At 34.2% G+C, this 72,089-nt stretch overlaps 2 protein-coding genes and 1 long non-coding RNA gene across 3 annotated transcripts; all 3 read left to right on the top strand.

Annotated features, from left to right (window-relative positions):
* The first annotated feature begins 30,640 nt into the window (after positions 1-30,640).
* LOC128226204 (uncharacterized) lies at positions 30,641-39,731 on the top strand. The gene is made up of 5 exons (XM_052936095.1): positions 30,641-30,683; positions 31,147-31,326; positions 31,626-31,955; positions 32,338-32,596; positions 39,646-39,731. Exons 2-5 carry the CDS (start codon positions 31,219-31,221, stop codon positions 39,729-39,731), a joined length of 783 nt encoding a protein of 260 aa, XP_052792055.1. The 5' UTR covers positions 30,641-30,683; positions 31,147-31,218.
* Positions 39,732-43,336: 3,605 nt separating this feature from the next.
* LOC128226203 (uncharacterized) lies at positions 43,337-64,198 on the top strand. The gene is made up of 6 exons (XM_052936094.1): positions 43,337-43,409; positions 43,703-43,845; positions 44,329-44,526; positions 44,821-45,150; positions 45,518-45,776; positions 64,053-64,198. Exons 1-6 carry the CDS (start codon positions 43,337-43,339, stop codon positions 64,196-64,198), a joined length of 1,149 nt encoding a protein of 382 aa, XP_052792054.1.
* A 4,759-nt stretch (positions 64,199-68,957) lies between these two features.
* LOC128228126 (uncharacterized) lies at positions 68,958-71,351 on the top strand. Its single transcript, XR_008259890.1, has 3 exons — positions 68,958-69,207; positions 69,310-69,446; positions 71,229-71,351. It is a non-coding gene; the product is annotated as an uncharacterized LOC128228126 (long non-coding RNA).
* Positions 71,352-72,089: the final 738 nt, after the last annotated feature.

Raw genomic sequence — 72,089 nt, 5'->3', positions numbered from 1 at the left:
CGCGTACATCAGGCGTTCAGACATGCTTAGTGGACATGATGACCGTGGTGATGGAGCTGTTGTACTTGAAAGAAACACTGCATTCACTAAGTTTACCAAGTTTAAAACCATTCAAGAACATTGATAACAACTCAAATCCATGTCAAATGATACAACTGATCGCACTTAACAGCTTGCCAACATAAAAAGATACACAAAAATAGGCATACTGGTATAACCTAAACCAAAACTAAACTGCAATTGCCCATTCTATACTTCGAATTTGCTGATCTCACACAGCAAAAGGATTTGGGCAGAATGCAAACACACCAACCCATATTTAGGTTTGCAACAACACTGACATATTACAGTAGCCATGCCTGAATCTCCTATGGTCTTGCTTTATCAATACACAGTAGTTTTACACAAACCATTTTGTATGTGTCACATTCAATAACCAGGACAATACCAATGACTTCAACACTCTCCCACTCTTAATGTCAACTAACAGGAGGTCAGGCTTATGCCTATAGCTCATCTTAGATCATCCTGAATGTGGGAATATTATTTATCAATATGACAGCTCGACGTGTTTTATTTATCTTTACACCTTACAGTGATTTAAGGCATGATTATGCAACATCAAACCAATTAGCTACTTACCATCTTTGTATGTTTTTACATGTTTACTCACCGAACGAGACGTGATGCAGGTCACAAGAAAAGCGTAATATCGTAATATTCCATTTATTATACACCTGCCTTTAATAATTCCTTTTTATTTTTCGGTTTTGATTTAAATTTACCACCAAATGTCAAATTCGCGTATGAATTTGAATGTGTTACGTAGTTTGTGTAATGAAGTCAAGGGAGGCTACTACAGCGAAATGAAGTCAGAAGTTACAGAATTCACTTTATTGAGTAAACGAAGAACAACATATTTTGTGTTTAAGCAAAATTATCAAATTGCTAATACGAAAACAATTATTAAATCTCACAGCATAAAAAAACACAAAAAAACAACAAACAAACGGTACTTATATTACGCGTATACACTAATCGTCATTTCCTGTAGACGTAACGCGGCCATTTTTAACAAAGTAAATATTCGTGTGATATTTTGAAGATCTTGCTATGCAGATTAGGGGAAATTCGTGAGTCAATCGCTATTTCTATCGATGACGCGAATTTGGCTTCTTTGTATTGGCGAGCTGCTCATATTTTTATGATAATGAACATAAATGATGCAACAATTTATGAACTTCGAAATGAACTAGTTCACTGAAGTCGCTGTCTGGTTCGATTGGATTCGTGCGTTTTCTGATGGTTACTTAAAGAACATGAGAACCATGTTCCTGAATATTTACAAGCTTCTGGAGAGTGAGTCAAGTTCGGTAATTGTATTGTTTTCTATAAAGGTTGATAGGTTTTACTACTTTTTTTTGGTCACGCTATTTTTAGCACCGGGAAAGTAGTTCCGAGATTACACACGGTACTCGCATGATACGGAATCAGAAAACGACAGTATGGTGATACGAATTTTTCAATACGGCGTGCTGTTTTTTCACTGATGGATATGGAAAAGGAATTTGAAAATATATAATAAAAAGTGGGAACATGCAGTCAATTATATTTTTCTTGATAAATGTTAAGTACACAGGTGCAACATTCATAACATATATGGCGTTAAAATTCATGATTGACATATCAATTCAGATAGCGAGTTTAAAGCAATATTAGTGTTATTTCCATTACATCGAAAATGATTTTGGTAATCTTGATGTGACCTAAAACATTTTAAAGTAAAATACACTTTTGCCAAACCCTTAAAGTGTACATGACTATGTCTTCTAGTAAATGCTAACCTCTTTATTTCTCTTGCCAAAGTTCATATTTTCCTGGAATGATCAAACGATCAATTATTTATCTGTCTTTATTTGCTTGCCTGATATTTTATCTAACATTCTTAAGTCGATGCGAGTACTCTTGATAACTTGTTGTGTCGGTATTGCCTGAATAATATCGTTTATTAGCTGCTGCTGATTTTATTTTCAAATTATTGATTGTGAGAAGCGAGTGCGCTAACCAGACAACCTGTTTTTTGATGTACATACTCCAATCTTAATATCAGCTATTCCTTTATTTTTAAAATTGCAACAAAAAATGAACTGTTCAAGTACAGTATGAAAACGCTGCAATAAAGTTGTTATTCTACATATTCCGTTTTACCCATTACCTTTTTACGATCTTATTAGAATCACTGCATATATTTACCACCATTAGACATTCATTGTACGTAAACTTCATTTTAAATATGGCTCTTTATTGATCCAATAGCTGCATAATATGCAATAGTTTCCATCCGATGATGTTTCAGATTATGCCGTATTGGGACGTTTTGCTACTCTAGAGGAAGACATTAAACTTCTATTGGTCATAATAGATCGACATTTTTGAGTTATCTGTCACATTACTCAAGGTATCAATCGATACTTAACACAGCCAGATTTAGGGGGATATAATTAGTTTATTAGAGTATATTTAAGTCAACTCACGACATGCATGCGCGTTCAATAAGTGTCATTTGTTTGTCGACTTATTTTGTGACACTAAAAACCTCAACATTTGCAGAATGTATTTTGCTGTCCAAATTTCACAATGACTACAGAGTGTTATTGATATGAACGGATATGCCAAAGCGCAGGAAAGGATCTTTGTTGTTCTAGATTGCATTGGATTTCAAACAACGTTCGAGTAAAGCACAACATAGGAACAGTGACGTAGTAAAATTATTGAAATAAGAATTGGCATGCACTGTTAATCGACTTATCGGATATGATCAGTAATCAGAAGGATATAAATATGATATAAAGCGAACTTGCATATATGTTGCTGAAACACGGTTATTATTGAAACATTCTGGTTTTCGAAATAAGTATATCCCTTCAAAACAATTATATGTATAAGCTTTCGACTACTTGTTTTTCTTATAAGTATTGTGATAAAAATACCATCCAACAACATATTTTCTTGATTGTTCTTTATAAATCGACATATCAATTGCTTTCTTCTGGGTAAAGTTCCGACCGCAATATTGCCGGGAAACCGACCTGAAACTTATTTACAATGTATTTAAATCGTTTTCGCATTTACATCAATTGTTAAAGCATATCACTTGTACATATCAATTTACTCCAGTATTTCGACTTTTATAATATACCATACTTGATCATAAATATTAAAAAAGAACACCAAGTAGCTGAACCTTCTTTAGTTCGTACTCATCGTACTCAGCGTGGCAGATCTCCTACAAATTTTTCCCGTTGAGGCCATTTTTTTCAAATTACTGCAACTAATACAGTCCCTTTGAGGATATTTTTTACGGAACATAAGGGGTATTGATTGTCATTATGGGCCTTGCTGACCAGAGATCAAGCTAACAAGACGTCTAATTCAGGACCTGTGATCAACATGCTTACGTGAATGCATCAAGCTCAAGGACAATATCTGCGTTGGAGGATCTGAATAATAAGAATGCATAATACTGCATATACTGATGGTTGCTTCGTTGTCTCACAATGCATCTGTAAACATAACATGATGTTTATAATCATACAATATAATACTTAAAATTAGAGATGGATGTATCTGTACGGATTTCAAAGTAGGAACACAATAATGTGAGATGAAACAGCGGCACTTGGGAGCGAACATTACATTGCCAATGCAGATCGTTTTCAGTCTAAGAATTGCGATTTATGTAACAAATTAGTCTGAAGCACGCTTTGTAAATCCCTTTTGCAGCACCCAAGCAGAAAGTTTGAAGGTTTTCAGGGTTGAAGCAACCCATTGATCATCCAGTTCGATGATTTCACACATTAGCACATCTTTTGAGAATATAAAGACGATGAAAAGAATCGTCGTTTAAAAATTTATTGAATTTCAAATTGGTCTCAACAATTTATGTTGAAAAGAGTTGATACAAATGCACTCCCGGGTGAATGTTTTGTATTTAAATAAATCAGATGTAGGAGTTTTTTTTACATTATTTTGGCAAACACAGCTGATAGCTAAAAACGTTATGATAAATGATGAATACTATTACCCAAACCGATATAAATATTAAAAGTGGTGAAGTATTGAAGAATAGTTTTCACCGCCCCAGACTGAAAGTGCCACATACAATCAGGGTGTATGATACAGTCTATGCTAAACCGTGTCACAAGATCAATTTATTGTTTTCATTTGTTGGGAGATCTTGCTTAGAAATAATAGCAAAAAATAATTCTAAGTAATATTTGACTTGAATGTTTTTATTGTTAATTGGTGCTCTGTATATCATGCGATGCTGGTATTTTTTCAAGTTGATTTTATAAAATGTATGGTATCCCCATCGTTAAAGTGTAGATAAGCTTAACATATGAAAACGTCATGTTTAATTAGTTTTAATCATTTATTAACGAAACAAAAACGCGGAGTTTACTTAATGTTTCCACATGAAATGGTTATCATACAAACAAAACAACGTCATGTAATGAATATAGAATCTGGAATGAGTTTCAATTTAATAAATTAAAAATGCATCGCCTTATCACTTTCCCTTATCTCGTTAAACATACGTATACATTTAGATCCTCCTGATATTTGTGTTCTATAATGCAACATATTTTGTGGTTTTCTGTGCATATGGCCATAATGCGACCGATGCATACACACACAATACATTAGATAGCACACAGACAGTTAAATTAAAAGTACTTGCTTTTGTTTACTAAGAATGATAAGTGGACTTCATGCAAACACGACATGACATATTAGAAACATTCCAACCCAATGGACAGGCGGTAAATTGCTGCTCTCTGTCTGAATCGTCCGTGGTCATAATGCTGGAACCGGCTGATAAATGACGCGCAATAAATTGTGTACCTTTTCTTATCAATATGTGATAGGGAATTATGGAAGGAAGGAATGGTCTTTTAAGCAAAACTGGTCTTGTATAAATATGCGTATGAAGGAATTGCTCACAGTATGCAGAGTAAGACAGAGCTTGTTCCTAGACAAGGATTAAATTGCGATAGTTTGATTTCCACAAATACATATCAACTATAGTCTAATACGAAATATAGTTCATAGTTAAATATACGAGTACGTTAATTTAACGATATGCTCATGTGTCATTGACATTAAAATGTGTAAGGAAAAACACTTATTGTTTACACATGTGGGGTCTTATATGTTCGCACCTTAACATTTCTTTTGTTCGATAAAAATAGGTTGGCATTTTAAATGTTTTGATTAATCATAAAGTGAGTAGTTGGTGCAAAAAGTAAGATTTTAGCCAAAAAGTCTCCAGTTCATTTCAACATATACATCAGATTTAAATGGGTACCAAAGCTACAATAACAGGTAGATGAGTTGTTTGAGTGTTTAACTCTGTTCGCGTAGTAACTCTGAGGCGATTTGTTGCACTTAAACTAAGCAAAAATAACATATGTACCTAGTTAAACATTGCAGTGAAAGGTCCCCAACCCAAAATGAAATTATCAGTACTAATTCAATAACGATATGATACATAAAACAAACAATTTTAACATTCCATGTGCAATACATTTAAAGCAAATATTTCACAAGCAATTCATCTCGTATGTGGCATTTAAACATGAAGTAGAATCCTATGGTCACGTACCACAGTCGTTCAAAACATATTGTTATGGTGCTGCTGCGAAAATAATGATAAAGCATCATAATCCAAATGAAGGCTTGCGTGCACCAGATACTGAAGGGATAAAATCCTTTGTGTCAAACGTTTAGATGCAATATCCAATTGATATGAACAGGAAAATGAATCATTGCTTAGCGGAGGTGCACTTTATTGTAACCCGTAATTTTCGAGCAAACTTTTAATCAAACCAGCAGATATCATTGTGCTTGTATTATTATGTTTATTATCTGATTCCATAAGCGAGTTTCTAATCATTTTAAGTGTAATATATTATAAACACTGCATCCATTTTGAATGGGCAAATGTGCAGTTTATCATAACTCATTTCCAAAAATAAACGAATAAAAGTTAAGAAACTTTCAGAATATAACTCTATTTCCGATTGGCTGATAATGTTTTGAATTTAAACACTTGACGTAATAGTCGTTTTTCTTTAGCATAAAATTGAAAAACAAATGTTTATGATGGTCTATCATTCTGTTCCTGAAATTCTAAGCAACAGTGCATGAACTATATTTTTCTAATTGGACGCCTTGATTTACATTCTTGTTGTTCATGGTCTAGAATTCTCACTGTCTAGGAAAAACGAACATTTAAACGTTTGTTCTTTTGATACTGATGTTTGTTTTATCAAAATTCCTATAATTCAATACTAACACATTTATAAACGGCTAAAACAAATAGACAACGTAGACATTACGATTCATGTAGGCCATTTGAAATTCATTTCGTATTTTTCATGATACTTTTTTTTTAAATTTTATTATGTGTTGATTTCAACAGATCTTTTCATTAATGTTTGATAATTTAACACGGTTATCTTTTTGAAAAATAAAACTGTTCGAAACTTTGTCAACATCTTTAATCCGTACACTGTGTGTGTGTTTTTCTTCTTCTTTGTTGTTAAATCTTAAGCCAAAAAACACATTTCCGGTATTAATATCTGTTATGTGACATTGCATTTTAAATTCTTAAGTTGATGCGAGTACACTTAATCGAATGCCAATTGGGTTTATGTTTAAACATTTTACTACTAAGCTTGTTTCTGTAGCTTTTCGCATAATTATTTTATACGAATGTGTTTTAGCCGCGATTTTCCTTGAGTGGTATAGGGATGCGCAAATGTTAAGTCATTTAAATTTGTATATTAATAAATACTGAGCTATATTGTTATATCATTAAGGGGTATCTATCTGAGGTGAACGTCATAGAACCATCGTTACCCTTTTTTTCTAACTGTTGTTTTATTTTGCCTTCTTCTTTTTAAGGTTGCATTAAATGCATATCCTATATATTCTATAGTAAAATGACCTGTTGGCATGCGAAATAACACTGATGGCGAGAGTAACACTTATACCATATATCCACGTGTGAATTAAAGTTACATTTCTCATATAAACACTCGAAACACCTCGGCCGTTTTCCATCGAAAACAACCTCGGATGAATAGGGACGGTTTACGATAACAGAAATCTTTACATTTTAACTACGCTGCAAGTAGATCGCGTAGTAGTTTCAATAGTGCAGTTAAACTTAATGACTTTACTCTTGAAAATATTATTTATGAAATTATACACTTTACTGGCAATCATTTTAAACTAAGTAATAAAAAATACAGGTGAGAAAGCTAGAATTAATTATTGAACATTTTACGAACCATTTCTAATGATGAACCGGCATATATCCGCAGTTGTTTTCGCTGGAGAATGGCCGAGGTCTTCCGAATGATATACAAAAAATAATAAAATTGGTTGAACATATCCGCTTTGTACTCGATATAGTGGCCCACTGCGGTGTAGGAGTACAAACAATACGGTGAAAATGTAACCAACATTAAAGAGGTCAATAGTCTGTAAAAGTGCAAACCCCTGCTATGATTCACTGTCATGTCTTATCAAAACAATGCGTGTAAAACTTAGCAGCACTTCCGAATTGGTGTAATTGGCTCTCCAGACTTCCCCAAAACGAACCAAAGAGAGTGTGACATCATATAAATATCATAAGGCAGAATGTGTGACATTGATATTGTCAACCCGAGAACAGAATGTCACCCGAGGCATAAGCCGGGGGTGACATTCTGTTTTGAGGGTTGACAATATCAATGTCACACATGCTGCTATATGATATTAATTTTATTATACCGAACAAAAATTAGTACATAGAATATTTTAAAATGTTTTTAAAACATTACATTAAACAGGTTTAACAAGATAAACAAAATATAGCATAAAAATAAACATGTATCTAGAACAAAAATTCCACAGTTAATTATTTTACAATTCCTTCAAAAACCTGACAGTTCTTGTCGTCTGATGTTTATTGTACACATTGATTAGTGACGTCACTGCTGTATGTGTATAAGGCAATCATGTCATGATTTAGCTAAAATATTGAAGCAGTTATTTGCCCTTGTATGACATTCAAAATATCACTGCCGTCACATGACCTTACAGTCAATTTTCGCTTGGTCACGTGTCAAAAAGGTTGACAATATTTCTGATAGTCAAAATATCTCTTCTTCAGGTAAAGGGATTTTACATTTATAGACAGAAGTGAGGTATAATAATCAGTAATATGCACTTGCGCCAATTTTCTAAAGAGAAACCAGATAACTAATACGAATGTAACATGAAGACTGTCTCATTATCAGATTTCAATTGTATTTGGCATCTTATTAAGTTCTGAGACTTTATATAATTTAACTGCAGCAGCGAACTTCTTTTGCCCCTCAACATTCATTGGTTCTAGCAGGTGCAAAACAAAAGCATACTATTTTACTTCAACAAGTCACCTTGTAAACGCAATACATGATGGAAAATTGTTCAGAATATGAGAGTCTAGCAACAAAACCTATGTGACATACATGTCAAGTAGTCTTCGTCATACGCCTTTTCTTTAGCGGGACATATGAATCGGAAAGACGATGTAATATACATGTTAATACTCCTCAAATGCTCATTTACAATGCAATTGGTTTCTTGTAACTGTTGTCTAGTATTTTGTCTACACTAGCAAATTTGTCTGCTAGAACTTGAGACGAAAATGTCTTATTTGGCTGCTTGAATTGGCAACTGGCAATCAACATGTCATGCCTTGTCTATCATTTGACCAGTTGTATCACGAGATACATGTACATTGCATTCGTACCAACATGGAATCAGACGATAATAAATCGCAGTTGTTTAAGAATTTTTCCGTGGTTATACTCTTATGAAAAATAAGCAAGAATTTTTAATTACATTTGTGTTTTAACTGTTTGACGAATATTATTTCAAAGAAGTAATGTTACAACTTAAATACATGGAATTATGAATAATGTCCAAAATATCATAGAATAATTCCACTGGTGCTGATATATGTAAATATTGTTAGACTTTAATCCACATGAAGTGTTGAAAGCCCTCAATCCCTGCTATAACATATGCATACTATGTGTTGTTTAAATGCACTTTCATGAAACTTTACCGCTGAAATTGAAGCTTATGTGTATTAAAGGTGTTATAATAAGTATTCACATTGCAAACTGCAAATGATAATAAGGTTTTGTAAAAAGATATAAATTTAATTATCATTATATTCGTACGTGTATTTGAACGCAGTCTTAAAAGGAAGTATAGCTATTGATCGATTCATTGATTCATTCATTGATTCATTCATACATTGATTGATTGATTGATTGATTGATTGGTTAACTGATTGATTGATTAATTGATTGATTGATTGATTGACTGATTGTTTGACTACTCACTCACTCACTCACTCACTCACTCACTCACTCACTCACTCACTCACTCACTCACTCACTCACTCACTCACTCACTCACTCACTCACTCACTCACTCACTCACTCACTCACTCACTCACTCACTCACTCACTCACTCACTCACTCACTCACTCACTCACTCACTCACTCACTCACTCACTCACTCACTCACTCACTCACTCTCTCACTCACTCACTCACTCACTCACTCACTCACTCACTCACTCACTCACTCACTCACTCACTCACTCACTCACTCACTCACTCACTCACTCACTCACTCACTCACTCACTCACTCACTCACTCACTCACTCACTCACTCACTCACTCACTCACTCACTCACTCACTCACGTCACTCGCTCGCTCGCTCGCTCGCTCACTCACATCACATCACTCACATCACATCACATCACTCACATCACATCCCTCACATCACTCACTCACTCACTCACTCACTCACTCACTCACTCACTCACTCACTCACTCACTCACTCACTCACTCACTCACTCACTCACTCACTCACTCACTCACTCACTCACTCACTCACTCACTCACTCACTCACTCACTCACTCACTCACTCACTCACTCACTCACTCACTCACTCACTCACTCACTCACTCACTCACTCACTCACTCACTCACTCACTCACTCACTCACTCACTCACTCACTCACTCACTCACTCACTCACTCACTCACTCACTCACTCACTCACTCACTCACTCACTCACTCACTCACTCACTCACTCACTCACTCACTCACTCACTCACTCACTCACTCACCCACATACACACATGCCATTTAATCGTTTACCCATTAATATTATTTTGGATCTTTTTCGTGCTTTATTTCATTTTTAGTGAATGTTACTTCAATGAGCATTTTTACTGATTTAAATAAGGCTGCTTTATTAAAACGGTCTCGTGACCAGACGTTTGTCTAATGATCAACTCCTACATCCAGGGCCATGTCTTCATATTAATGATATTGATGAGGATAACATTTTCTGATAACCGTGTTGTAATTTTGAAATTTGCGATGGTACAGACGTTTTCGGAGAAGAGTACTCGGCATCGTCGAACACACATGTTGGATCAAAAGTGTTCTCATTACAGTTAGAACCTGGTTCTATATATCCAGCTTGGCAACAATGGCCGTTAGAGCAGATCGTAAGCTTGTTTGAAGGTCTTCCTGATAAGAATTCCAACTTTTCAATTCAACGCATTGCTTATAATCATTCCTACTTTGATGTGAATTTTACTTGTGGACATGTTATATATGTTTACCATCGTGTTATTATAAAGATTGACGCTTCTGTACGGACTTCAATGTAGGAACACCAAGCTGTGGTTACAATTGACTGGTGCATAAATACAGAATGTTTCTAAAACATTTACAAGTCCTACTATTTTTATCTCTTTTAAACAATTATGATTATATGAAAACTGAGACATTTAAGAATTTGAAAAAAATAACTCACGAAAACATGTTCAATGGTTGTACCGTAAGTCGTGTGTTCGTGTATTTTAATATAAGTTTTGCACTCAAAATCCGATTTAGTTATTATTTAACACCAAATTTTGAGTACGAAACAATAAATTACTTAAAACACACATACATAATTATTGCCTTCGACGCTGTGAAACTCTTGTTGTTTACTGAAGACTATAATCCATTGACTATGACACTGATTTTCAATTAAAACAAACAAATACTGAAAGTAACCTGAAACTTAATACCGGAAATGAATAACAACGGTGCGTCCTGCAAAATATTCCCGACAAAAAAGACTGTCAACAAATATCTGCTATTTTGCGGTTACCCGGACCTTATTTTGCCTTGACACGAGGAAAGTTTGCTCGCGAAGAATGTAAAGCGTGGAATTACCTTCAAAAAGGCGAGGTCGACGTTGCAGGTTTAAATTCTAAGTAAAAGAATTTCAGAAAATAGAGGAAATTTAGAAGTCAACAAAAAATATAAATATGCGCGGCCAAATAGTATGTGCGGGCGCAAAAAAAAAGTTTTTTTAATTTTTTTTTTCGTTTTTCGAATTTAAGGTGCGGCAAATCCGACGAACAAATGATCAATTTGTTGTGGCCTTAAATACCACTGAATATTAAAAGATGATGCATAGGAAATATATTGCCATCTTCTCCTAGCGCAATATCAGGATTGTTGCTGCGGTCATATTACGTAAAAACCGAGCCGCAATTTCTATTTCTTTTTCTATTTGCATGAAACGTGCTGGGAAATCTAAACAAAGAATAATCCTAAGTAATTCGTGACTCGAATGATTGATCATTCATTACTGCCCTTGATTTTGATGGGACGCTGGATGTACTTCGAGTTGATTTTATATTATACAATACAAGCTATTTCTATTTCAAGGATCATAGAAAGGTTTATTATTGATTGAATCCAAAATAAAAAAGCGTCTATATATAATAGATTTCCGTAGGTCAAAAAGTAAAAGTATCTGAATTTATCAACTTGTTTGCATTGGTTTGTTTTGTTTCGGGACTAGTTAAATTTGAATACTAGACGTAATTTTTTGACGCTATATAATATTGATTTAATGCATGTTCGCTGAATCTAGTATCTGTGTCAATTATTAGGCCCTTATAAATTATGTATTGATATGTGAACTGATGAACAACAGCATCACTCCAAAGGACTCACGGTCCTTCTAAAAAGGCTAAAGTTTAAAGGTTAAAATAAATCGTAAAGTTAAATCATTATGGAAGTCTTCATATATGCATAGAGTATTCATGCCCTGGATACAACTTTAGTATGCACGAAGGGATTTAAAGAAAATAAATAGTACATTAGGCGATGTGTCGATGGCAAAACCCACGAAGGTCATGTTCCCACTAGTGAAATGTTGCATATGTGCACATAGTTAGAATATAATTGGTGTAAGTATGTGTGTTTGCAGCATAAAAGCTAAATACGTGTACCACAGTTAATCTATCACATAAAACAATAATGAATGGATTTTCTCAACATCAGCTCACTTCCCTGTCATAATTAATATCTCATTGATAACCAAATTGCCTGATGTTTATATCTGATTGCACTGAATCGGAAGCTATCGCGTAAATCAGGCGTTCAGAACTGATTTGTGGACATGATGACCGTGGTGGTGGTGCTGTTGTTTTTGAAAGGAACATTGCATTCACTCAGTGTACCAAGTTTTAAACCATTTAAGAACATTGATAACAACTCAAATCCATGTCAAATGATACAACTGATCGCATTGAACAGCTTGCCATTATAAAAACATACACAAAAATAGGCATACTGAGCTGCTAGCTGAAATCAGACAAATACAGCTGAATGATAGCCACTCATCAAATGGTATAACCAAAACCAAAACTAAACTGCAACTTCGAATTTGCTGATCTCACACAGCAAAAGAATTTGGGCAGAATGCAAACACACCAACCCATATTTAGGTTTGCAACAAAACTGACATATTACAGTAGCCATGCCTGGATCTCCTATGGTCTTGCTTTATCAATACACATTCAATACCCAGGACAATACCAATGACTTCAAAACTCTCCCACTCTTAATGTCAACTGACAGGCGGTCTGGCGTATGCCTATAGCTCATCTTAGATCATCCTGAATGTAGGAATATTATTTATCAATGTGACAGCTCGACGTGTTTTATTTATCTTTACACCTTACAGTGATTTAAGGTATGGTTATGCAACATCAAACCAATTACCTACTTACCATCTTTGTAGGTTTTTACATGTTTACTCACCGAACGAGACGTGATGCAGGTCACAAGAAAAGCGTTTTATCTTAATATTCAATTTATTATACAGCTGCCTTTAATTATTCCTTTTTATTTTTCGGTTTTGATTTAAATATACCACCAACTGTCAAATTCGCGTATGAATTCGAATGTGTTGCGTAATTTTGTGTAACGAAGTCAAGGGAGGCTACTACAGCGAAACGAAGTCAGAAGTTACAGAATTCACTTTATTGAGTAAACTAAGAACAGCATATTTTGTGTTTAAGCAAAATTAACAAATTGCTAATACGGAAACAATTATTAAATCTCACAGCATAAAAAAAAACAACAACAATTAACGTTACTTATATTACGAGTATACACTAATCGTCATTTCAAGTAGACGTAACGCGGCCATTTTTAACAAAGTAAATATTCGTGGGATATTTTGAAGATTTTACTATGCAGAATTAGGGGAAATTCGTGAGTCAATCGCTATTTCTATCGATGACACGAATTTGCCTTCTTCTTTGTATTGGCGAGCTGCTCATATTTATATAATAATGAACATGAATGATGCAACAATTTATGAACTTCGAAATGAACTAGTTCACTGAAGTAGCTGTCTGGTTAGATTGGATTCGTGCGTATCCTCATGGTTACTTGAAGAACATGAGTGCCATGTTCCTGAATATTTACAAGCTTCTGGAGAGTGAGTCAAGTTCGGTAATTGTATTGTTTTAAATAAAGGTTGACAGGTTTTACCAGTTTATTTTTGGTCACGCTATTTTAGCACCGGGAAAGTAGTTCCGAGATTACACACGGTACTCGCATGATACGGAATCAGAAAACGACAGTATGGTGAAACGAATTTTTCAATACGGCGTGCTGTTTTTTCACTGATGGATAAGGAATTTGAAAATATATAATAAAAAGTGGGAACATGCAGTAAATTATATTTTTCTTGATAAATGTTAAGTACACAGGTGCAACATTCATAACATATATGGCGTTAAAGGTCATTATTGACATGTCAATTCAGATAGCGAGTTTAAAGCCATATTAGTGTTATTGCCATTACATCGATAATAATTTTGGTAATCTTGATGTGACCTAAAACATTCTAATGTTAAATACACTTTTGCCAAACCCTTAAAGTGTTAATGACTATGTCTTCTAGTAAATGCCAACCTCTTTATTTCTCTTGCCAAAGTTCATATTTTCCTGGAATGATCAAACGATCAATTATTATCTGTCTTTATTTGCTTACCTGACATTTTATCTAACATTCTTAAGTCGATGCTGGTTCTCTTGATAACTTGTTGTGTCGGTGTTTGATGTACATACTCCAATCTTAATATCAGATACTCCCTTTTCTTAAAATTGCAACAAAAAAGGATCTGTTCAAATACAATATGAAAACGCTGCAGTAAAGTTGTTATTCTACATAATTATTCCGTTTTACCCATTACCTTTTTACGATCTTATTAGAATCACTGCATATATTTACCACCTTTAGACATTCATTGTACGTAAACTTCATTTTAAATAATGGCTGAATAATATGCATTACTTTCCATCCGATGATGTTTCAGATTATGCCGTATTTGGGACGTTTTACTACTCTAGAGGAAGACATATTACCTCTATTGGTCAATATAGATCGACATTTTTGAGTTATCTGTCGCATTACTCAAGGCATCAATCGATACATAGCCAGATTAAGGGGGATATAATTAGTTTATCAGATGTAAATTTAAGTCAACTCACGACATGCATGCACGTTCAATACAGTGTCATTTGTTTGTCGACTCATTTTGTGACATTAAAAAACCTCAACATTTGCAGAATGTATTTTGCTGTCCGAATTTCACAATGACTACAGAGTGTTATTGATATGAACGGACATGCCAAAGCGAAGGAAAGGATCTTTGCTGTTCTAGATTGCAACGGATTTCAAACAACGTTTGAGTAAAGCACAACGCATGAACAGCAACGTAGTAAAACTAGTGAAATAAGAATTGTCATGCACTGTCAAGCAGGATACATGGCTGTTTCCATTCTGTGATCCATGAGGTAATGCACTGCTTTGAAATCTAAAGCTCTCCCAAATACAGACTTGAACCATACGTGTTAACGCAGTAGCACATCCAGTAGACCCTTTAGGTTTCACCAACTATGTTGGTTAAGCACTTGATTCAAATCATAACATTTAATGAGCACTTTTTTATAATAAGATAAACTATAAAATCAGTAAAACATAATCAGGTATGATTTTTTTTTCAATCCAAGTTATATGTTTAGATGGCCAATGTTTTATAACATATATTTCCTTGTTTAATCGCGTGAAGTGAGCATTAATTGTATTCATGCATTGCAGTATAAAAAACAACATTTGAAATAACAAATCATCAGTGTTAGTTTTAAGATGTATCATAAACAGGAACCTTTTCTTTTGATTAAAATGTCCCGGAATTTAAAAGCTCTTATGATATCAATAAATCATGTTGTTAAAGTACACAGTACAGTTTAACCACATAGAAACAATTCTTGTACGCATTGCTCTTTTTTTTGGACGCATGGCGTTCACGTTTATGAGCCAAACTTTGGCGGTTTGATGGCTTGCATGTGTAGTTAGAAATCTGCAGAACGTAGCTAACAAGATGCAAAGGTATGTTATTGTAAGTGTTTATTTTAGAAATGTTTACTTCTTAATGTGTTTGCTTTAATTTATGAGTTTGCTTTATTACAGTTGAAACAAAGAGAGGGATATATTTTATCATCCCTAAACTATCGTTTTACAGGTGCATTGTATATCTCAATTATGCTTAAAAATAATCTAGCTTTTCCAAACGCCTCGTACTCAGAACACAGTTGACCATCGTTATAGGAATATATTATATTATAAACGATAATCAATAAACTAAATAGTTCTGGTGCCTCTCTATCTTGTTCCTACTTGCATGTCATGTTCAAATTGGGTGTTTGTTAGTAACTATCAATAACCTGACCATATTTTTTTTATATCGACATCCCTATTGACCTACATCTACTGGCCAATTTATTTTCCAGCCGAATGAACAAGTTTTATAGAATCCAGAACAGCTCCTTTATGAGTTAATGAAAGTATAAATGTATCTAGCAGATAATACAAGTTAGTTCATAACCCTTTACGCCAGCTTAGAATTTATACATTGTCCAAACTAGACACGTCATATTCTAATAGTTACTTCATACATGTGTGATTAATCCAGGCTGTGAAAATGAATTTCCTAGTTTGCACCTGTGCCAATTGGAGAAAAAAGTTAACATTACTAATACCATATCAACAGGAACATTGTCGCATTATCGCAACCGTGTACGGAATCTTTATATGAAAACAATAAGACTATTTAACTGCAACAGGGAAATTCTTACCCTCTTTCAGTCATTGATTCTAGCAAAAAAAATGTAAGTAAGTAAAATAAACATATGACCTCGTAAACACATAATATGGTTGGAAATCCGTCAGCATTGAAAATGTCTAGCAACAGCACCTTGTGACTTGCTTGTCATTATAAATCTCCGTAAAACAAACAATTCTCATAAATTATGGACAGTTTATCGAAAACGAATATGTGCACGTTCATACTCCTTTAAGACACAACTGCAAAGTATATTTTTGTGTGTTTTTTTTTTGTCACAGGTTGTCTAGCAGACTGTGTACTGTAGCAATTTTGTCTGACGATTATAAAGGCTAAAGCCGTCTTATTTTGACTTTATTAGCTTGACATGGTGACTTACAATCAACCGGGCATATACTATTATATTCTTTAATTGGAACTTTATTTAAATTGTCCTCGTATGAAGTCCTAAATTACGTACATAGTATCTAATTTAGACTTTTTTGTAAAAGCTTATTTTACCTGTCAAAATGTCCATTTTGTAGATATGATTACCCAAGAGCTGTCTTTTCTCCCATGCTCTTCAGCAAAGGGATTTTATTGCTTATTGAATTAAAGTGAATCAAAAAATGTTTCTGTTTTGAGGCCATATACATACAAATTAAGGCTCGCATTTCAATTTACTGATAATAATCAATATATTATTGAGTCAAATTGATCAAAAGTTAATTTCAGAGGATTTTTGTCTGACCGTGATGCGTTCATAGAGGCTGATTTAAGTAAAAATATTTTAGGTAGCTAGTTCTAGTATATGCACCGTCTCGTTTATCAAATATAAACACAAATTGGTATACAATGGTGGAGTATGGCAATCCTTTCACGCTGGAGTCTTGATGACATCTAAACAAGATATGACCCCTGTAACTGCATACCAAATAAAAAATTTCTCCTAGCATTTCTCTCGAAAATTTGGATTTTACATACTAACAACAATCGCTCGTTCTTCGGTGAATTTTAATCGACTCATCGGATAGGATCAGTAATCAGAAGGATGTGAATATGATATAAAGCGAAATTGCATATATGTTTCTGAAACACGGTTATTATTGAAACATTCTGGTTTTCGAAATAAGTATATCCCTTCAAAGCAGATTATATGTCTAAGCTTTCGACTACTTGTTTTTCTTATAAGTATTGTGATAGAAATACCATCCAACAACATATTTTCTTGATTTTTTTTATAAATCGACATATCAATTGCTTTCTTCTGAGAAAAGTTCCGACATAATAATCTTCAATATTGCCGGGAAACCGACCTGAAACTTATTTACAATGTATTTAAATCGTTTGTACATATCAATTTACTCCAGTATTTCGACTTTTATCATATACCATACTTGATCATAAATATTAAAAAAGAACACCAAGCAGCTGAACCTTCTTTATTTCGTACTCATCGTATTCAGCGTGGCAGATCTCCTACAAACTTTTCCCGTTGAGGCCATTGTTTCAAATTACTGCAACTAAAACAGTCCCTATGAGGATATCTTTTCCGGAACATAATGAGGATTGATTGTCATTATGGGCCTTGCTGACCAGAGATCAAGCTAACAAGACGTCTAATTCAGGACAATTCTTGTAAATATATGGATTACGTCTGGTCCTGTGATTAACCTGCTTACGTGAATGCATCAAGCTCAAGGACAATATCTTCGTTGGAGGATCCGAATAATAAGAATGCATAATACTGCATATACTGATGGTTGCTTCGTTGTCTCATAATGCACCTGTAAACATAGCATGATGTTTATAATCATACAATATAATACTTAAAATAGAGATGGATGTATCTGTACGGATTTCAAAGTAGGAACACAATGATGTGAGATGAAACAGCGGCACTTGGGAGCGAACATTTCATTGCCAATGCAGATCGTTTTCAGTCTAAGGATTGCGATTTATGTAACAAATTAGTCTGAAGCACGCTTTGTAAATCCCTTTTGCAGCAACCAAGCAGAAAGTTTGAAGGTTTTCAGGGTTGAAGCAACCCATTGATCATCCAGTTCGATGATTTCACACATTTGCATATCTTTTGAGAATATAAAGGCGATGAAATGAATCGTCGTTTGAAAATTTATTGAATTTCAAATTGGTCTCAACAATTTATGTTGAAAATAGTTGATACAAATGCACTCCTGTGTGAATGTTTTGTATTTAAATAAATCAGATGTAGGAGTTTTTTTACACTATTTTGGCAAGCTTAGCTGATCTCGTTTTTTGAAAAGCTGAAAACGTTATGATAAATGATGAATACTATTACCCAAACCGATATAAATATTAAAAGTGGTGAAGTATTGAAGAATAGTTTTCACCGCCCCAGACTGAAAGTGCCACATACAATCAGGGTGTATGATACAGTCTATGCCAAACCGTGTCACAAGATCAATTTATTGTTTTCATTTGTTAGGAGATCTTGCTTAGAAATCTAAACAAAGAATAATTCTAAGTAATATTTGACTTGGATGTTTTTATTGTTAATTGCTGCTTTGTATATCATGCGGTGCTGGTATATTTTCAAGTTGATTTTATAAAATGTATGGTATCCCCATCGTTAAAGTGTAGATAAGCTTAACATATGAAAACGTCTAGTTTAATAAGTTTTAATCATTTATTGACGAATCAAAAACGCGGAGTTTACTTAATGTTTCCACGTGAAATTATTATCATACAAACAAAACAAACAACGTCATGTATTGAATATAGAATCTGGAATGAGTTCCAATTTAATAAATTAAAAATGCATCGCCTAATCACTTTTCCTTATCTCGTTAAACATACGTATACATAAACAAAACATACATAAACATACATAAACGACAAGTCTCAAAATAACACATTGTCAACGAGGTAATAAGTGCAAACATTATTGACTGTTTGAAATGTTTGGAAAATATAGGAACTTATATAGCATTTAGATCCTCCTGATAATTGTGTTCTATACTGCAACATATTTTGTGATTTTCTATGCATATGGCCATAATGAGACCAATGCATACACACACACATCATAAGATAGCACACAGACAGTTAAATTAATACTTGTTTTTGTTTACTAAGAATGATGAGTGGACTCTTTGGAAACACGATTTGACTGTTAGAAACATTCCAAGTCAATAAAGTAGACTGTAAGATGGTAGAAGCAATAGACAGGCGGCAAATTGCTGCTCTCTGTCTGAATCGTCCGTGGTTATAATGCTGGAACCGGCTGATAAATGACGCGCAATAAACTGTGTACCTTTTCTTATCAATATTTGATAGGGAATTATGCAAGGGAAGGAATGGTCCTTTAAGCAAAACATAATTCAAAATATACATCAGATTTAAAAAGGTACCAAAGCTACTATAACAGGTGGATGAGTTTTTTTGAGTGTTTAACTCTGTTTGCTTAGCAAATCTGAGGCGATTTGTTGCACTAAAACATAGCAATAATAACATATTACCTACCTGGTTTAACATTGCAGTGAAAGGTCCCCAACCAAAAATGAAATTATTAACTAATTCAATAACGATAAGGTTCATAAAACGAACAATTTTAAGATTCCATATGCAATACATTTAAAACAAATATTCCACAAACAATTCGACTTGTGTATGGCATTTAAACATGAAGCAGATTTTTCACCATCCAATAGTCACGTACCACAGTTGTTCAAAACATATTGTAATCGTGCAGCTGCGAAAATAATGATAATACATCATAATCTAAATGAAGGCTTGCGTGCACCAGATACTGAAGGGATAAAAGCCTTTGTGTCAAACGTTTAGCTGCCATATCCAATTGATATGACCAGGAAAATGAATCATTGCTTAGCGGAGGTGGACTTAATTGTAACCCGTAATTTTCGAGCAATCTTTTAATCAAACCATCAGATTACATTGTGCTTGTATTATAATGTTTATTATCTGATTCAATAAGCGATTTTCTAATCATTTTAAGTGTAATATAGTATAAACACTGCATCCGTTTTGAATGGGCAAATGTGCAGTTTATCAAAACTCATTTCCAATGAAACGACCAAAAGTTAAGCAACTTTCAGAATATTACTCTATTTCCGATTGGCTGTTTATGTTTTGAACGAAACCACTTGACGTGCCAATCGTTTAACATATAGACTTAAAATGAAATGGAGATGTTTATTTCGGTTTATCATTCTGCTCATGAAATCGTAAGCAACAGTGCATGAATGATATTTTTTCTCATTGGACGCATTGATATACACGCTTGTTGTTCATGGTCATGAAAAACGAACTTTAATAAGTTTGTACTGATGATACGGATGTTTTATTTATCCGATTTCCTATAAATAAATACGAACACATTTATACCAATAAAAGCAGCTTGAAAGTGTGACAGAAGCGAAACCAGTATAGGCTTATAAGCTTCCTTCTCCATTATGTCGTGATTATTTTGTTATGTGCATATATCACTTGCTTACTTTGCCTGTATCATTATGTTAGACAACCTTTTATTATTGATTATGCTCTAACCTTGTGTATTCCTTAAAATGTATCTTTTTAAATAAATATTGTTTAAACCAACTACGCTGCAAATAGATCGCGTAGAATTTTCAATAGTGTAGATAAACTATATGAGTTTACACTTGAAAATCGTAATTATCTATGAATTTATTCACTTTACTGGCAATATTTTTAAATTTAGTAATGAAAAATATAGGCTTCAACACTACAATAAATTATGAAAATTATTTAACATTTTACGAACCACTTCTACTGATGTACCGGCATAATACCCCCAAACGAACCACAGAGAGTGACAACGGATTCATACAGAGACGCTGGATCCTTCTATGCAAAATGTGACATTTAGTAATATGCACCTGCGCCAATCTTTAAAAAAAAACGAGATACTAATACGAATGTAACATGAAGAGTGTCTCATTATCAGATTTTAATTGTATTTGGCATCTTATTAAGTTTGGAAACTTTATATAATTTAACTGCAGCAGCGAACATCTAAACATTCATTGGTTCTAGCAGGTGCAAAATAATAGCATATTATTTTACTTCAATAGGTCACCTTGTAAACGCAAAACATGGTGGAAAACTTTCGTGACATACATGTCAAGTAGTCTTCGTCAAAAGTCTTTTCCAAAGCGGGACATATCAATCGGAAAGACGATGTAATATACATGTTAATACTCCTCAAATGCGCATTTACAATGCAAATTGATTTCTTGTTACAGCTATCTAGTATTTTGTCTACACTAGCAAATTTGTCTGCTAGAACTTGAGACGAGAAAGTCTTATTTGGCTGCTTGAATTGGCAACTGGCAATCAACATGTCATACCTTGTCTATCATTTGACCAGTTATATCACGAGATACATGTACATTGCATTCGTACCAACATGGAATCAGATGATAATAAATCGCACTTGTTTAAGCATTTTTCCGTGGTTATACTCTTAATAATATGAGAAATAAGCAAGCTTTTTAATAACATGTGTGTTTTAACAGTTTAACGAATGTTATCAAAAGAAGTAATGTTACAACTTAAATGCATGGAATAAAGAATAATGTCCAAACTATCATAGAATATTTCCAATTAATGGTCCTGATATTTCTAAATATCGTTAGATTTTAATCCACATGAAATGTATATAAATAAACACTTATAAATCCAACAATTTTTTTTAAATTATTACCACTCACTCACTCACTCACTCACTCACTCACTCACTCACTCACTCACTCACTCACTCACTCACTCACTCACTCACTCACTCACTCACTCACTCACTCACTCACTCACTCACTCACTCACTCACTCACTCACTCACTCACTCACTCACTCACTCACTCACTCACTCACTCACTCACTCACTCACTCACTCACTCACTCACTCACTCACTCACTCACTCACCCACATACACACATGCCATTTAATCGTTTACCCATTAATATTATTGTGTATTCATATCACTTTTTTAAGGTGGATTTTTCCAGTATTTCGACTTCAAAATTTACCTTCATCAATCATAAATTATAAAAAGAAAAAGCAGAACAGTCTTAAGAAATAGTAAGTGAAATACTAACAGGGAAATATAAATATATGTATTGGTCCTATTTGATACAATTACCATTTGGTCATTTGGTTTGATGTTCAGGGTCTGTATTAATTTAGTATCTAAATGAAACTTTCTGAATTAGAAATTTCAATATTTAATATTTGATATTTTATTGAAATGCATTTATTTTTTGATCTTTTCCTTGCTTGCTTTCATTTTTAGTAAATATGAAATGTTACTTCAACGAACATTTTTTACTGATTTGAATACGGCTCCTGTATTTAAACGGTCTCGTCTGATATAAACCAGGCTTTATGACCAGAAGTTATAATAATCAACTCCTACATTCAGGGCCATGTCTGCATATTAATGGTATTTATGAGGATATCCAGTCCTGATAACCGTATTGTAATTTTGAAATTTGCGATGGTACAGACGTTTTCTGAGAAGAGTACTCGGCTTCGTCGAACACACATGTTGGGTCAAAAGTGTTCTCATTACAGTAAGAACCTGGTTCTATATATCCAGCTTGGCAACAATGGCCGTTAAAGCAGATCCTACGCGCTTTTGAAGGTCTTACCGATAAGAATGCCAGCTTTTCAATTCAAATCATTGATTATACTGATTCCTGCTATGATGTGAAATTTACTTGTGGACATGCTATGCATGTGTACCATCGTGTAATTATAAAGATGGACGCCTCTGTACGGACTTCATTGTAGGAACACCAAGCTGTGAGGAGAAACAGCGTCACTTGGGAGCGAACATGACGTTTTAATGCAGATTGATTTCCTGCCACAGGTTTGCAATTTATGTAACAAATTGGTCTGTAGCAGACGCTTTTGTAAATCCCTTTTGCAAAATCCAAGAAGAAAGATTGAAGGTTTTCAGGATTTAAGTGCACCATTATACATTTCCATGACTTCACACATTTAGATCGTGTGAGAAGTAAATGACGATAAATTTAATTGTCATCTGAAATAAATTCAGTGCTTAATTGATGACAGCAGAATGGATGTTTTGTAATTAAATAAATCAGCTGCCGAGAGGTATTCTATAACATGTGTTTGCTAGGTTAGCTGGAAAAACCTTAAATCAAATAATTCATTAAATATCACTGAATAAATAGATGATATATAGGAAATATCTTGCCATCTTCTCAAAGCGCAAAATCAGAATTGTTGCTGTGGTCATTTTTACGAACAAACCGAGCCGCAATTTCTATTTGCATTGAACGTTCTGGGGAAACTAAACAAAGAATAATCCTAAGTAATTCGTGACTCAAACCGCTTTTTTAACGGTTATATTCAAATTATGTATACATATATTCCTATTTTGTTGTCTTTATTTTAGCCACTTGACAAGGTTGTTGCCCCACATCCAAAGTATATATTCAGCTATGCTCCTGCAGAAGTTACAGCTGTTTATAGATCTAAAGGAGCCGATTTACAATTCTTTGATAACACAACAGGATCTTTTCCATGGAGCGAAATGTTCAAAATATCTCAGCAGAAATATACAGAATACGTTCACCACATTGAACAGAAAGGATAGGAAATGCTTCAAACAAATGTTATAGTATTAGATGAAAAGTGTGGGTGCTTTAAATGTGGTAAGTCAGTCATTCTTAAAAAAATCTCTTAAACAAGTTATGAATCTCACAAAGAGAATGAATCTAACATGAACTGTATTGTTTTTGTTCTTTTAAAAAGGTAAAGTCAGCAAGTATATTGGAAACGAGATGTACATTATAACTCTGACCGAACGCGATGGAGCCGGACAACTAAATCAACAAACAATCCATATGTTTTTGATGAAAACCAGACCTAGTATTGATGTTGATTTAAAGGTAGCAAAGTTTAATCTTTTATATTAAATGATATCAGAAGTTTCATTAATGACCTTAGAGATGAATTATTCTGAACAAATTACAGATGACGCGTTAAGGAAAGTAAATCCGCTGTTGCACATGTGATACGACCGATCGCCGAGTCCTAGTAATCAGAGAAACTGCGACCAACGACAACTACTGACGTGGTTTGTTTGTCGTTGTAGTTTTAATTATATCAGAGTTTTAAGTCGATGTTCGAAGAATTATTTATTTTATTGCTGAAGTTCTACAAACAAACCTTATCAGCGAGTGCCGGTAACCAATCCGAGACAAGTCGGCGATCGGTTCTCCACCCTTGCACAATCGAGTCATGTATATTAAAATATTTTCAAGTCAGTTTGGGCGTCGAAAAAGTTTCGATGATGCAGCGAAAAGCTCCTACCGACAAAAATGTTCCAACTACCAGTCGCCGGCCAATGACAACGTTTAACAGACTGTCAACACACTTTGTACGAGCTTAAGGTGCACCGTTATAACTAAACTTTGTATCTGTTTTAGAATTTAAAATACGTTATTGGTCGCGAAAAAGATATTTACCTTCCTGGTGAAGTATGCAAAACGACGGACACCAACGGGAAAACAACGACAGATAAAACAATCACCGTCAAATTTTGTAATCGCGAAAAGTTAGTAGTGTCATATATTACTTAAAGACTTTATTGTCCGGTTAGCGCAGTGGGTAGTGCACTTGCCTCTTACCAAGGCGACCCGACCCGGGTTCGATTTCCGACCAGGGCGCATGTGAGTTTGGTTGGTGGTCACCGAACCGGACAAGTGGGTTTTATCCTGGTTCTACGGTTTCTCTCAAAACAAAACCACCATCTCGCGCAACATGGTGCCAACGAGAGTGACATAATATAAGTTAATGTAGAATTTTTGACTTTTTTATTAATACAATTAAAAGGCCACCACAATGGCCCCTTCTCTTATAAACGACATCTCGTAGAATTATTATGATTACAAACGAATATCAAAATTCTTTTTCAGGGCTTCTGTTTACCTGGAGGACGTTTATCCTATCAACCAAAACTACTTCGACTTTGCTGTTGATGTGTTTCAACTGCGTCAATAAAACTTTACTAACAAAAGAAAACCCGTATGCATGACACGGATACGTTTGGTATTGTCATGAGACAAAATATACACTAAATTTTCTTTGATCTGATACCATCTTATTATCAGAAACTTGTGCGGAATAATCAATGAAGTGTTAGTCTTTTTTAGTGACTGGGTCATGTTTTTGGATCAAACAATAGTTTTCCAGGTGATGCATCTGAAAACACTTATTTTATCATTATTTTACTCCATGGTATCAAAATTGCAGAAAAATATACACTTAACGCATAAAAAAGTATTTGGTTTTAGTGGAGTTTTTACCCGAGCCGGTTAAGTCTTGAAAAAAATAGAAAACATCCGGCTTGTCCACACGGCCACTGGGACTTAAAGGAAAGTGGTAGATATGTTGACCTGTTATGGACACATTAATAACATCACGTGATGTCATTCAATTAATCATGCAACACCACAGCCGTAATTAATTTTCAATCGCGTTTTAATTATAACGCTATTTAAAATTGTTGTCTTCAAAGACGATATTTCAGCAAATATCAACATTTGCTGAAGGGTTCCAGCTTTTTAATTTTTGTTTTAACACTACTTATGATTTGCCACACTTTATTTCCTTATGAAAAAAGCGTGCATTTTACTAACCACGATCGAGTTACTTTAAATAATATATAAGCGTGTTTTAAATATTAACATTTTGTAACGATACTTCATTCTAATGAGTTACATTCCACTATTTGTGGGTATTGGTAAAATACTGACACTACTTATTGACCTGAATTGCCTTTAAAATATGTTCTTTCAGGCATTGTCAACAAATAAGGCATTTAAAACCGAAATTACAAAATATAAAGTACATAAATGTTAATAATTTATTTGTTAATGTTTATTTCTAATTGTTTACTCTAAATCTGATGGGAAAATGGTGCAAAACATGAGTGATAACTACATTTATCTATGACAGCACTAGGAGTGCTAGTATTGTTCTCATTACTACTGATATTATATAATGACACATATCTAGACAATCAGCCGTTTTAAAATATACACTGTGAATGTAGATGAATGGAGATAAATAAAATGAATCGACAAAAGGTTAAACTTCTGAATAATGTATTCAATTGTCCCTCAAGTTTAAGGTTGTACTCTTATTATTTAATTAATTTTTGTCTGGTTATCGGATCTCTCAATCTGTAACAAAAGTGAACTGTTTAAAAACAAAGCGAAAATGACTCAGAAAAATCAATATCAGTAATTTTGGTTAAGTGGCATAAACATGCTGATAGGAAAATGTTTTTGGACAAATATTCCAATATCCAAAATCATTAAAATTCCAGAAACCAATTAACTGATAGCGCAAGTATTATTTCATTGGCTTCATTTCTCTTAATTATTTGGTCAAATTCAAGAGATTATAAGTATCATCCATGACCGAGAGTGTAAGATATAAGTTCATTCCGACCCGAGATTATGGTGTTTTGCGGAAACGAGGTTTACCAAGTTTCCACAAAACACCCTGAGCGAGGGTCGGGATCAACGAGCGGCTATGGTAAATGCTTTTTCTCTCACCCCAATTAAACAAAATTAATTACAAAAGTATTTTTTGCTGGAACTCTTTTGTGCTAAGTGAGAATAATTGCGTATGGATATGCGATATTTCGTGGTTATCATGGATATGCGCGCAGTGATTCAGATTATGTTAATAGTCAAATCGGTTTTTAGGAGAGTGAATAATTATTTCTTGAAAGGTGCGTGAAAACTGTTTAATAGTGACATTTGAAGCGAGAAATAATTATTTAGCGTTTTAAATATTGACACAAGACAAGACAGAATTTCCATGATGCTACAAACGACAGTCTTCAACAAGAGAGGTGATTACAAAGTGCAAACATAAAATAACGACGATATCTTACCATATTGTGCTCAATATGCTCAAGTTTTTTTTTCTAAAAAAGGAACTGCATGATGGATGAAACTCTCTATGTTTCATGTTGTTGAAACGGATATTACTTTGCTTTGTTGTAACGTTCTTATATAAATGGCCCTTTAATTTGTGAAAACATTTTTGTCTTGTTATTTATTTATTTATATAGAAAGGTAATGGGTTCTACTGTTCTTATATGGCTATCAGTTTATTCATCATTTCATATAGTTCCTGCATTGTTCTTGCTACCTCTGTATTTTGTATTTGTTATAGGCCATGAGTACTCAATAAAAGTTCAATGCCATTAGGTGAAATAATCAATTGTTAGAAAAAGGGAAGGCAATGTGTTCAAATTATCTTGATGTAAATATGTAACGAATCGGTTGAGTAAACGTTCGGACTTAGTGATTATTTAAAATTCTTCGTGCTTTAGCCTGTCCGGGCTGTAACTTAGTCATGCATTGGATGATTTAACAAAGAAGGACAATTGATGTTTACCTTTTATTATTTTTGAGAATCGCTATTGAGTCATGAGTCTTTCAATTTGAAGATGATTTCTTAACCGGGCCTTAGTACAACGATAAATATTGATACTAAACAGTGAGTATTACAAGTTTTGCGGCATGAAATTCTTTAGCTTTTACTAAAACAACATATAAATAACATAGTTTCTGAGAGTAAGCCAAGTCGGAAAAAAACAAAAACATTGTGCCGCCAATTTGTTTTCAATCGTCTCCATTCATTGCTTGAAAAATCCACAAGGTATCCGAATTTGTCTGAACGCATCACTGACGCTCTTTCTTTTCATGTCTTGATCTTCACAATTCAGATAAATTACAGTCAACTCGTATCAATTAGAACAACTTTCTGTTCTAAAATAAACACACACGTTGCATTATTGATGTCGAAATATATGTACAATGTACAAAATGTAATAAAAAATTTGCCGCTTTGTTTCTATTGCTTTCAAATGTCAACGCTTAATTTAAAACGCCGCCTTATAAGTCTTCATTGGTTATGGCAAACTAGCATACTAAATCCTTAAATGTGTTCGCGTTTGCCTCCCTTTCAAATTAAAAAAATACGGTTTGAGCGGATCAATATATCGTATTAAGTAGTCAATACTGCACTCCTTCCATTATAATTTAAAAGCGAAAATTGAAATAAATCGCGAAAACCCAATACAAATCTGTTACTCTATATACTAACATGATTATAAACTGTCTTTGTACACACTAATTTTATCGTAATGTAATGCGCATGCGCTTAACTAACATTTGCATTATAAGAGGGTCGTCGAATTTACTACACCGGTGATTCGTCGGGGGCATTCATGCGAAAATGAGCGTCACTTAATTTGAACAAAAAAGTACTAGAGAGTTTAAATGTTTGTAATTATGTTTCCTTTTTATATTTAAATGTTTAAATTGAAAAGAAAACCTATAAGTATGACTGCAAATAACTTTAATTGCAAGTTTACAACGATAAGTTACCCTTGTTTTTCTACAAGGTAATTTATTTGTTAAAATGATAATTTCATTTGATATATTAACAACAGATAATTACGGACATTTTTCTTGTGGGGCTTCCTTAAATACATATTAAATAATTGGCTGTTTATTTAATTGGGTATCCACTGTTTAGAATCAATATAACCTTTTGTCTCGTTTCTCATCTATACATATTCACATCATTCGGTCTAATACGTCCAATATCAAACCAAGAGTTCTCGAGCCAAGGCCAAGCGCGCATTATTATCAGTCCGAGACCTTGCGGGTGCAGAAATGTGCAAAGATATGCGTAGAAAAATGAAAATATAAGGAATGGTGCAATCGCTTAAAACCGGAGACCTTATTTCTTTCCTCTTAAAAAAAAGTTTGGTAATCCTTGATAACCGGCGAATCTCGCGTTCGGAACCAATAGGAGCACATGAGCAGTAATATCTAAAGTGTACGTTTTTGCTTATACGTACATATAGGTGAAGGCGCGAAGATGAATTACGTCAACGGTGAAACTAAGGTTGCCCACTTCAACTACGGCCTAGCTCTCCAGTATTATCCTTCCTTCCCATCCCAGATTAGAGCGTGTATTAGCGAGTCGAGATTTAGAAATGGTTTGCGTTGGAATAGTAGTGTGTTTTTGAGACGGATTGAATTTGGCGGATTTGAATTGGAAAATGCTCCCATGCTATTCATCTTAAATACACAATCCCTTTCGGAGAATTTCGGTAAATTAACTTTTTCTGATTTAAAATTATTCAACTTGGCATAATTTTGAATCTGATTATGGATAATTTTAATTCTATTTGTAATCTAACAGCTTTTTTTCAGACAACTATGAACTTATTGTATTCTTTCTTTTCAAACATGTATTCATTATGTGCGTGCATAAAGCCTCGTTATACTTAGCATTTATAATACCCTCATGTTTGTAAACTTTGTTTGCAGTGATTAAACTTTGCTATTGTCATTATCAGATATTTAATATTATAATGTCTCTGGATTGCATTCAAACGACAAAATATGATTACGCCTCAAGGCTATCGCAATCAACTAGTATTTTTCTCACTTCGACTCAATATTTCCAAAACATATGTTTTCAGTCCATCTATTACATTTTGTACCCAAAGGAGAGGATTCCTGCCTTGGTGTTTAAAGAGGAGGATGAAGCTTTCTTTGGGGGTATGTACTCAAACTGATTATTAAAGATGTGTAAAACATAATTTGCACAAAGGATTTAGAACAAAATGTGGAGTCTGTAATTGTCCTAAGTTTTAGCATTTGTAAACTGTATCGTGACTTTCGCTCCACTTTATCGTGAAGCGATGATAAAGAATTTTACCTGCTTATAGCGCGCTACATGTTTTTGCATAGTTTTACCAAGGAATTGTGGACACGATTTTCACTAGCATGTTTTAACATGTGTTTCAGTTTCTATTGAATGTGGCAATCACTGAATAAGTTATTTTCTTTACAGGTAGAGTCAATGGGCCGTTGCAGAAAGGGGTCAACAGAAGATATTTTTACAAGGTGCGCTATAATGGGGAGAATAAGGATCATCCGGTAGACTGGAGTGATTTTGAGTTAAGAGCAGGGGCAAGGTCATGGCGGAAGCTTAAGGTATTTGCTTACGTCATTTCCTTTCATACCAATAAGCAAGTGCCTGCATCTCATATTTTTTAGATCCAGTAAAAAAGCAAACTCTTTCTTAAAATTTGGAAGAAAGCATTTCATAAACAAGTGCCAAATGCAGACAAGTGAGTCCATTGTGATCGATTGTAAATGGACATAGTATTTTAGACAATAAAGACAATTAATTGCTGATTGGTACTCATCATATCTAAAGTGTATCCTTTTAAGGTCTCGGCCATTCCAGGCACATTTTAAAAAGTAACGATGTTGTGCTGCACTTTTAAAGTATTGTTAACAATGTCATAACTATGTTTAGGTTTTGCACACTCGGGATATGCAAACATTGTACGTTCTTTTTTGCTAAGTTAATTGTTATACAAACTACTTTCTAGTGCTATTATTCATTTTCTCTTAAACAAAAACATACAACTTTGGCTATACCTCGTTTCAGCCTGGTGACAGAGTTCTAGCAGAAACTATTTCAACACCGATAGTTTTGCAAAACACGTCCTGTTCGAGTAACATGATTGATGAACAAAGATCTGCTTTTGTTCAAGGTATTGTGAAACGCTTACCAATACCAGCTGACGGGATACGGCGATACAAAGTTGTAATGGGATCCGGAAAAAAAGTATACATATTTAACATTCATTACTGTTATTCAATGGTACCAGGTGTTTCAGAAAGGCATTTGCAAAATATAAGAGCATAAAGCTAGATATTGTAGCACTAGATACAATAAGAAGTTCAATTCATATATGCGACTAGAGTTTATATACCACTAAAGACATGATTAATAATGTTAAATGTGTAAGAAATTTTAATCAGGCGCATGAATGATTTATTTTAAATCAATACTGAGATACATTTTTCTTTATACATGTAGGTGCAAAGGCATTTTGAATGTATTTTTAATTTGTGTTGTTATAGATAAGAACATTACATTTATCAAGAAAACAAATCAAACCCTTGGGTGGAAACATAGAAGCAGAAAAAACAGATAACCGACCAGCACCTATACGCCCTGACATTCAACCAGTAAAGATACCCACGAAGGACAAGAATACACAGACACCAGAATCGGAGCCAGTTTCTGGTGTTGTTCTTGCGCGCTGGCGAGACGACGGCTGGTTTTACTTTGGAAAGGTTGTGTCGAGCAAGGAAGACGAATACTCTATTAAAGATGGGTTTGGATTGAATGAAATGATACACAAATCCGACGTATTAACAGAAACGAACCAGAAGTTCCAAGTCGTTCAGGTCAGTGAAATTCACATTAAAATAAGATGAGTTTATCTTGTTTCTACATTTTATGGGATATCAGTGATTTGTAAAGTAATACTAAACTTTCTCCCTAAAGTGTTTTAAACACACATATATAATGAAAGTTATGTTCAGCTATGTTCCTGCAGCAGTAAAAACTGTTTATAGATTTAAAGGAGCAGATTTACAATTCTCTGATAACACAACAAGCAACTTTACCATGGAGCAAAATCTACAAAATTCATATTTTAAAATGAGATATTTCTATTGTTTCTACACTTTATGGGATTTAAGTGGTTTTGTGAAGTAAAAGCAAACATTTACCCTCAAGCGTACTTTACCTTTCCCATAATGATAAGTTGTGTTGTTTTCTTTTTAGCCTGATGACAAGGTTATTGCTCTACATCCAAATTATATATTCAGCTACGCTCCTGCATCAGTTAAACGTGTTTATAGATTTAAAGGAGCAGATCTAAAATTTTATGATAACACAGTAGGAACTTTACCATGGAGTAAAATCTTCAAGATATCTGATCAAAAATACGCTGATTACGTTCACCACATTAAACAGAAAGAAAAGGAAATGCTTCAAGCAAACGTTATAGTATTAGATGAAAAGTGTGGCCACTTCGAAAATGGTAAGTCCTTTGCAATAATTGAATTTTAATGAAAATGAAAAGCTATGCAGCCGATATTATGAAGATAACATGTACTTTATTGTTTTCTTTTGTAAAGGTACAGTCAGCGACTATATTGATAACCAGATGTTCACTGTAACTTTGACCGCTCGAAACGAAGCGAGGCATCTTGAACAACAAGCAAACCACATGTTTCTGAGGGGAACAATACTGAGTACTGATGTTGATTTAAAGGTAGAACACTTTCATTTGCATATACTTTTTGATTTTGAAATATGCATTTTCAATTTAAGCGCATTGAGTAGATTATATGTCAAGCGTAACGTTCTAATGAAAAAAGTCTTAGTGACACCTGTTCCACGATCGGAAACAGCATGCTGCGACCAAAAACAGTTTTTACCGACTAAGACGCGAAATTTGTAAAACTGTTTGCTTGGACATTGGTGAAACGGCTGGTTGTTTAGCTCTGTACGACAGCTTCTCTATCACTAAAGACTCATGGAAGATTGATGGCCGATGACTCATTTGTTTGTCAGTTTTTTGCAAGTGATCGTCGCATTATTGGCGATATTCAACAACAGGTTTTAGACCCGTGGTCCGCGTTCGAAACATACTCGGGGAACTAGATCGTACAACCTTCATTTTCCGTTATTGCACTGTTCCAAAGGTAATGAAGAGAAAATTCCAACATTGTTCTTTAAATAGAAATCTATGATAATTTAGAAAAAAGAAGATATGCGGCTGCATCGGATTTTCTGCCGCACTTCAAACGGAGGCGATATATATTGGACTATATATAACTGAATTAGACTATCAATGCTGCCGTTCTGGGGCTGTACAAAATGTTGTCATTATTGTCATTTCTCAATACATTCGAATTACCCGTTATTATGATTTGTAGATTTGTTTCTGTTAAGTCGTCCTCGTTTATTGAATAGCTCCAAAAATGATTGTTAACATTCGTCGAGCTATTGCCGACCAATCTCTTAAAGGTTTTTGTAAGTTATTACTGTTTATAGAACATTCGACGAGTGGTCGGCGGTCGATCATCTGAACATGCCCAAATAATTTCCGATATGTTGCCAACGTCTGCCAACTAAAACAGCCAAAACGAGACCGGTCAGCGTTTAATCGACCTAGGACACTTTAACGAAGACTAACAAATTACTTTCTATGACAAATTCGGAAGGCGGTAGATTATAAATGCAATCAGGATAAACGTGCTCCAACAACCAGTCACCGGCTCATGAAAAGCTTTGACATACTTTCAACATTTTTCGCGAAACCTCGTATCAAAACTGGCAAACAGAAGTTGTCGGAAATCGGCAATTGATTATGACTTAAAACAAACTCACATACTCCGACGACTAATAGTTGCTACAGGTCTTAAAGGTTTACTTGAACCTTTGTACATGCTGTCAATAATTGTTGACTGGTGTTATATCGTTAGCGACCGACAAGTCACAGAACAGTCGCATACTTGTTGCGACGAACGTAAGAGTTGATTGTGAAGAATGACGATCGGCTACTAGTGACCGATCGCCAACGAGCCGCCGACTTAATTGGCATATCATATTTTAGGTATTTGGCCGCTAAAAGTTATTTTGCTGCTAAGTAAGGTTGTCAGAGGTAAAGCTTTGTGAGACTGGGGCTTAAAAGTTTACGTTATAACTAAATATAGTTTTTGTTTTAGAGCCTAAAATACGTTATTGGTCGCGTAAATGACGTTTTCCTTTCTGGTGAGATATGCAAATCGACGAACACCAACGGAAAAAAGATGCCAGATGAAACTATCACCGTCTTGTTTTGTAACCACGAAAAGTAAGCAGTGGTTTTTATATTCGTCTGACAGAAAGAGTAATCTCTTTGTACAATTTCTTTTTATATTTGACTTAAACAATTTGAAGGTCGTACCAAACCAATGTCTTGTCTACACGAACTCTCATTTAAATTGGTATTAATATAACAAATGATTATCACAATACGTTTTTCAGGACATCCGTTCGCCTGGATGATGTTTATCCGATAAATAAATATTACTTCGACCTCGCTGTTAATATGTGGAAATCATGCCAATGACATTTTGCAAATAAAAACATTGCTAACAAGGATGCTGAATTCAGCCAAAACAAAATCAGTATGTGGGCCATATCTATTGTTTAGATGCAAGGAGATACATATTGCAGCATAAGTGAAATTGCCAAATTCATTGTAGTATTTAGAAGCATGGAAATATTAACTCAAATCAACTCGAATAACATTTATTTTAAACATTTAGCTTGCTTAGAATAGAACAACATAAATAACTCTTATAAAAAATATTGTATTATTATTATTGTTGTAATTAATATTTCATTATTATTTTTATTATTATTATTATTATTATTATTATTATTATTATTATTATTATTACATGTATTATTATTTTTTTATTATTATTAATATTATTATTATTTTTTTATAGCACATATTTCATCTGTACAGGAAATTTTCAAAATCGCTGAAAAGCATATGTTAATAGTACGAAATTTAGTACATTTTGTTATAATTGTATACAGATAATATCAAGTGAATTACTTTACATTATAATTATGCTAACAAACATATTCTTATTATTCTGTCTATACCCATTTGACGAAAATAAACAACTTAGTCACCGACTGATTTCGTGGTAAATGCTTTAATTAAGATTTTTGTAATAACATCATTCATTACCCAATACATACTTCGACTGTATTAATGTAAAGTTAACCTTGAATATTGATTTGCCTTCCTAATTCAATGAAGTTGTCGACGACTCAATGCGTCGAAACCAGGTATTTATTTGTGCAAACTGGATCTTAATTATTTAAAGTGACACTCTTATTCAAAAACAGTACATACAAATGTAAAACAAGCACAGATTTTGAGTGATAAACTTTAAACCACTAACTCAACAATGCATTTATGGAAAATATTGACTACTGATAACAAGACTTTTAGCGGCTATTTAATTGCTGAAAACGCAATTATTTTTTAAATGATTGCAATTGGTCAATGCTTAAATATTTACTGTGATTTAGGTAGAACTACTGTGTTAAATGCAGCTTTCTTTTAAATTAAACTCAATATCCTTACAATAACTATTATTTGTGATTATTTGTTGGTCAATATTTATACAATAAAGACTGCTGACCCATTAAGTTGCTTGAATATGCAAACCAAGTATAACGTGATGATACGCTATTCAGCTTTATACAATTTGCCCAAGAAGGATTATCTTCCGTGACCGAGAATGCAAGATAGGTTCATTCCGACCCGAGCGTAGGGTGTTTTGCGGAAAGAAGGTTTACCGAATTTCCGCAAAACAAACTGCGCGAGGGTCGGGATGAACCTATCTTGCACGAGCGGCTATAGTAGATGCCTTTTCTCCCACCTCAGTTAAGCAAAATTAAGTAAAAATGTAATTTTTGCTGGAACTCTTTTGCGCTTAGTGAAAATAATTGCGTATGGATATAAGATTATTCGTTGTTGTCATGGATATGTGCGCAGTGATTCAGATTGTATTAATGGTCAAATCAGTCTTCAAAAAGTTCTAAGAAGAGACAAGCATTCCTTGAAAAGTGCGTGAAAACTGTGGGCAAGATAAGAATTTAAATCATTGGATATCCTTATCTGAGGTGGGAGAAAAGTCTTTATTTGTTATTCAACTTACCCTTTCCTTTCCATTGCCTTTGATTATTGCATTTCTAAATTTATTAAATGTAAATTGGAAAATATATATACCTGCATGCTAAGTACGAGGGACATTCAAAAACACGTAGTCATTTTAAATGTTTTGATGTCTTATCATTAAATTTGATGAAAATATAAAACAAGAAAATATTTTAAAGAACCTGAAAAAAACAACTTAGTACATTGACTTTTGGTATTTTGGGGATCGTTAAAACTATAAAATGTTACAATGGAGCATATGACACATGGGTTGTATATAAATGTTTTACTGATTAAACAAATAAACTTCGTATAATGCTGCGGAACTGTGTAACTGAATACTAGTATACTAGTATACTTATATAAAATGTAAAGATATCTATAGTATGAACCAAACTTTCTTTTATGAAACTGAGTGATAGAAATGGATTGTTGTGAAATGTGGAAGGCATAATATGTTTTGTTTGTGTTTGATTAAAACAAATTTATAAAACATTTTCAATTGAATGGTGGTATGAAATAATAAATATGCAGGGACACCATTCATAGATTGGTTGAGTATTAAAGTCTGACCGTATCATGTAAAATTAGAACGCAAACGATACCCCAAAGTGCAAACATGAAATAACGACAATATCTTAGCGTGTTGTGCTCAATGTGCTCAAGTTTTTTTTTCTAAAAAAAAGGAACTGCATGATGGATGCAACTTTGTATTTTTTATGTTGTTGAAACAGTTATTACTTTGTTGTAACGCTCTTAATTAAAAATAAAGACGATATAAGTTTAAAAAAAAGCTTAATTATATTTTTGCACAAACGAAAACAACGTCGTGTGCTGTCATTGGCTTGTCACATCTTTGTTTACCTCACCTGTTTTGAAATATATCTACATCAAGCAAAAAGAAAGGCCCCTGAAAAACATGCTTAAATATTCTGGCGTTTTCTGTGATGTGTACACCTACGATTTTTTACCTCTTTTAAATTATTTATGTACAAAGTCGAAGTATATAAATTGCCCTCATATATGTGAAAGCTGTTTCCTCTATTTATTTATCATAATATTTATATAGAATGATTATGAGTTTTACTGTTGTTGTATGGTTATCAGTTCATTCATCATTCCATATAGTTACTGCATTTTCTCTTGTACCTCTGTATTCTGTATTTGTAATAAGTCATGAGTACTCAATAAAAGTTCAATGTCAAAAGGTGAAATATTTAATTGTTAGAAAAAGAGAAGGAAATCTGTTTTAATTATCTTTATGGAAATATGTCACGAATCAGTTGAGTAAATGTTCGGATTTGGTGATAATTTAAAATTCTTCGTACTTAAGCCTGTCCGGGCTGTAACTTAGTCATGCATTGGATGATTTCAAAAGAAGGACAATTGATTTTAGATCAGATGTCAAGATCATAAGTTTTTAATGCACGTTCTGGAGAGAATTCAAACAAACCTCTTCGAGCATGAGTCTTTCAATTTGAAATCGATTTCATAACCGAGCCTTCGTACAAGTTTTACAGCCTGTGCATGAAATTCTCTAGCTTTTTCTAAACCTCGAGAAGTCATTGTTTCTATTCATTGCTTAAAAAATCCACAAGTATACCCAAATTCGTTCATATCGAATCACTGACGCTCTTCCTTTTCATGTTTTGAGTTTCACAATTAGATAAATTACAGTAAACTCATATCAAGTAGAACAACATTCTGTTCTGAAATAAACAGAAACGTTGTATTCTTGATGTCGATATATATGAACATTGTACAAAATGCAATGAAACAATTTTGTCGCTTTGTTTCTATTGTTTTCAAATATCAACACTGAATAAAAAACGACGTCCTATGAGTCTTCATTTGTTATAGCAAACTAGCATACTATATCCTAAACTGTGGTCACGTTTGACTCACTTTCAAATTTTAAAAATTAAACTGTTTGAACGGATCTATAAATTGGGATTACGTAGTCAACACTACACTCCGTCCATTTCGATTTAAAAGCGAAAATTAAATTCACCTGTGTACGTTCTGAACATAGGCTCTGGCCGCAAAACGGATAATCGCCGAGTCATAAAAAAAATCGCAGACACAAATATGATACTTTCTTTAATAACATGTTTATAAACTTTCTTTGTAAACACTAATTTTATCGTAACGTCTGATTTTTTTTATATATGCAGTGTGTTATGCGCATGCGCGTAACAACAGTTGCATAATAAGAGTGTCGCCGAATTTACTACACCGGTGATTCGTCGGGGGCATTCATGCGAAAATGAACGTCACTTCATTTGTACAGAAAAGTAATAGGGAGTTTAAATGTTTGTAATTAAGTTTCCGTTTTATATTTAAGTGTTTAAAATGAATGGAAACCCTGTGAGTATGACTGTAGGAAATATAACCGTTATAACAGTAAATGCAATCAACGAATAATTTACAACGATAAGTGGTACGTTAACCCTTGTTACTCTTTAAGGTAATTTATTTGTTAAAATGATAATTTCATTTGATATTTGAACAACAGACAATCACGGACATTTTCTTTTGGGAGCTTCCTTAAATACGTATTAAATAATGGGCTGTTCATTCAATTGGGTATCCACTGTTTAGAATCAATATAACCTTTTGCCTCGTTTCTTATATATAAATATTCACACCTGGGCCTCCTCAAAGCACGTTGCCTATTTGAATTATCATATCATTTCCAATCTTGCGGACCAAAAAGGTGCCAGCCATGCACGTCATAAATAACGAAGGAACATTGCTATGGGAAGGGTAGGTATAAAGTCTTTATCCCCCATCTTGTTGTCATAATTGAATGTATTTTTGTCAAGTGTTTCAAAACGTTAAGAATACTATATAACAAACATTCATTTACTGGTATGAACACCTAACTGACCTTTGCATGAATTTCTGTGAATTATGGTTGCTTACTTTGACATACGACCTTACTCGCGAACAGAACTGATCCGAGTCCTCATGGATAAATGCAAGCGAAAAAAACATTTGCACCAGAATGCCTATATTTACAGAAAAGTGCGGACGCTAAAAACTGGTGACCTCATATACGTCCAATATCAATCCAGGATTTCTCAAACCTAGGCCAAGTACGCAAAATTATCGGTCCGAGACCTTGTGGTTGCAGAAATGCGCAGAGATATGGGTATCAAAATGAACATTTATTGGATGGTGCAATCGCTGGAAACCGGTGAGCTTATTTCTTTCCTCTTTAAAGAAAGTTTGGTAATCCTTGATAACCGGCAAATCTCGCGTTCGGGACCTTTGGGAATGCATGAGCAGTAATATCTGAAGTGTACGTTTTTGCTTATACGTACATATAGGCACGAAGCTGAATTATTTTACAGGTGAAACTAAGGTTGCCAACGCTAACACCTGCCAAGCCCTCCAGTATTTAACTCCCTTCCCATCCCAGATTAGAGCATGCGCATAAACCTGCGCACGCAAATGTTTATACGAACATATAGAGGAAAGTGCGGAAAAACAAGTGAGCTGATAACGTTTTTGCTCAAATAAAGGTTGCTCTCAATGCAAATCAGGTCCAGCTCGCCAATGGAACCGGTCTCGGTCCTCCCGGTAGCGCTCATGCGCAGAATAAGGCACATCAATTTGCGTTAAGGTAAATATACAGGAAGACTTGGACGCTGAATCTGTTGACTTGATTACGTCCCAGCTAAAACCAAGATTGCCTATTTTAGACCCCAAGCCCACGTACGAAACCGATCAGGGCCCAAAGGAGAGTGCGGATGCGCAGAATAATGCCCAATTACCCATATGTACCTAAAGGTGCAACTGCTGAATATCGTTGCCCTCAATAATTCCTAAGGTTATTTACCATTAATCCTCCAAAGAAATCTGCGTAGGAATATGTACCAAAGTTGCCAACTCTTGAAAAACCGCACAGCTCGCAAACGGAAAGGAAACAGTCCTGGTTCCCCCGGTTACGCGCATGTGCAGAAACAGGTCACAAAGTGTCTATATATACGTAAAGAGAAAGGAGCCAAATAACGATGAAAGGCTACGTGCGGTTCACAATAAGGTAACATACCCTTGACAAAAGAACAAGCTCGGAACGGAACCATTCCAGTCTCCCCGGGTGCGCGCTGGCACAGAAACATGCACATCAATATAAACAACTATATAGGAAGTTGTGGACGGTTAAAACCCGCTGACCTTATAACATTCTAGATCAAACCGTGTTTGCCTTCCATTGACCTCTGGCCAAGCATGCAAACGAAAACGATACAGGTCCTCCAGGGTTGCAAAAATGCATATATGCAAATGTATCTATATATTTACTTTTATGAAATATTTCGCTTTTTATTAAATCTCAATTAATAAACACAATACCAAAACATTTTTTGAATCAAAGATTGTTTATATTTTGTCATACATGAATGAGCAAAGATTGTATCATTTGTCTTCATACGCAACACTTCTTAATTATTTTTGTAGGGCATATTTGATAATCGTCATGTGAATGTGGGCTTGGGTGGACGTAAGATGTCACCTGTCCTACATTCACAATATAAATACTTATTCATTTTGTGTATTAGCGAGTCGAGTTTTGGAAATGGTTTGAGATGGATTAGTAGTGTGTGTTTGATACGGATTGAAGTAAGCCTGATCGCGTCTGATAGTTCTGCTCAAACTATGGATGTTGAAACATTGAATAAAACATGAACTGCGAAACAGTTTGGTTGTGTTCAAGTTCAGTTGAGTTCAGTTTAAATTTTTAGAGTCGTTGGCGGTTTCGTCACAACATGTACATATACAGGAAGGCGCGGATTAAACGTAATTACGTCCCAGATCAAACTTAAATATAAGGTAAAATGGTTTAATCTCTCTGTCGCAATTATTTACTATTATATTAGATAAACGAACCTTTGAAATCAATCGAGTGTCAAAAAAACCCCTTTTTCTGCGTAACAAGTATAAGTCTTAACCACATTGCATCAGACGTTGTTTCAGCTTATATTTGCTACTCTATAACAAGACATATAACCTGTATTGATAATTCTACATCGACAATGTTGAGTTATCGTTCGTATTACTCCATGTCTAGCAGAATCAATTTTAAACAGAAATATGTAAAATTATATCTGTAAGCAGTATATCCGTGTATCTCAAATAATCATGAAAAGCATTGGAATTCTCTGTGGATTTATTATTATTATTATCATTATAATGAGTTCGTTCTTAAAGTATCTCATTTACCAATATATGTTCGATCATGCCATTAGCCGTTATGTTAAATATTGATGTATGGTAACCAGATATAAATTTGTAATCATTTGTAAGGGTATTAATAACTGAAAATACATTACAGACACAGTTATGGCACTTTAATATTTGTTCTTTATTTAAACTCAAATAAAACGTGAACAGAAAAATTATCTTATGTTTCAAGGTCAACACAGCCTATTTGTAATCTTTGTATCGGTTACATATTCTTCCTCTACATACTAAAATCTTTCAAATGATACAAAAATACTATGAGTACACGAGACATCAAAAATTCAAATTTATGTAAATATTTTTATTTGAAAGCTTTACTTCATAGTGGCGTCGAAATCGGTGAAAATCAGTTATTGACATATATGGAAATATGTATTCTTATGTATGCTGATGACACAGCGATTGTCTGTGAAACTGCAAATGATTAACAAGATTGTTAAAATGCATGTCATGACTACTGGCTTACATGGCAATTGAAAGTAAATATTGATAAAACAAATATTGTAATATTCTGATCTGGTAAAATGACAAATCACGCTTTCCAATTTGATAATATGGACATAGAAACTGTGAAAGGTTACAAGTATCTTGGAATATATTTTAGCCGTTATTTCCTTTTGCTATAAAAACATATTGCAAACCAAGCTACAAAAGCAATAATTTGCCTGAATTAAAAGCAAAATCATTATACAACCAAATAAATATGCAAATTGACTTTGGTTTGATAAGCTTTTTAAACCAATACTTCTTTATGGAAGGAATTTGGAAACTTTTGTAAAAGGTACCACTCAAATCTTAAAAGCACATTTTAAGCCTTCGATCCTCAACCCCAAACGCTATGGTGTATGGTGAGACTGGTGTATTTGCTATTCGAGTTGACATAGAAATACGGATGATTAGATTTTAAGCACACCCAGTCCAACCTTCGTCAATTTAATTGTCTACAAAACTTTACTTTGCGATGTTTTGTCTTTATGATGACCTTCAAAATAACGGGAGTCAAAATTAACTCATCTGGATAAATAATATTAAAAATATGTAAATAAAAACAGGAATGTATGGAAATTGGTTTTCACATACAGTTAATAACTGTAAATGGCCAACCTTCTCAGTAGCACAATAGTTAAAAGACTTGTTTATTATTGACTGGTATAGTTCATTAAACACATCTACAAGCTTCCGATTGTATAAATCATTTAAAAGAAAGTTTGAAATGGAAAAAAAAATCTTAATAACACCTATGACATAAATGACATTTTAAAATCATTTATCAATAAGTGTTAAAACTGTTTATTATCTGAACGTATATCACCCGTTTATTTGGCGTATTTGAATTGGAAAATTCTCCCATGCTATATATCTGAACCGGAGCCTTTTGTTATTGGCATAATGTGGATTTTTCTGATTTAAAATGATTCAACTTGACATAATTTTGATTCTGATTATTGATAATTATAATTCTATTTGTAATCTAACCGATTTTTTCTAGACCATATTAAACTTATTCTATACTTTCTTTCAAACATGTATTCATTATGTGCGTGCATAGAGCCTCGTTATACTTAGCATTTATAATACCCTCATGTTAATAAACTCTATCTGCATTGAATAAATTTTGCTATGGTCATTATCAGATATTGTCGTTATCTGATACTAATATTATAATACCTCTGGATTGCATTTAAACGGAAAAATAATTTATAACGCCTCAAGGCTATCGCAATGATCTAGTATTTTCTCACTTCTACTCAATATTTGCAAAACATATTTCTTCAGTCCATATATTACATTTCGTACGAAATGGCAAAACAAAGGAGTGGATTTCCTGCCTTGGTGCGCGTTTTTAATAAGGAGGAGAAAGTTTTCTATGAGGGTATGTACTCGAACTGTTTAATAAACATGTGTAAAACATAATTTGCACCAATGGCTTAGAACAAAATGTGTAGTCTGTAATTATCTAAAGTTCCAGCATTTTTTAAACTGTATCGTGACGTTCGCTTTATTTTATTACTATGTGACGTAATACATCGTGACTCGATAGCGCGCTATATGTTGGTGCACAGTTTTTCCAAGGAACTGCGGACACGATTTTTACCAGCATGTTTAAACATGTGTTTCAGTTTTTATAGAAGGTGAGACTCATGGAACAAGTTATCGTCTTTGCAGGTAAAGTCGAAGGACCGTTGCAGAATGGAGGCAACAGAAGGTATTTTTACAACGTACGCTTTAATGGGAATGATGAGGTTGATCCGGTAGACCGGGATGATGTTGAGTTCAGAGGCGGGGCAATGCCTTGGCGGAAACTGAAGGTGTTTTTTTTGCTTTCGTTCTATCCTTTAAAACCATTAAGCAAGTGCCTGCATCTCGTATTCTTATAGATCCAGTCTAAAAGCAAACTCTTTCTTCATTTTTTTTTGAAAGAAAGTATTTCGTAAAACAATGGTAAAATACAGACAAGTGTTTCAATTGTGACCAAATGTACATGGAATAAATATTTAAGACAATAAGGACAACTTTTGATTTTTGCTCATCATATCTTAAGGGTATCCTTTTAAGGTCTCGGCCATTCCAGGCGGTGTATTAAAAGTAACGATGTTTTGCTGCACTTTCAAAGTATTGTTAACAATGTCATAACTATGTGGGAGTTTTGCACACTCGGGATATGAAAACAGTGTACGTAATTATTTTGCTAAGTAAATCGTAACACAAACTATTTTCTAGTGCTATTATTCCGTTTCTCTACAACCAAAACACACACTTTTGATTATACTTTTGATTAAACCTCATTTCAGCCTGGTGACAGAGTTCTAGCACCTATTTCAAGACCATGTAGAACGCATTCATTACCGAATCATTTTCAAAACACGTCCTGGTCGAATAACATGATTGGTGAACAAAGATCTGCTTTTGTTGAAGGTGTTGTGGATCGTTTACCAATACCAGCTGACGGGATACGGCGATACAAAGTTGTAGTTGGATCCGGAGAAGAAGTATACATATTTAATATTCATTACTGTTATTCAATGGTACCAGGTGTTTCAGAAATTTGCAAAATATAAGGACATAAAGCTAGATATTGTAGCACTAGATACAATAAGAAGTTCAATTCATATATGCGACTAGAGTTTATATACCACTAAAGACATTAATAATGTTAAATGTGTAAGAAATTTTAATCAGGCGCATGAATTATTTATTTTAAATCAATACCTAGATACATTTTTTTCTTTATACATGTAGGTGCAAAGGCATTTTGAATGTATTTTTAATTTGTGTTGTTATAGATAAAAACATTACATTTATCAAGAAAACAAATCAAACCCTTGGGTGGAAACAAAGACGCAGAAAAAACAGATAACCGACCAGCACCTATACCCTCTGACATTCAACCAGTAAAGATACCCACGAAGGACAAGAATTCACAGGCACCAGAATCGGAGCCAGTTTCTGGTGTTGTTCTTGCGCGCTGGCGAGAGGACGGCTGGTTTTACTTTGGAAAGGTTGTGTCGAACAAGAATGACGAATATTTTATTAAAGATGGGTTAGGATTCAATGAAATGATACACAAATCCGACGTATTAACAGAAACGAGTCAGAAATTCCAAGTCGTACAGGTCAGTGAAATTCACATTAAAATAAGATGAGTTTATCTTGTTTCTAAATTGTATGGGATATAAGTGATTTGAAAAGTAATAGTAAACTTTCTCCCTTAAGTATTTTATACACTACATATAATGATACGTTTTGTGTTGTCTTCATTTCAACCTGATTGTAGTCCAACATCCAAGTTATATGTTCAGCTATGCTCATGCAGCAGTAAATGCTGTTTATAGATTAAAAGAAGAGGATTTTGAAATGAGATATTTCTTTTGTTTCTACACTTTATGGCATGTAAGTGGTTTTGTGAAGTAAAAGCAAACATTTACCCTCAAGCGTACTTTACCTTTCCCATAATGATAAGTTGTGTTGTTTTCATTTTAGCCTGATGACAAGGTTATTGCTCTACATCCAAATTATATATTCAGCTACGCTCCTGCATCAGTTAAACGTGTTTATAGATTTAAAGGAGCAGATCTAAAATTTTATGATAACACAGTAGGAACTTTACCATGGAGTAAAATCTACAAGATATCTGATCAAAAATACGCTGATTGCGTTCACCACATTAAACAGAAAGAAAAGGAAATGCTTCAAGCAAACGTTATAGTATTTGATGAAAAGTGTGGCCACTTCGAAAATGGTAAGTCCTTTGCAATAATTGAATTTTTAATGAAAATGGAAAGCTATGCAGCCAATATTATGAAGATAACATGTACTTTATTGTTTTCTTTTGTAAAGGTACAGTCAGCGACCATATTGATAACCAGATGTACACTGTAAATTTGACCGCCCGCAACAAAGCTGGGCATCTTGAACAACAAGCAAACCACATGTTTCTGAAGCGAACAATACTGAGTACTGATGTTGATTTAAAGGTAGAAAACTTTCATATGTATATACTTTTTGATTTTGACATATGCATTTTCAATTTAAGCGCACTGAGTAGATTATATGTCAAGCATAACGTTCTAATGAAATAAAGTCCTACTGACACCTGTTCCACGATCGGCAACAGCATGCTGCGACCAAGAACAGTTCTTACCGATTTAGACGCGAAATTTGTAAAACTGTTTGCTTGGACATCGGTTAAACGGCTGGTTGTTTAGTATATTGGCGATATTCAACAACAGGTTTTAGACCCGTGGTCCGCGTTCGAAACATACTCGGGGAACTTGATCGTACAACCTTCATTTTACGTTATTGCACTGTTCCAAAGGTAATGAAGAGAAAAGACCAACATTGTTCTGTTAACAGAAATCTATGATAATTTAGGAGAAAGAAGATATGTGGCTGCATCGGATTTTCTGCCGCACTTCAAACGGTGGCGATATATATTGAACTGGATTAGACTATCAATGCTGCCGTTCTGGGGCTGTGCTTAATATTGTCATTATTGCCATTTCTCAATACCTTCGTATTACCCGTTATTATGTTTTGTAGATTTTTTTCTGTTAAGTTGTCCTCGTTTATTGAATAGCTCCAAAAATGATTGTTAACATTCGCCGAGCGATCCCTTAAAGGTTTTTGTTAGTTTTCGCTGTTTGTAGAACATTCGACGAATGGTCGGCAGTCGATCACCTAAACATGTCCAAATAATTTCCGATATATTGCCTACGTTCGCCAACTAAAACAGCCAATACGAGACCGGTCAGCGATTGATCGACCTTGGACACTTAAAAGAAGACTAGAAATTATTCTTCATGACAAATTCGAAAGGCGTGAGGTTTTAAATGCTATTTGGATAAACGTGCTCCAACAACAAGTCGCCGGATCATGAAAAGCGTTCACATACTTTTAACCTTTTTTCACGAAATTTCGTAACAAACTGGCAAACAGTAGTTGTCGGAATTCGGCAATTGATTGTGGCTCATGAAAAACTCACATTCTCCGACGACTTATAGTTCCTACAGGTCTTAAAGGTTTACTAGAAATTTTATAATGCTGTCAATAATTGTTGACTGATTTATATCGTTAGCGACCGACAAGTCACTGAACAGTCACATACTGGTTGCGACGGACGTAAGAGTTGATTGTGGATAAAAGACGCTCGGCCACTAGTCGTATGACCGATCGCCAACGAGCCGCCGACTTAATTGACATTTTCTACGTATTTGGCCGTTAGAAGTTATGTTGCTGCTAAGTAAGGTTGTCAGAGGTAAAGCCTTGTGAGACTGGTGCTTAAAAGTTTACGTTATAACTAAACAGTTTTTGTTTTAGAGCCTAAATACGTTATTGGTCGCGTAAATGACGTTTTCCTTTCTGGTGAGATATGCAAATCGACGGACACCAACGGGAAAAAGATGCCAAATGAAACTATCACAGTCTTGTTTTGTAACCTCGAAAAGTAAGCAGTGGTTTTTTATTCGTCTGACATAAACAGTTATCTTTCTTTTTAAAATTTCATTTTATATTTGATTTAAACAATTTGAAGGGCCATACCAAGGCCAATATCTTATCTAAACGACCTTTATTTAAATCGGTAAATATAAAAAAAAATGATTATCACAATACGTTTTTCAGGACAACCGTTCACCTGAATGATGTGTATCCTATCAATAAAAATTACTTCGACTTCGCTGTTGATATTTGGAAATCATGCCAATGACATTTTGCAAATAGAAACATTGCTTACAAGGATGCTGACTTCAGCCAAACGAAAATCCGTATGTGGGCCATATATATTGCAGCATAAGTGAAATTGTCAAATGCATTGTATTATTTAGCTGCATGGAAATATTAACTCATATCAACTCGAATAACATTTATATTAAACATTTAGCATGCTTAGAATAGAACAACATAAATAACTATTATTAAGAACATTTAATTATTATTAGTACTGTTATTTATTAATGCTATTATTATTATTATTATTATTATTATTATTATTATTATTATTATTTTATAGCACACATTTACAACACTCTTTTCGAAAATAGACAACTTACTCACTGACTGATTTCGTGTTTAATGCTTTATTCAAGATTGTTTTCATCACATCATTCATCACTCAATACAAACTTTGACTGTATTAATGTAAAGATTACCTTGAATAATGATCCTAATCCAGTGAAGTTGTTAACGACTCAATGCCTCGAAACCAGGCATTTATTTCTGCAAGCAGGACATTTGGGGTAATTGAGGTTTTGAGTATATGAATACAACCAGCGACATTGGCCTTATTAATTATACGCCTTTCAGGTGGTTATATAGCCTTTATATTCTAAATATCTTATCAATAGTTGTCATAAAAATGACACAGTAAACAGTTTCTTAACTTTAGACAGGTTATAAAAAGCGTTAATTTTTTAAAGTGGCACTCTAATTCAAAATCAGTACATACACATGTATAATAAACACAGATTTTGAGTGATAAACTTTAAACCACTTACCAAACAATGAATTAATGGAAAATATTGATTACAGATAACAAGACTATTAGCGTCTATTGAATTGCTGAAAACGCAAAAATATTAAATGATTGCAATTGGTGAATGACAAAATATTAACTGTAATTTACTATCGTCTCATAAGGTAGAACTACCGTGTTAAATGCTGCTTTCTTTCAAACTAAACTCGGTATCCATTATAAGAACCATTATTTGCGACATTTTTTCATCCTTTTTGGAAATGAGACTCTTTTACCAACATATGGTATGGTAGCGGGGTTAAAGATGTTCACTTTTTAGCCTTGATAATAATGATGACAGTCTTTCAATGCAGGTCTGAATATCAAACTGTTAAATGGACTTAAAAAGAGCGACTCATAGAGATAAATAGAATATATAAATATTTAAGAAGAAAAGTAAGTATATATTTGGGAAGACTTACATGTTTTCGCATCTAGAAAAACATGCATAATTACGATTGAGATTATTGTTCGTTTATCATATTATATGCTTCCTTTCTTTATGTTGTCTTAATTTATCATTCTTTCACTTGAACTATGCTAAAGCGTTTACTGTACAAAGCTATCATGACCAATATATTCATGTTATTCTCACGCAAAATGAATTTCTTAAAAAGAACACGTAAATTAATAGTTTTGGTTAAACTTTCATGGCTTTTCACATTTCAATGTCAAAAAGTAAGCAAAATTCCGTAAACTATTCTCGAGGAAAGGTCACGCACGGTTATTAGTAAATGGTTTCATATGTGGTTTCTAGATTGTTAATTCTGGGGAACGTATATTTTGACGCAAACTATCTTAGGTCTTTCAATGCAAACCCTGCCAATGCAAAACGCATTAATCGTTTGAGACTAAATAATCAGAAACGGAATTAAAGCAGGCAGAATGGCAGGGCTTTTTCTTTAACCTTCTTTTTAAAGACCTTCATATATCGCCTAGGGCTCGTTCTTAATCAGATTTTAATAATTGGGGTGCATTTAAACCCCTTGTCACGTTAAGAAAAATCACATTTGGTGATCTCCAGTCATTGTAGGGAAATTTCTTCGGCCAAGATTTTCGCTCAAGTACAGCTTTTAAAACGATTTCATGATGGCATGTCCGGGTTAGAAATGATTATAAAGTTTTATGAAGCCTTTTACGGCAAATGACTACATCATTTCTTAAGTTGCATCGAAATTAAAACATAATGTTATGCAGCCGGCAATGTGGGGCCTATTAATTATTTAATTAGGATTAAGTTATTCCAAATATGTATTTAATGGTCAATATTTATCCAATAATGACTGCTGACTGCTGAAGTTGCTTGAATATGTAAACTGACCAAAGTATAAAGTGATGAAACGTTATCCAGCTTTATACAATTGGCCCAAGAAGGATTATCTTCCATGGCCGAGAATGTAAGATAGGTTCATTCCGACCCGAGCGTAGGGTGTTTTGCGGAAACGAGGTTTAACGAGTTTTCGCAAAACACCCTGCGCGATGGTCGTGATAAACCTATTTTACACGAACTGCTATGGTAGATGCCTTTTCTCCCACCTCAGTTAAACAAAATTAAGTAAAAATGTATTTTTTGGAGGGACTCTTTTGTGCAAAGTGAAAATAATTGCGTATAAATATGCGATAATTCGTTGTTGTCATGGATATGTGCGCAGTGATTCAGATTATATGAATAGTCCACTCGGTCTTTAAATATTTCTAAGGAGAGTCAAGCATTATTCCTTGAATAGTGCGTGAAAATTTGTGGTCATGATAAAAATTTCTAGCATGGTTATATCATTGGATCTACTTTTCTGAGGTGGTAGAAATTACTTTTCTTTTATGTTCCAAGCTGGTTGCTATTCACCTGCGATGTGCAACACCATTGGGTCACACACTAATCCTGTTTCTTAAAGATAAAGCAATGTTAGTACATACTATAAACAAACGGCTTAATCTACGCGGGTGAAGCAGTAACATGTGTTCGGTACATAACGACGATGTGTCGAGTGCAATACGAAGTTCAAGGTTACACTGGTGAAATGTTGCATATATGCACATACATTAGTACAATTAAGTGTAAATATGTGTGATTGCAGCATTTAAACATAACACCTTAAGTCTTTTTCAGTAAACATATCACATCAAACAAAATATTTTTTTGGATTTTCTAAACATCATTTCATTCCCTTGTCATAACATTACCTCATTCATGACCCCATTTTATTCCCTTGTCGTAAAAAATATCTCATTGATGACCCCATTGTATGCTTGTTATATGCTGATTTATTATTATCATATGGATACTTACTGTTTTAATCAATAGAAACCAAGCCTAATTTCACTAACTTCAAAGTTATCTTGTACAAATACTATGCCAACATGCTTAGTGGATATGATGGCTGTGGTGGTGGAGTTGTTATGCTTGCAAAGAAACTGCATTCACTTAGTGTACCCAGTTATAAACTTGTTCAGACCAATGTATACAAAAACCTAAAACTTAAAACCATTTTAAATGGTTCAATATATGTAATCACATTGTATAACACATGTGCGCCGTGTATTTGAGATGCTAGCTCAAATTTGATAAATATAGCTAAATTTAAGGTAAGCACCAATTAGAAAACCTATATGAACCTATTGATTTCATCCAATATGCAATTGCCCATCCCATGCCTCAAATTTGCTGGGGTCTCATAGCAGAAGGGGTTTTGGCAGAATGTACAGACATCAACCAAACAACTACACTGTCATATTACAGTGTAAATGCCCAGGTCTCCTGTGGTGTTGCAAACAATGACAATATGTGTCCTATTCAAGGGGGGTGGGGTCTTGCATGATACATTACACTGGATGGTACTGCGGAGACATTCGCCAATACTGTAACAGCGGTTGTTTCATTTACACATAACAGTGAATTAAACAAGGTTTTACCCCACCAAACCATAAGCTACTTACCATCTTTGTAAGATTTAAAGTTAAATGGCTCTTTGTTCTGATTAACCAGTTTTTGTTGTATTTAAGTTATTAGAAACTTAACATTTGTGCTAATGTTGATTAGTGTTAAGTACTCAAGTGGAATTTCTTCACATTCATGGTGCTGAGGGTCGTGACAATTTATAAATAAATGTTTTTTTTTTTGCATAAATAGGTGCAAGTTTATTCAATAATGTATAGGAAATTTATATTTTTTTATTTTTTTTGGTTGTTTGTCGTTTGTAACCATTAATATTTTGTGAAGGTTACATTCTTTTTTTAAATATAAGTTGTGCGCTACAAAATTTCATGATATTTTTATATTTTCTTCTTGTTTCAACTGGTTAAACATTAATCATGACTCGGGGTGGGTGAATAAAGCTGTGTTAAGGATTGCTGAAAAAGGGAGGTATTCAGCTCGATGAGGATGGGCGAGGGAGGGGGAATTCGCCCCTTTGATGATAACATATAATTAATAGAACATATCATTTCCTTAAGCGATTGTGAAACAATATCCATTCCAAATACAATGATAACAAATTTGGTATTAACAATATTGATTAAACTTTTTCTTAAGTTGTATACACTTTTATCTATAGTTTAATGTGTGCATGCCCTTCTATTCCAATTTCTGATATTATATTTAGCCAATATTCATACTTTTTCTGGGTTGATAAAACGACGGATTGATTGATCTTCATTTGCTTTCTAATATTCTTAAGTAGATGCGTGATCTCTTAAAAACTTGCATGCGACTGATTATAATTAAGACTATTTTTAAACGCTTGTAAAACAAGTAATTACAACCTTATATAAATCATTCTGGTTGGCACGATTTCACGCGAGAGTGTAGTGAGCTGTGGGGAAACGTGTATACCTGGAGGAAAACCACTTTGGTCCGTTTTGGTTACCTCAAGTCAAACTCACATACACCCAAGTGCGCTAACCGGACAACATGTTTTATTATATACATACTTCTATCAAATGATCATGTATTCTTTAATTTAAATAATTTCAAAACGCTGAACTGTTTAAAAATAATATGAAATTGTTGTGAAACAGGGTTTTTTCCAACCAAATCCGTTTTAACCATTGCCTCTGTTCGAAGAAATTGCAATTTCTGCATGACGTATTAGGACATTTAACTTTTCTAAAGAAAGATATATAACCTGTATTGCTCATTATAGATCGACTCTTTTGAGTTATCGGCCACACTACCCAAGGTTTCCAGTGGCATTTACTTAAACTAGTTATATATAAACCTGTACCCAAATAAATCATAAAAACATTTGCATTATTTCATTCTCATTAATCCCACTTTTTATACTAATTGTCTCATAATGGGCCGATTGTTCTAATGTACTTTTTAAGTGAAGAACTTTTTGAACGTGATCGATGTTAATTTTCAAATCTTTACTTCTCTGAATGTATGATTGAAACTTTTGATACTCCTCACGCATGTTCAGACAACTGTTTCAGCTCTGCTTGTTCAATTTAAATATATTAGCACATCATAAATTCTTTCATTTTTAAAAGTTAACAAGGATACAGTGACAGCGCTGTTAAGTTGATCAATATTATGAACAATTAGTCCATTACCTGTTAGACAAACTATTTTTGCTGTGATTGCTACGTACTTAAAAACAAATTAATCAATTCAGCTGATTAACCGTTTATAGAGGACTATATTTAGTTTATCAGATGAAAATATAAGATAGCTCTCGTCATTGCATGCGAGTTCAATACAGTGGTATTTGATTGTCAACTCCATTTGTGACAAAAAAAACACCTCAACATTCGCAAAATATATTTTGCTGTCCAAATTTTACATTGACTACAGAGTGTTATTGATATACACGGATATGCCAAAGCGAAGGAAAGGACCTTTAAGCTTTGTCCACAATAAGGAGGATGACCTTTACTATCCGGGTATATTCTTGCATTGTTCATTTTAATAGTTTTAGTACGACTCATTATCTGTTTAAACATGTCAAAACTTATTTACAAAAAAGACTTGACGCATATGGCTTCATGAAACGGTCCAAATACTTGAACAGTCTAACCTATTATATGAGGTTATCTTGCATACCTTTCTTCATTTTGGGCACTAATTTCAGATGTTCTATAAGCGGGAGTTTGCTCTGTATGTTTGATTTTTACTCGAAAATAAGATTCAAAACCTTGAATATGAGGATCATGTCTTGCTGTTTGCTTTGCATGTACACTCGAAGGAACGCTTAAATTTAGGGACAATAGAACTTCTGATAACGTACGTTTAGATGGAGTAGGTCAGGTTTGGAGCGATAATGAGGAGTCTAGAGGCGGGGCAATGCCAAGGCGACAGCTTAAGTTATCGGCTAATGTTTCACAATACCAAAGATTAGCGTCAAATAATCAGGGACAGGCTAGCAGTTTATGTTCATGTATTGACGGATTTCTTTGTCACTGCGGTCTTGTGTGATTTTCTGTGATTGTTCTCGTTCGCCTGCTAAATCGGGCCATGGTGAAGTTTAAGTCCGTTCCTGAAGTAGAAAGTCGTTGACTTCAAATTATGATACATATCACATACCAAAGTAGAATACTCGTGATCATTAGCGATTTTCAGAACTAAAAACGTATCCTCTCAAAGCTGAATAATTGTGCAGAAGTTTGTTTGCAATTCACCAAAGAGTGGGTAATATGCTTGCAGTAAACATAAAGGTGGACTAAGGAACAAACAATCGGCCTGGAAACATGTACAGTCGACTAATACTCATGAAGTTCGGAAAACAGAAATATATACATGCAAGCAAAGTTACAGCATGCACAGATATACCGTATATGCCGAGAAAATACGAAAAATTGTGGATAAAATCAACACGTTTATTTGTAAACATTGTCTCCTAAGCCACAATCTGCTCAATAACTTTTTTATCTTTAAAGTTATGATACCAAACTAAGGTGTCGATCGAAGAATATGTTTTTCGCCCCATACTGGACGCATACATTTTTCAAAATTTAAAGAAAAAGTCCACTTACCAGGCAAACGTTGGTACCAGAATCGATACTTTTCATTCTAAATCCGCCATTTTGTTTGCCATGAAACATTTTTCTCACTTAATGTTTGCATGAAACGAAATGACGCCCTCCCCCTTGACAAAGGCAGCTTTCGACTAACTTCCTGGTTACAAATATCAATATGATTCGCAAACAGGCCGCGCTTTGAGTTGTTTGGAAAGCATCTATCGTGTGTCTGCATGTCATTATTCTTTAGCGCTTAGTCAAAAGAAAAGGAAAACGTTCTTCGCACAAAAATTCCCCAAAAAGCATTTAGTAAAATTATATTTGTTCTCTCACTGTCACTGCCAGATATTCATAATTAATGACTTTATACAGTACAGACCACTGTTTAATGCTTATCCTAGCTTAAGGATACCTTTATTTAAGGTTTCGGTTTAATTTAAAAATGAAGATAATTTAGGCGGCTTTTTACATTTTTATTCACAAGGTATTGACTAAGTGCTTTAACTGTGTAAACATTGTATGTCATCTTTCAGCGTTCAAAATGTTCAAAATATCTCAGCAGAAATATTCAGAATACGTTCACTACATTAAACAGAAAGGACAGGGAATGCTTCAAACAAATGTTATAGTATCAGATGAAAAGTGTGGGTGCTTTAAATGTGGTAAGTCAGTCGTTCGCAAAAGATTTTCTCTTTAAAAAGTTATGAATCTCATGAAGAGAATGAATCTAGCATGAACTGTATTGATTTTGTTCTTTTGAAAAGGTAAAGTCAGCAAGTATATTGGAAACCAGATGTACCCTTTAACTCTGACCGAACGCGATGGAGCCGGACAACAAAATCAACAAGCAAACCATATGTTTTTGAGGAAAACCAGACCTAGTACTGATGTTGATTTAAAGGTAGCAAAGTTTAATCTCTTATATTAATTGATATTAGAATTTGCATCAATAACCTTGGATAAACAATTATTCTGTACAAACTACATATCAACATTAAGTTGTAGGGAAGTAAAACCGCAGTCGCACATGTGAAACGACCGATCGCCGACTCCTGGCAATTAGAGAAGCTGCGACCAACGACAACTACTGACGTGGTTTGTTTGTTGTTGTAGTTTAAATTATATCAGAGTTTTAAGTCGATGTTCTAAGAATAATCGGGGACCCATTGTTGTTGTTGTTTTTTAATTTATTGCTGATGTTTTACAAACAAACCTTATTAGCGAGTGCCGGTAACCAATCCGAGTCCAGTCGGCGATCGGTTCCCCACCCTTGCACAATCGATTCATGTATATTAAAATATTTTCAAGCCAGTTTGGGTGTCGAAAAAGTTTTGATGATGCAGCGGAAAGCTCCTACCGACTAAAAGTTCCAACTACCAGTCGCCGGCCAATTACAACGTTTAACAGACTGTCAACACACTTTTGTACGAGCTTAAGGTGCACCGTTATAACTAAACATTGTGTCGGTTTTAGAATTTTAAATACGTTATTGGTCGCGAAAAAGATAATTACCTTCCTGGTGAAGCATGCAAAACGACGGACACCAGCGGGAAAACAACGCCAGATAAAACAATCGCCGTCAAATTTTGTAATCACGAAGAGTAAGAAGTGTCATATATTACTTAAAGACTTCATTGTCCGGTTAGCGCAGTGGGTAGTGTGGGTAGTGTACTTGCCTCTTACCAAGGCGGCCCGACCCGGGTTCTATTTCCGACCTGGGCGCATGTGAGTTTGGTTGGTGGTCACCGAACCGGACACGTGGGTTTCATCCGGGTTCTACGGTTTCCCTCAAAACAAAACCACCATCTCGCGCAGTATGGTGCCAACGAGAGTGACATAATATAGGTTAATGTAGAATTTCTGACTTTTTTATTAATACAATTAAAAGGCCAACACAATGGCCCCTTCTCTTATAAACGACATTTCGTAGAATTATTATGATAACTTATCAAAATTCTTTTTCAGGACTTTTGTTCACCTGGAGGACGTTTATCCTATCAACCAAAACTACTTCGACTTAGCTGTTGATGTGTTTAAATCGCATCAAAAAATCTTTACTAACAAAAGAAAATCCGTATGCATGGCATAGATACGGTTTGGTATTGTCAAGAGACAAAATGTACACTTATTTTTCTTTGATCTGATACCATCTTATTATCAGAACCTTGTGCGGAATAATCAATGAAGTGTTAGTCTTTTAACGTGACTTGCTCATGTTTTTGGACCAAAAATAGTTTTCCCGGTAATGCATCTGAAAACACTTATTTTATCATTATTTTACTCCATGATATCGATATTGCAGGAAAAGATACAGTTAAAGCATAAGAAAGGATTTGGTTTTAGTGGGGTTCGAACCCGAGCCGATAAAATCAAAGGCAAAATATAAAACAGCATGCTAGTCCACACCGCCACCGGGACTTAAAGGAAAGTGGTGGATAGGTTGACCTGTTAAGAATACATTGGTAGCATCACGTCATAATGTCAATCAACCAATCACGCAACACCACAGCCTAATTAATTTTCAATCGCGTTTTAATTATAACGCTATTTAAAGTTGTGGTTTTTTAAGCCGATATTTGAGCAAATATCAACATTTGCTGAAGGGTTCCAGCTTTTGGTATTTTTGTTTTAACACTCCTTATGGTTTGCCACACATTATTTCCTAATGAAAAAAAGAGTGCATTTTACTAACCATGATCGAGTCACTTTAAATGAGCGGGTTTTAAATATTAACATTTTGTAACGATACTTCATTCTAATGAGTTACATTCCACTATTTGTGGGTATTGGTAAAATACTGACACTGCGCATTGACCTGAATTGCCTCTAAAATGTTTTCTTACAGGCACTGTCTAAACATGATCAACAAATGAAGCCATTTGAAGCCGAAATTAAAAAAAATATAAAGTACATATTTTTAATTGTGCTCTAAATCTGATGGGAAAATGGTGCAAAACATGAGTGATAACTACATTTATCTATGACAGCACTCGTATTGCTGGTATTTTATCATTACTACTGATATTGTACAATGACACATATCTAGATCATCTTCCGTTTTAGAATATGCACTGTGAATGTAGATGAAATGGAGATAAATGAAATGAATCTACAAAAGGTTACGCTGCGCTAATAAATATATCAATACACACAGGGCATAGGGCAGTGTGAACACTCGGAATTTAATATTGTACATGTTTAAAGGAATGTCAGGATATTGTATCTATGAACAGAGTAACTAGTATGTGTTCCTGTTTTTTTTTAAATTTTAAATGCTTTCAACGCAATAATTAATTATATAATTGGTTTTATAAACAGAATATATTTATATAAATGGAGATGTTTATGAACTATACATGAAATGAAAGTGACACTGGTAAATACTTTGTTTAATTATTAAGTGTTATTATAACAGTGAAAATAAATCATATATTTCTTATTTTGAATTTAAATTTCATGCAATGATACTTAAAGAACAATTGTCTACTCCACGGTTTTGTTTTTAAAGAATTTGGTGCATTTCCTTTTGATCTTAAAGTGACACTTTTATTTAAAATTAATGCATACACATGTACAACAAACATGAATTTGAGTGATAAACCTTCAACTACTTACTAAAATATTAATTTATGGAAAACTATTAATTATTGATAACTATTGTAACCGTGTATCTAATAGCTGAAAATATTAAATGATTGGAGAGTGCTAATTTATTTTCTGTGATCGACCATCGTCTCATAAGGTTGAAATACCGTGTTTTCTACACCTTTCTTTCAAATTAAACTCAGTATCCTTCATAAGAACCATTGTTTTCGACATATATTCATCCTTTTTGGTATATTTAAACAGTTGTATTAATTGTTGTAAATTGTATTTGGGGGTAAAAGTGCATCATTAAGATTGAAGGTAGAATGCTTAAATGTTGGTGTTCTTTAGTTCTGTCGCAAAGCAGATAAATATTGTGCTGGTACGGCGTTATATCAACTTACGTTTAATAAACATCTGAATAATGTATTCAATTCTCTCTCAATTTTAAGGTTGTACTCTTATTATCTAATTAAGGTTTGTTTGGTTATCGGATCTCTCAATTTGTAACAAAAGTGAGATGTTAAAATGCAAATCGAAAATGACTCAGCAAGATCAATATCAGCAATTTTGGTTAAGTGGTATAAACATGCTGATATGAAAATGTTTTTTGACAAATATTATTCCAATATCCAAAGTTATTAAAATTCCAGTAACCAAAAAAACTGACATCGCAAGTAGTATAAGATTGACTACAGTTATCCAAAGTTTTTTTTGTTAAACTCAAGAGATTAGACTTTAGTTGGGTTTCAACTTCGCCTTTCTTTTTCATAGCCTTTGGTAATTACATTTCTAAATTTAAATAATGTACATTTGACATAATATATATGTGCATGCTATGTACGAGGGCCATTCAAAAACACATACATTGTGTAGTCTTTCTAAATGTTTTAATGTCTTATCATAAGAATTGATGAAAATATAAAACAATTTATTCTTTTAAAGAACCTGAAAGAACATCATACTACATACATTGACCTTATGTATTTTGTTGATCGTTTTAACACTAAAATGTTACCACGGCATATATGTTGTTTATAAATATTTTACTGATTAAACATATATACATGCGTATAATGCTGCATTTTGTGACTGAATACACTAATGTATTGTTCATAAAACGTAAATATATCCATCAAATAGGAATCAAACTTTCTGAGATTCAAGCTTTTATTACCGAATTATTGAATGATAGAAATGTAGGATGGTGAAATGTGGACGATATAATCTGTTTCGTGTGTTTGTTAAAACAAATTTATAAAATATGTTCAAAAGTGGTATCGAAATATATGCATGGATACCACTGATACATTGGTTTTATTTTTAAGTGTGACATTATCATTGACAAATTCATACTTTTGAACATCATAAAAATGACAGCCCCAAGTGCAAATTGAAAATAAACATAAAATAACGACGTTATCTCAGCGTGTTAGGGTCAAAATTATGCAAACAAACTATTTTCTAGAAAAGAAACTGCACGATGGATTACACTTGGTAATTGTTTTGTTTGGTGAAACAGATTTTTCTTTGTAGTCAAGATCTACCTTAAAAATAATTAAAGAAAATAACTTTTTTTTCATGCGTTTTGATGAAATATTGAATTTACTCAGTACAATAACAATAGTGAAAATATCAATTTGATATTTTCACTGCAAACACAGGAGTGAAAAAATCGACTTTAAGAACTTCTTTTTATAATCCGTTGTAGGTAATTCCCTTGATAAAAACTGAACACGTCACTTTTGCACCAACACAAGTAATGATTTGATATTTAAAAAAGGTTGCATAAGTTTAAATAAAGATATATTTGGAAATAAACAACTTAACTTTTATTAGACAAATGGTAATCCTGTTTTTTCAAACGTTTTATTGAACTTTGAAGCTAAACGTTTCATACAAAGCAAATGACAGAAGAACACATTGGCTAAAACATAAAAACGATGTTATTTAACCGCTTGAAAATCTTTTTGAACTGTTGTCTTTGTAATACGAATATCTCGGGAAAATTCAAACAACAACTAACTGATCATTTTTTTACGTCACCCACGCCTCAAAATTTGGCAACAAACTAGCGTGGTCTTCGCTTTTTACCTGGAAAATGTTAAGCGAATCAGACTGGTCTCTAACATTGACGGATGACTGAATACTCATGTACCATGAAAAAAAAACACTCTAAAACTATTTTTATCCAATGGTAATCCGCAAATGTTTTGCTAACACGTTCGACCTTTCAAATTTTCATTCAGTAGATTGCGGCGTAGTAATTTGGTCATGTAGTCATGCCCTGTTTCATCTAAAAGTACGTTCGTGAATTAACTACATTTGTGTCGAATTATCTTTTTAAACTTAGATACATTATTAAAAGTTCATTGATTAATGTCCATAAAATGTTTACACTGAAAAACGCTTGAATAGTAAAATATAATAAAGCCGGGATTTTTTTTGTTCCGAGCCGGAAAAAGGAAATTAACAGCTACGTCATCAACTATCAGTTTGCATGAGGGGCGTCCCAAGGGAAGTGGCGTCGAAAAGTCTCCTATCAAAAAGGGTATATTTTAAATTAGAAAAATAAAATGAAATATTAATAAAACTCCGAAATAGGCATAAATTAAACTTTTTTTATTTCTGTCTAGGGTCGTATTTTAATCAACTCATGGTCATAGAAAAACTATACAACTGGGTTCGATTCCCGGCCTGGGCGCAAGGGAGTTTTGTTAGTGGTCACCAAGCCGGAAAAGTGGGTTTTCTCCTAGTACTCCGGTTTCCCCCAACAACACCAGACCACACTCTCTCGCAACATCGTGCCAACGAAAGTGACTTGGTATAAGCTAAATAAGTAAAATATATAATGTTTAAACTAAAACCTATATTTTCACCAGTGAAAATATGCTTTATTAAATTCAAAGCTGAATAATGGTATTTTAGCACAAATCAAAACAACGTATTGTGCTGTCATTGCGTTGTGCCATCTTGCTTTACTTCACCTATTTTAAATATCATTACATTAAGCAATATATATGTACCTGAATTAGATACGAAAATATTCTGACGATTTCTGTGATGCGTACAATTATAATTTTTACCTCTTTTAAATGATTTATGTACACAGTCTACGTATTTTAATGACCCTCGTTTATTTGAAAAGTTTATATAGAAAGGTAAGATTTTTTATTGTTCTTTCATGGTTACCAGTTCATTCGTCATTACATTTAGTTACTGCATTTTCTTTGTTATCTCTGTATTTCAATAGGCCTTGAGTAATCAATTAAAGTTCAATGTCAAAAGGTGGAACAGTCAATTGTTAAAAAACGGAAGGATTTTTTTTTAAATTATCTTTATGAAAGTATGTCACGAATTTAAGTATGATCGTGTTTTCCTTTTAAATTAGATGGTAGTTTAGTTAAGTAATTGTTCGGATCTAGTGAAAATTTGAATTCTACGTATTTTAGCTTGTCCGGGCTGTCCGGCATGCATGGATTGATTTCAAAATAACACAAATGTTTTTAGATCAGATGTCAAGATCACACTGAAGGGTCGTTGTTCAAAAATCCTTGTCTTTTGGCTCAATAGGCTGTAATGTTTCCACGCATTTTGGATTTGAGCACAATGTTCACTTTAGAAGAACTAGATGGTTTGAAAACAAAGTTAAAGACCGAAAATTGTTTCATGTGTAATGGTGCAGTTTATGAGAAAAAATTGCAGCCTCTTTTAATGGCAGAGTTTATATTAGTTTGTTTTACATTGCAAGTATATATTCCTACTTTCCAACTTGTATATTGCAAGCGTTTCACGCACATATTTGAGATAATGAAAACAAACCTCTGCGAAATAGTTCACCTTTTATCATCTGTTTTTATTTCTAAAAATCGCTAATGATCATAAGTCTTTCAATTCGAAATCGATGTCTAAACCCGGCCTTAGTACTTTGATAAATGTTGATATTGACCAGCTGTTATCATAAGTTTGTGGCCTGTGAAATAAAATGGTCTAAATTTTTTGCTTTGATAAATAATTAAAGACCTTTCTTTCAATAACATATAGTAGAAGAAATATCTGGGCTCTACTTCGTTTTAGTACATTAAATATGTTTCTAGACCCGTATCTGAAATATTCCAATTAATACAAATGTTAACTTTAATTTGTAGACTTTTTGATGACGTATAAATTTGCATTATATATGCATTTAAATGCTATTGTGAATGATTATCATTTTTGCACACAAAAATCAAAATCGATTTACTGTATTGTAGAATAATTTTAGTTATATTTACTGTTAACTATGGAAAAATGAACGTAGGGTATTCTTGAATAATTTCAGTTTTATTACTTATTTCCCGTAAGTTGTAAGTTGTATACAGTTTATTTGTTTTGTACAACATGTACGATGTGACACACTTGTAATATTGAAAGGAAAAAAAAGTTTATTAGCAGTCTCACCAAAATGTGCGTAAAATGTTCGCAAGAAACAAAATAGGGGGGGGGGGGATAAGCACAAACATATATTGGAGAATAGGAATATATGTATGCCTGCACAGTTATAACATGCACAAAAATGTCACATTTTTCAAGAAACTATGTTAAATTGTGGATAAAATCAACACATTCATTTCTAAACAACCACAATGTTTTTAATAACTTTTTTATTTTTAAAATTATGATACCAAACCAAGATGCTCATTGAAAAAAATGCATTTCGCTACATGCTGGACACATACAATTTTCAAAATACGAAGAAAAAGTCCATTTACAAGGCAAATATTTGTACCAGAATCGGTACTTTTTCTTATAAACCCGCCATGTTGTTTGGAACCAAACTTTTATCTCAATTAAGATGTCGGCCCTCAACTAATTGCTTCCGATACCTTCAAGCGATTCTTAAAAACAATGTTACTCTCCTCCTTAGGTAGCATTTGATGATGTGTATATTGCATTCTTGTATGTATTATTAAGTTTATACAAACTTTATATCATATTTGAAGACATAAATGTGGTTTTGAATGATATTTTGCATGGCCTCTAGATTTATCTTTGGTAGATGGATTCAGAGATGATCCCAAAGATGCGGCCATGACTGTGTCCCATGGGTGTTATAGATAGTGAATGTAAATAAATAAGGATAGCAGAAAAACGAAACTATTTTGATATGGTTTTATGGTGTTAGATTAACAGACAAACTATTAATTATTTGTGGGAAAGTAATGTTTTAGCTGACAATTGTTCTGCAAATTCATAATGTAGTGGTGAATTGAGTAATTTTACATATAACAAAGAACAGAATCTCATTGTGAGTGGAAACCTATAAGCGGAAAGAAGATTTTGCAAGCATTTTAAGGAATCTCAGCTTATATGCAGTTAACAGCAAATTTCACATTCAGGTAAAGATGGGTAGACACCTAGTTTCTGAAAAGATTTCATCAAAGTTTGTGTAATTTGAATTTTATTTAAATCTTAAAATTTTGACATTTTTTAAAGATTTATCTGCCCTTGACTATGTGCAAAAAGTCTTTGTACTGTTGTCTGAAACTTCAAGCCCGCATTTTAGCAACAAGTCACATTTTTCGGATATTTCAGCCATTTTCAGCCATTTTGAAATTTATTAAAGAGTGTCAGTCATGGACAGCTGAAACATTTTATTTGTGAAGGAGTTAAAGCCCATTTCATACTTCCCCGTGTTACTTTGATGGTGTTTGATTAAATAAGCCCTACCGTGTTAGTGAGTAATACTTTAAATTTGGGCCTAAAATGCTCTTGGCATATTCTTTTACATATTTCTACCAGATTTTGTTTTCCTTTAAGATATCTGCCAACCTCAAGGTTACGCTTTGTGCTATATTTAACATTTTTCTGATACTTTATGTGACTTTCAGATCTTTATGAGGCTACTGTCAAGTAACAAGATACTCTGGGTGTGCACTGGGTGACAAAGGCTGCCCAGTTATAGTTGTTTCTTTTTTTTCTGAACAGACATTTCAGTGAATTGTTCAGTTGCAGTGTCTTTCATGCCAGAGAACCAACACAGCTCAGAAATGCGGAGTGGTACCACCAGTCTCCTAAGCCTGTTTTCCCCTCACAGACAAGAGGCTCATGTGGACAGTCCCTGCAGTATATAACAGAGGTATCAACTGTAGCCCTCAAATTATATGTAAGTGATTAATCTGGTCTATATGCCGTCGAAGAACTCGCTATAAGTCCGTTAATGTTTTGAGCGAAACTCACAGTTTCGGCATCAATATTCAAGTTTAGATCCCAGACCAAACCTTATATCTTTTAGAATACTTAAATTCAGATGTTCTTTAAGCTACATACATGATCACTACTTATGATGGATAAGAACTTTCTCAAACTGATAATAAATGCGGTTTCCCAGATTTACACCCACCTTTTTCAGATACTGCCGATGGCGTAGATCCAGTGCACCGGGCTAGTTTTCCAGCCGTCTGAAACGGTAGTCGAACTAGAGCCAGGAATAATATTAGACTTCTAAACAGCACGGTGAGATTCTGCGTATTTATTTCCAGGCTAGTAACTGCCAGAACACCTGAGTTCTAGCTTTCCTTTAAGAGACCTTGTGGATCTTCTATTATTTACTGGGGTTAGATTTAATGTGGGGTGGGGTGTAAAGATAAGAAAGTAAACACAGTTTAATAAGTTGTTGTTTTTAAGTCGCCATTGTGTAGCCAACTACTGTATTACTATTATATATGCTAAAAATAAATCAAATTTAAAAAAATGCATTTTTGATCATTATTTAAATATCGAAATGTATGATTTTTTATTGAAAATTCAACGTTTATCTATTATAAAGCTCTATAAACAAATTTTAAATAGAGAGAAGGGACTAAATAAGGGATAAGGAACAAGTTAAACAAAAACACTGTATAATGTTTTTTAGTTTCATGTAAATCTATTAATCATATCAGGAGAAACATTAAATATAGTCTGATCTCCATTCCTAGAAAATGTAGCTGTCCGAGGGTCTATTCTATCAATGAGTAGCATTGTCTTTAAATTGCTGTTGCAGTACAATTGTTCATAGCAAAAGGTTTCATAAAGGTGTCGGTCCACAACGAAATGCCTCCGGGTCGTTGTATCCCTTCAAGTAGTTCTTTAAAGAGAAAAATGAATACATTCTTCATTTTCAGCAACATTGCGCCAAAAACACGCTGTATGACTTTTTATCAGCTCGTTTCATAAACATTGTATTTCTTGTAAATTTATGGTAGATCCTAGATAAACTGTATAAGGTTTTGAAACCAAATTTTACAGATATAAGGACATTTGCACCGGAATGCCTATCTATATCCGGAAAGGTGCGGACAAAAACCTTATCATGTCAAATTTCAAAAAGGAAATTGTCAATCTTGACCACAGGCCAAGCGTGCAAACGTTTCGGTCCGAGACCGTCTTACAGCAGAAACGCGCAATGTAATGCGCACCAAAATGTACATATAGAGGATGTTGCGGTCACTGATAACCGGTGTCCTTATTTCTTTCCACTTAAAATAAAATTTGGCAATCCTTGACAACCGGCAAATCTCGCGTTTGCATAAACGTTCATATAGGTGAAGGAGCGAAGCTGAAACCGGTGAAAATTAAGTTTGTCCACTCTTACAACCGGCCACACTCTCGTTTGTAGCCGTTCCTTGTCCTCCCAGGTGAGAGCATGCACATACAACTGAGAAAATGTTTATATGAAAAAATAGAGGAAAGTGCGGACGCTGAAACCCGGTGAGCTAATAACGTTCCTGCTCAAAGCAAGGTTGCTCTTACTGCACGCTAGGTCCAGCTCGCGAATGGAACAGGTCCAGGTCCTCCCGGTAGCTCGAGTGCGAAGAATTATGCCTATACATATACAGGAAGATAGGGAACCCGTTGACTTGATTACGTCCAAGCTTAAACCAATGAAGCATATTTTGGATCCCCAGCTCACGTCAGAATCCGATCAGGGCTCACCGGAGAGTGTGCATGCGCAAAAATATGAACAAAAATATAAATTAAGTTCCCAGGTCAAACAAAGGTTACCTGTCATTAAAACTCTAGGAAAATCGCATTCGTTGTGATATGCGCTACAAACTAAATATTAAGGAACGCGAGGACGCCAAAAGCTGGGCAAATTTACGAATGCGCTGTTTCCTTCTCCAATCCCGGGCACCAAAATAACTAAACTTTTATAGAAAGGTAGGTGCGTACGTTGAAACCGGTCTTACTCAACCAAGGTTGCCTGTACTCGACATCCGGGCAAGCTCGCGAACGCTAACAGTCCGGTACATACCGAATGCGCATTGCGCGGAAAGATGGTCATCAAAATACCTGTATGTTACTATCCGGATTGCGCCGACGCAAAAAGAACGGTAACCTTATTACGGCCCAGTGCAAACCAAGGTTGCATAATCATGAAAACCGCACAGCTCGTGAACTGAAACGGTCCTAGTCCTCCCGTTTAGAAACAGGGGCACATAATGCCTATACATACGTAAAAGTAAAGACGATGGACGATTACGTGCCGGTTCAACTCAGGAAGCATACCCTTGAAAACAGATCCAAGTCCGAACGGAGCCATTCTGGCCTCTCTGGGTGCGCGCCGACACAGAAACATACACATTAATATACCTACATGTATAAGAAGTTATGGACGGTTAAAAACCGCTGACAAAATTATATTCCAGATTAAACCGAGTTTGCATTCCATTGACCTTTGACCAAGCTCGCGAACGGAAACGATACAGGGCCTCCAGGGTTCGCGGTAGTGTATAACTTGTGTATAATGATGCACATATTGTAACGTAACGACAAATTAATTGTTGCTAGTATGAAATAATTAGATTTCATTAAATGTCATTTAAAAAACCCAATCATATTCTGAAAAAAAGTTTGTTTATATTTAGTCATACATGAACGAACAAAGATGTACCATTGGTCTTTCTACGCAACACTTATTATTTTTTGTAGGGCACATTTGATTGATACGTTATTGTCCACCATATTTCGTGAATGTCGGGTCACATAACAATTATTTAATTTGAAGTAAATACAGAATATGTGATTCTGTACAAACGCAAAGTTATAAGTTGTCATGAATTACTGGTGAGTGTGGGCTTTGGTAGTTACGATGTCACCGTTTGGACTACATTCACAGTATAAATGCTTTTATTAAATCATTTTATTAATTAGAGAGTCGAGTTATGGCTATGGTTTAAAATGGATTAATAGTGAGTTTAAGAGATCTACTGGATTAAGCTAGATCGTGTCTGATAGTCTTGCTCTGTAAGTTGCAATATGAGTTATGAACATCTGTTATTTGAAGGCCTCACAGCTATGGCCATTATCTGATATGGCAATTTTCTGATATGGCCATTATCTGATATCGAATATTTTAATGTCTCGGGATTGCATGCAAAGCAAAAAATAGCACACACATGGAGAGTAAATTGATAACGACTCAAGGCAATCTCTATCAACTAGTATTGTTTTGCACTTCGATGCAATATCGTGCAATGGTAAGCGACTCAATATTTGCTAAAACGTATTTCTTCCGGACATATTTTTTATTTCGTACCCAATGGGAAAACAAAGGAGAGGAATTCCAGCCTTGGTGTACAATAAGGAGGATGAACTTTTCTATCGGGGTATGTACTCGAATTGTTTATTAAAGTTAATGTCAGTGCGACTTTCAATCTGATTAAACATGTGTAAAACATAATTTGCACAAAGGGTTTAGCACACAATGTGTAGGCGTAAGCGTCCAAAGTTCTTGCATTTTTTAAAAACTGTACCGTGACGTTCGCTTTATTTCAATACTATGTGACGTAATACGTTGGGAAGCGATACTTAAGAATCTCAATTGCATACTACATGATGAAACTCTTTTTTCCGAGGAACAAAGGACACAATTTTAACCAACATGTTCGAACATTTGTTTCAGTTTCTATCACATATGAAAATCATGCCATAAGCCATTGTCTTGCAGGTAGAATCAAAGGAACGTTGCAGAAAGGGGACAACGGATGTGATGTTTATGACGTTCGCTTAGATGGGGAAAATGATGATGTTCAGGTAGACTGTGATGATGTGGAGTTCAGAGGTGGGGCAGTACCATGGCGGGAACTTAAGGTATTTGTTAGCGTTCTATTTTGTTCAATCATTAGCTGCCTAAATTAAATCGGTAGCAGTTTGTACTCTTGTGAAATCATCGGTTCTTAAACACTTTTCCATTGAAACATACATATGATAAAATGTAAAGTGGACGGGGTTGGACATTGTTGTTGTTTTTCCCCCGTCTTTTTAAGGGCCTTCCTTGTCCATAAATTAGTGGGGAAGGCCGAAATTTAAAATGTTTCAAAAGTTCATTTTTTTTTTTACTTTTGAGGAACGATTTTTTATCAGTTTTTGGATTAAAAAGCATTTGCATCTTTTCGGAAAAGAGTGTTGCCAATATGGATATGTTTTTATGTCAAAATCCCTTAGACTACTTTATCAACAATGTCTTGTGATTTCTTTATGATAACTTTTCAATTAGAAAGATGTTAAATAAAATAATAAAAGATAGTGGATACAATTTATTTCCTGGGTATAAAAATGCAAATATCTTTCTTAGAATAATTTCAAACACTACAAAGCTGCAAGACATTGTTGGATGGGTAGTGTTGACTATTTTGACACAAAAGATATTGAAATTGTTTAAAGCAATTGACGAAAAGGTGCAAATGAAGCAAAACTTACAACATGCACATTTAAAATGAGATAGTTTCTATTGTTTCTACACTCTATGGGAGTTAAGAGATTTTATGCAATAATAACAAACCTTCTTCCTCAAGCGTACTCTACCTTTACCAAACAGGTTTTGTGTTGTCTCCATTTTAGCCTGGTGACAAGATTGTTGCTCTTCATCCAAATTATATATTCAGCTACGCTCCAGCAACAGTTAAACGTGTTTATAGATTGAATGGAGCGGATCTTACATTTTATGATAACACAACAGGAACTTTACCATGGAGTGAAATCTACAAGATTTCTAATCAGAAATACACTGACTGCGTTAACCATATTGAGCAGAAAGAAAAGGAAATGCTTCAATCAAATGTTATAGTATTACATGAAAAGTGTGGCCACTTCGAATCTGGTAAGACATTTGCAATGGTTAAAATTCTTATGGAAATAAAAAGCTATGCAATCGATATAATGATGATTACACGTACAGTTTCGTTTTTGTTCTTTTGCAAAGGTACAGTCAACAGACATATTGGAAAGCAGATGTTCACTGTGACTATGACTGAACGCAACGGAGTTGGCCATCTTGAACAACAAGCAAACCACATGTTTCTGAGGAGAACAAAACCGAGTATTGATGTTGATTTAAAGGTAAAACACGTTCATACGTACATACTTTTTAATAATGAAATATGCATTTTTAACCTTCGCGCATTGTGCAGATTATAATTTAAGCGTAATGTCATAAAGAAATAAAGTCACACATGTTTTACCGACTAAAACTCGAATTTGCAAAAATGTTTGCTTTAAAATCAGTTGAACGGCTGGTTGTTGAGTACTATACGACGGCTCCTCTTTCACTTAAGATATCTAGAAGATTGATGGCCGATTGCTCATGTGAATGTCAGCATGTGTTTGCACGTGATCGTCGTATTTTTGCCGATAATCAACGACAGGTTCTTAAGCGGTGGCCCGCATTCGAATCAGACTCAGGGAACTTGATCTATTTACCTTAATTTTCTGTTATTGCAATATTACAAAGTTAATGAAAAGAAAAGACCAGCATTGTTCTTCAATGCTGTACTTCAAACGAAGGCGAAATTGGTAGAACTGGATTAGACTATGAATGTATTGCAATGTTTCAATACCTTAGAATCAACCGTAATTATGTTGTGAAGTGTTTTACTGTTAAGTCGTCCGCGTTTATTGAAAAGCTCCAAAATAATGAATGTAGTCTTCTCTATGCATTTGGTTTCACTGTCCGACTTGGTGTTTGTGGCATGTTAAGAACAGTTCATAAGTGAACTGTTTGTAGAACATTCGACGTATGGTCGGCTGTCGACCATCTAAACATTTCAACATCATTTCCGATATGTTGCCAACGCCCGCCAACTAAAACAGCCAATACGAGATCGATCAGCGATTGATCGACCTTGGAGACTTAAACGAAAACTAGAAATTACTTGTCATGACAAACTTGGTAGACGGACTATTTCTAATTTAATACAGGATTACCATGCTCCAACAACCAGTCGCCGTCTCACGTCAAGGTTTTACAGATTTTCAACTTTTTTGGCAAAATCTGGCAACAAACTGGCAATCAGTAGTTGACTGAAATCGGCAATCGAACGTGGCTCTAAACCAACTCACATACTTCGACAATTAATAGTTGCTACACGTTTGCCAAAAGTTGTATACATGTTGTGATTGATTGGTGTCTGGCTTTATACAAATTTAGTTGATGCTCTAACAAGACCTATTGCCGAACAAAGTGGTCTCGAGAATGTTTTTGTTTGGTCTTTATTCGATCGTTCGAAGACTGGTTACTGGCTGTCACTGGCCCCTCTTCCGGTCAGCAACTGAAACCAACGATTAGTTCACGAGTGATCAGCGAAAAATAATTATACTGAAACCCATTAAGAGACAACGCCGCAACCTATCACCGCTAATTTGACAACCGATCTTTTTTCATCATAACATCACATTTAAATAGTGCTCTTGTTGCAGTCATCCTAGTCTTGGAGACTGTTTCGTTCGCATAGTCATGTTCTTTCTCCTTCAAATGCATTTTGAAAAATGAAAATAATATACCCGGGATGTCTCAAAAATGATCGTTAAAAGGTTGACGAACACTGTACGGTCATCGGCAACGCTTTGCCAAGCAGTTCTTGATTGATGTCTGTTAGCGGCGAACTAGTCGCCGAACAGTTGCAAACTGGTTGCCGACAGACGTATGAGGTGATTGTCGGAAGACGATCGGCTACTATTCGTACGACAAACCGCCAAAGAGTCGACGACTAAATTGACATAGCATATTCTAGGACTTTCGTCGCCAGAAGTTATCTTTTCGCAAAGTAGGATTGTCAGAGGTAAAGCTATGTGTGACTGGGGCTTTTAGCTTATACGTTTTAACTAAAAGCGTGTTTGTTACAGAGCTTAAAATACGTTATTTGTCGCGTAAATGATGTTTTCCTTCCTGGTGAGATATGCAAATCGACGGACACAAACGAGAAAACAATGTCGGATGAAACTATCACTGTCTGTTTTTGTAACCACGAAAGGTAAGCAGTTGGTCTTATATTCGTCTGACATAAAGAGTTATCTTTCTTTTTACAATTTTATTTTATATTTGATTTAAACAATTTGAAGGCCATACCAAGGCCAATATCTTATCTAAACGACCTCTCATTTAAATTGGTATAATCATAACAAATGATTAAAAAAATACGTTTTTCTGGACATCCGTTCGCCTGAATGATATTCATCCTATTAATAAATATTACTTCGACTTCGCTGTTGATATGTGGAAATCATGCCAATGACATTTTGCAAATAGAAACATTGCCAACAAGGATGCTGACTTCAGCCAAAAGAAAACCCGTATAGTGGCCATATATACTGTTCAGATACAAGGAGATACATATTGCAGCATAAGTGAAATTGTCAAATGCATTGTAGTATTTAGCTGCATGGAAATATTAACTCATATCAACTCGAAAAGCATTTAAACATTTAGCATGCTTAGAATAGAACAATATAAATAACTCTTAAAAAGAGCATTTTATTATAATTATTATTGTTATTCATTATTATTATTATTTTTTTATTATTATTATTATTATTATTATTATTATTATTATTATTATTATTATTATTATTATTATTATTTTCAAAATCGCTGATAAACACATGTCAATAGTATGAAATTAAGTACATTTTTTATAATTGTATACAGATAATATCATGTTAATTACTTTACATTCTAATTATGCTAACAAACATATTTTTTATTGT

Source organism: Mya arenaria, chromosome 3 (assembly GCF_026914265.1).
Source record: "Mya arenaria isolate MELC-2E11 chromosome 3, ASM2691426v1".
NCBI classification, from domain to species: domain Eukaryota; kingdom Metazoa; phylum Mollusca; class Bivalvia; order Myida; family Myidae; genus Mya; species Mya arenaria.
Note: the sequence above shows the minus strand (reverse complement) of the source record. Positions and strands in the feature narration are given on the sequence as shown.

Coding starts and splice junctions, on each gene's coding strand:
- LOC128226204 (XM_052936095.1), top strand. CDS start 31,219: ATGATTGATGAACAAAGATCTGCTTTTGTTCAAGGTATTGTGAAACGC. Junction 31,327..31,625: donor TAATGGGATCCGGAAAAAAA/GTATACATATTT, acceptor GTGTTGTTATAG/ATAAGAACATTACATTTATC. Junction 32,597..39,645: donor GTGTGGCCACTTCGAAAATG/GTAAGTCCTTTG, acceptor ATTATTTTACAG/GTGAAACTAAGGTTGCCAAC.
- LOC128226203 (XM_052936094.1), top strand. CDS start 43,337: ATGGCAAAACAAAGGAGTGGATTTCCTGCCTTGGTGCGCGTTTTTAAT. Junction 44,527..44,820: donor TAGTTGGATCCGGAGAAGAA/GTATACATATTT, acceptor GTGTTGTTATAG/ATAAAAACATTACATTTATC. Junction 45,151..45,517: donor AGAAATTCCAAGTCGTACAG/GTCAGTGAAATT, acceptor TTTTCATTTTAG/CCTGATGACAAGGTTATTGC.